The sequence below is a fragment of the Cryptotermes secundus genome, unplaced genomic scaffold (genome assembly GCF_002891405.2).
Source record: "Cryptotermes secundus unplaced genomic scaffold, Csec_1.0 scaffold603, whole genome shotgun sequence".
Classification (NCBI taxonomy): domain Eukaryota; kingdom Metazoa; phylum Arthropoda; class Insecta; order Blattodea; family Kalotermitidae; genus Cryptotermes; species Cryptotermes secundus.
In genome coordinates, this window is record NW_019721770.1 from 544,644 (window position 1) to 608,791 (window position 64,148).

General features: G+C 40.5%; 2 protein-coding genes across 6 annotated transcripts; one reads left to right on the forward strand and one right to left on the reverse strand.

Moving 5' to 3' along the window:
• The first annotated feature begins 8,930 nt into the window (after positions 1-8,930).
• On the forward strand, positions 8,931-49,111 carry LOC111875734 (sialin). Of its 5 annotated transcripts, none has more exons than XM_033750199.1 (11): positions 8,931-9,202; positions 16,579-16,916; positions 20,039-20,266; positions 24,408-24,492; positions 26,014-26,237; positions 28,390-28,539; positions 31,277-31,409; positions 35,797-35,952; positions 37,212-37,297; positions 39,206-39,493; positions 48,252-49,111. In XM_033750199.1, the coding sequence occupies exons 1-10, from the start codon at positions 9,136-9,138 to the stop codon at positions 39,476-39,478; spliced, it is 1,740 nt and encodes a 579-aa protein (XP_033606090.1). In that variant the 5' UTR covers positions 8,931-9,135; the 3' UTR covers positions 39,479-39,493; positions 48,252-49,111. The 5 variants fall into 5 exon arrangements, with proteins under 5 accessions (XP_033606090.1, XP_023727984.1, XP_033606089.1 ...); XM_023872216.2 differs by lacking the exon at positions 48,252-49,111 and adding an exon at positions 42,994-43,727; XM_033750198.1 differs by lacking the exon at positions 48,252-49,111 and having other exon boundaries at positions 39,206-39,891.
• LOC111875735 lies at positions 43,913-50,994 on the reverse strand. Its single transcript, XM_023872217.2, has 2 exons — positions 50,958-50,994; positions 43,913-46,792 (listed from the first exon to the last, which is right to left on the reverse strand). The coding sequence occupies exons 1-2, from the start codon at positions 50,973-50,975 to the stop codon at positions 44,498-44,500; spliced, it is 2,313 nt and encodes a 770-aa protein (XP_023727985.2). The 5' UTR covers positions 50,976-50,994; the 3' UTR covers positions 43,913-44,497.
• Positions 50,995-64,148: the final 13,154 nt, after the last annotated feature.

Below are 64,148 nucleotides of genomic sequence, written 5' to 3' on the forward strand. Positions count from 1 at the left end.
CTCTAGCCATGGTAGAGGGGTCATACCATCTCTTGCAGGGCTGGGGGAGCAGTCTCATCAGCTTATGTCAGCGTGGGTACTACCAGTTTGGAATGTGGTAAGGTGTATAGTACGTTGTGTTGCTTGTTAGTTGGTACCAGTCATAGTGATTGTATTACATGGTGTTTGTGTCACTATCGTGGCACACCGACATTCCCACAGAACAATTCATAGTGAGGCCAGGGAAGTAATAGCTAATGTTTTCCGCTCGGGGAGTAGCTCTGAACGTCACCACAGCAAGCATACACCTCCACGTGCTCCACAACAGTGTTTACCTTTCCACGCGGCTAAAGTTGTGAGGCACTAAGTGTACCTCCACCATACCCTTATCATCAACAGCATCCACAACAGCAGCAACAGCCACAGCCACCTCAACAGCAGGTGAGCTGTAACAAATGCACTTGTCACGTGGTTGTGACTATACATGGGGCTTGGATTGGGAATTGGATTTATTGAACACTTACAACTCACAACTACAAATCATTATAACATTTACTAATCTCCACTCTTCACAGTTTACTACTGTGAACATTAGGGCTTCTGCATCTCTTATAGTCTTCACAAGGCATTGCTAGGTAGCGGCTCCCTACACTGGTTATTCCTTTTCTTCTCTGCTCATGTCCTTACTGGCTGTCATCTGTCTCACAACCTGCTGTCTGTCTGTCTGTGGTAAATTGCTGTTGGTCCTTGCCAGGACAGGCATTCTTGGCTTCAGGTCCTGCGGAATTTGTGACCATATTTTACTGTCTTACGACTCTGGGAGTCTGCTGCTAAGTCCCACTTACTAACTTGTCCCATTGGTCCTAATTATATAGCCTTAGCATGGCCTGCACAGAAAACTCTGCTTCCAGCAGTTCTTCTAGTGTTGTGTGCATATCTATAGCCATGGGAGTGTGTTGACCATCTAATTGCATAGCAGTTGCTGCCTATTCTGGTTCCGCTATTCTGGCTTTCAGCTGTCATGTCACAGTATGATCCCATACAGTTTTTATTGCAACTTATATGCATACAGATTGCTTAGCCAGAGAACAGTGTAGTGTCTGGATCAGTGAACTATCGCACAAGCAACATTCTGAAAAAATTACTGGACACAAATATATTGTTTCATAGAAGTCTTTTGGTAAAAAATCATAATTATGTAATGATGATGTGTGTAGATGGTATGAAATTTGTGTTCTTATATAGACATTTTTCTTCTTCAGGTTTTAGCATGATGCCATAAAATGGTTCTCTGTCCCTGGTGTGTAGACTCACAGGGTGCTTTGCTGTTGCACATAGTTATATCATTTCACCCCTGTCTTGTGGAAAATAAAAAAGTACTTGCATGCTAGAGCCATGTCTGTCAGCCTCTCTCCCTTCATTCCCCCCCTCCATGCAGTTTTTTTTTCTCGTAGCCCATTAATATGATTTTTGTCAAGTTTTGTTAAACATACTACCATGCAGCATGAGAATGTGTAGAAAATGTTCCTGCCATCTTCCATTTTTTCTCTTGTGCATGTACTTGACTTTTATATTTAGTATACACTCTCCTCACCTTGTTTTCTTGTTCTAAAATTGTCCTGAAAATGTTGGATGTATTCATTGTTACCCAGGCATGACACATCATTAAGTTACGAGTTCTGGAAGTAGCCTCCAGATAAGAAGAGGAACAGTGAACATACTAACCCACTGCCGACCAGTATCATTTACAAGGCACGGTTGGCTGTTCTAACCAGACAATTGTTCCATTTCTCTGAGACATAAATTTGTGCTTAGTTTGTGCGAGAATTTGATGTTGTCATCAACAAATGTCAGTCTTTTATTCTTCTATGGTCTGAGCCTTTATTGAGAAATTGTCAATTCTTCTTCAATTAAAGATTCTGTGTTGTTCTTTATGGTATCTATGTTATCATACAGCAGATGCAAATCAGCATAGACCAGAAGCTGACGTGTCCCATTTAATTTCAGCCCCACCTGGATCTAGTGTGTCTTCCTAATGGCATATTCTAAAGAAAAGTTGAAAAGCAGTAGCATTAAAGTGTCTCCTTTTATACTATTCTGGTTAGGAAAATTATCAGACAAATGTTTTACAACCGTCCCTCTCCTTTCTGCTCGTCGTTGCTCCAGCCACTCCTTTCCTCCTCATAGTTGCCACGGCTACTCCTGCTTGCCGCTCCGTCCACCTTTACCCTTCCTCGTACTCTATTACCTTTTAGATAATCTTCCTTGCAATTTGGGTACAGAAGTAACCAGGTTGGATTTAGGATAATGGTAGGCATGGATCTCCTCCTCAGGTCGATAACAGGTCTTTCTTCAAAGAAACTTCAACACGACAAACCCCTGGCTTTACAACCTTAGGTTTAATTTACCTATTCTTTGTCACAATCACTAATCTATCATTTTTAATTATACATCACTCACTATTTATAGTAGTTACATTGACACTGTCCCGCCTACAAAGGCGATTCTATGAGGAAATAGCCAGTGCCTCCACTCACGAGGAGTGTATCTTATCAACTGCCTACCACTGGCTTGGCGACGCTAACAGACCTAAGGGCCTTCCCAGCACCACACCCTAGATGACATCATTCCCCACATCAATCCGGGGATCCACCGTCCACTCTCCAGCTACAAAACTGCACATACGAAATAATGCCGTGCTATCGCCACGTAGGCACCTCCCCTCCAGGGCCTCACACATTCAAGTCCACTAGTAATCGGTTACAGTTTACCTATACCTTTCATTTAAACATATTTTAATAAGCCTGACTAGTGTCATTGGTATCCCAAACTCTATGGAATATTGTACAATACTTGTTTTGTAATGGGATCATAGGTTTTCTTGAAGTCTATGAGTAGCCAATGTACTGTCTCACTGTACTCCCATTTTTTCTCCAATATCTGATGAATGCAAAAGATATGATCAGTAGCAGCAAGAAACTCACACTTATGATCCCAAGTAATTTAATCTATATATGGACTTAACCTTCAGAGAAGGATATTGGATAAAATTTTGAATGAAGTTGATAGAAGTGATATCCCACAATAATTACTGCAGTCAGTTTTATCGCCCTTCTTGTGAACTGGTACAATAACAGACCCTTTCCAATGATCATGTTATTCTTATTCAGAACACAATTAACACTGCAGATTCAAAGTCATTTGGCAGCATATATCTATTAAGTGTAGATGAACTACAAATCATTAATTTACCAAGTGGTCAGCACTCCCACTTCATATTTGGAGGTCCTAGTTACAGGAATTCAGCCCTAGGAACCGGCTGTCCAAACTTATATTTTTTGTGGTATCAGACTGCAGACTGCATTCTGAAATACTACTAAAGGCCACTAAATCCTTCCGCATCTTTTTTAATACGTTACTTACGGGTCACTCTATCAGAGATGCTATGTAATAATTTTAATTGATGAAGCATCATTAAGAAAATGAAAAATCTGTAACAACAATATTTTGGTAGTGTTGTATTTTAGCATTCTGCTGCACTATCTTTATCACTTGATGTACAAGGTGTAAATGAAAGGTATGGAAAATATTCGGGGAAGCGTTCCAAAAAAATTAACATTGAAAGAATACTGTCATGATCTATTCAATTGTTCAACATCAGTGCGTAGGCAGGGATTACTGGTGGCTGCTTGGCAGGCTTACAGGGGACCACTACCGAGACTCCCTCTTCATTGTTTAGCATGGAGGACCCTCCCTTCCGGACATGGTGAGGCTAACACCTGAGACCATAGCATTAAGAGAACTCTGAACATAAAATGGAATGACCAAGATGAACACAAGAAACTGTGCTTTCTGATTTACCGCAACCTTTCCCTTTCTTTCCTAATTTTAAATGTCACTTCAAGAAATCAACAGCTGCAAATTGTATATAACATTTCATAACACCACTGCAAAAGTAAACTCTCGTTTTAACTGTTTTTAGAGGGGAAGCAAAGTATGGTTGTTAAACCAATACTTTATGTACAGAACATCAGTTGTTCAGGGGAATTCAAGCAATCTGAATATGATACTGTCACCTGTCTGAGTGTCTATAGACGGGGTTTCGATTGGTAATTGGATTTACTGAACACTTACAGATCATAACCACAAGTAACTATAGCACTATAGCCAAATCACACACACTCTACAATTCGTTACATCATGCACTAAGTCTTCTCAGTCTGTTGTATCTTCAACACTTGTCACCTGGTAACGGCTTTCAGTGCCGTAGCTACCTCAGCTTCCGTGTTTGCACCCTTACTGACCGGGGACTTTCTCACAGCTAGCTCAACTCTATAAACTTGTCCTGCTTATAACACCTCAGCATGGACCACACAAAAAAAAAAAAACCTGTCTGAACAGTTGTTCGTCTGTCACACTAATCATGTAGAGAATACTACTGCCCAGTGACTCCATTGGTGTGTATTACAAATCTGTTGCACCTATTATCTAATAACAGCTTTGTATAGTTGCTTATTTCATGGTCATTGCTCTCCAAGTTTCCTCCCATGGAGTATGTGTTTCCCCATTGTTGTTTCACATGTAGCATTTGCCATATTAAAACCTGTAATATTCAATTGTATTGATAAAGGTGCAAATACAGGGAGGTCAGATTATCCTTAGACTTGCATGCTAGAAATTTCTTCCTCTGACAGTACCGTGCTGTGTAAACAACAATTTACACTCCTGTTACTTTCTATGGGATCAGTGCTGGAGAAGAAAAAACTCAAAAGAGATATTCACTGGCAAGAGTAACATGATAACTGTGCTAAATTAGAAACAAGCTAAAATAATTCTTTGTCTTTTGGTTCTTCAGTTTGGATTGGTAGAAGGTATAGCTTGTATTATTATGAAGTTGCTACAGTTATGTCCTTACAAAACTACAGCCATATGTAGTCTTCTGCCTTCAGATTACAAAGCAATAATTCAGTACTGCACATAATTTCAGGATTTGGTATTCAGTGGACTTTTTGATCCAGAATGTATGTTTTATGCTGACATGGCATGGCCCACAAACTTCATGCTGCAAAGAAAAGTGAAACAAAATTACACAAAGAAACAGTGTATGGACCCAGATTAAAATACCATATTCAGAAAACTACAACACAAGCACCCATAACCAATCAAATCCTACATCCCTATCCCTAGTAAGGGTTTTCATTATTTTTCTCTGTCCCTCCAGCCAAATGCCAGGATAGTACCTCAATTCACTGACAAGGGCTTCATTCCAATCCTTTTCAATGCATCATTCATCAATCATCATAACATTCAATGTTATATAATCTACATATTTCATTTAGTGACTGTATTTTCTGGTACTAGATGAAAGCCAATACAAACTATGTATTATTTCCCCAAATTTAATGAATCTGGTTCAGTAAATAACCTGCATTTATACTAATGAATTTTCTACCTTCTGGAACCTTCTATCTCTGTTTAGTGCAATTGTGTTAAAACACCTGATATTCACGTTTTCTTTCTGCCAGAAATCTTTACAGCACAACCATAATCTTTGGAGAGTGACATCTCATACTGAACTAGCACCAAAACTGTGCCACTTGTGGCAACATAGTTGCTTTGCTTCTCAACAGAACTTGTCTCGGCATTTATTTCATGTTGTTAATCATTTCAGATATTAATTAAAAATGACTGATTTACATAATTACACTCATTCATATAGAAACAGTTTTGTGAACTACTTATGTAAAGAAATTATTTTATTGTGACTGTATACAGTGAGTCTTACAAGGTGAAGAGTTACTGGATGTAATTTTGCATAAGCCCTATTTAGCAAAGTCACTGTCATGCACTCAAAACTGATCCCAACAGTGATTTAATTTTAACAGGATGGTGGAAAGTGGATTACTTTTGTGGAAGTCATTCTCTGTATGACTCAATTTTCTGCTGTGCCAAATCGCTTCATGTTTTATTTTGATAATTCTGAACATTTCCTCTTGAAATACATTGCTTAGAGTTTGGTATTTTAATGTTGTGAAATGTTCATAGGCATACTCTTATGTGCCTCTGTTAACAAAGTTAAACCCATATTACTGTGACATGAAGAAAAGGTTCTCAAGAGTGTTGAAGCTAGTGAGTGGTACAGATTATGTACACCACTTACCTTGTTAAGTGGAACCTATGTTCTTTGTTTCTTTGTTTCTTTGTGGGGGGGGGACATTGAAAGGAGTGTGTTTTAAATACTGGCATGGAACACCTGTGGTTTTATTATCTCCTGTGAGTGACATAAATTTACAGTTCTTTTATTATGTTGTATTTTTTCCCATATGCTGATGGCTGAATTAATTATTTCTAAAGATAATGATTTTGCATGCTCTAGGGCAAGGGTCTCCAAACTACAGCCCACGGGCCACATCCGGCCCGTGAAAAAATTGTGCAGAAATGTGCCAGTTGAACTAATTTTCCAATGAGTACTAAAATACTTGTTCATAGATTTCAACTGATGTTTGTAATACCTCTCAACTATTAGTATTTTTTCGTGGTGTCGGCGATGAACTTAATGTCACACAGGAATTAGCATCACTTCACAGCATGCATGGCACTACAACAGGAGATGATATCTTCAAAGAAATACAAAAAACACTAACAGAATATAATTTGGACTGGAACCGTCTACAGTGCGTGACAGTTGATGGAAGAAAAAACATGTCTGGTATAAAAATATGTTTGGTTGGCCAAATCACAAAAGCTTGTGAGGATGCAGGAATATCAAAGCCAATGTTTCTGCACTGTGTTATCCACCAACAAGCACTCTGTGCAAAACACGTTGATATGAGCTCTGTTTTAAAACCTGTTATTTCTATCGTTAATTTCATTTGCTGTCATGCACTTAACCATCGCCAGTTTCGGTCTCTTCTCGAGGAATGTGGTTCCGAGCTTATTGACCTGACATATTATACTGCAGTTCGATGGCTTAGCTGTGGAAAGGTTCTCTTCTCTCGCGCTTCTTTCAGCTCAGGAATGAAATTGATATAGTTCTTACCGAGAAAAAACATCATGAACCACTTTTATCAGATACCGAATGGCTTTGGAAATCAGCATTTGAATTTAAAGTTGCAGGGTGAAAATAACTTAGTCCGTGATTTATTTGAACTTATCAAGGCATTCAGAGCAAAGTTGATACTTCTGGAAAGCCAAGTGAAAAATTGTAACTTTGTTCATATGCTATACTGTGCAGAGTTGCATAAAAAGGGTGAAGCAGAATTTCATTCCTCGTTTGCAAATTTAGTCATTTCAGATTTGAAAGAACAATTTCGGAAACGATTTGCTGATTTGGATGCCAGTGCTCAGGAAATTAGATTGTTTCAAAATCCATTTGACTGTGATGCTGCAGATGTCCAAAGTCAAATTCAAATGGAAATTATTGAACTTCAGGAAAATTATCATATTAAAGACAAATACAAGGAAGGAAATTTGATCGAATTTTATAAATTTCTGAACTCTGAGCAATTTCCAAATTTAAAGAAATTTGCTTGTAAATTTATCTCCATTTTGGGGGCGACATATCTGTGTGAACAAACTTTTTCCCAGATGAAGTACATCAGGTCGAAATACAGGGCAAATTTATCCGATGAACATTTAAAGTCACTACTTGTGATTAGCGTTTCAAAATTTGAACCTCATTTTAATCAAATTTTAAGAATGCAAAAAGAATTCCATCATTCACATTAATTGTTTTATTATAATTTGTGATCAAAATATGAGCATTTGCTGCTACTGTCTATTGTCATTAATATACGATAATTTATTCTCACGTGCTTTGTATTTAGTTTATGAAATTCTATGCTTTCAATAAAACTCATATACCTAGAGTTATTAATTTCTCATTTTATCCGGCCCGTTGAAAGTGCTGAATTACCTAATGTGGCCCGCGGTTCGAAAAGTTTAAAGACCCCTGCTCTAAGGTAATCACAGAATTCTTTCCTTGAGAATTATTTTGAATAATGAATAAATCTGGCACATGTGTTCAGGGTCAAAGTGAAAACAAATGGAAGTGCATAGTCTAGGCCAGAGTTGTCATACTCATGGGCTGTGTACATAATAAATAGTATGGAAAAGTACGAGTATGAAGTAAGTCTTGGTTATTATATGCAATATTAATGCAGTTTCACAGACCTCTTAGCAGCTGATCTTTAAGTACTGTTCTCCTGGACACACTGTTTGAGATCCTCATTAGACAATTATTTTGCCTGACTACTCAGATTGAAAATGGTATTCTGTTATATCAGAGAACCCGTCTTCCATAACAGTTGTGGCAAAAAATCTAAAATCCTACAAGTGTTTCCCACTTCTCACATGGCTTCCTTCATAGTGAAATTTCATACACATCCGAAGGAAGAACATAAATTCAATTATCGTGGAGTTCAGCGGTGTTTCTCAAGTGCTCCAAGTGGTTACTCAGAACAAAAATTATATTAACTGAAGTCCAGTTCAATCATACAAATTACTTTTTCTGTATCTCGCATGTACTCAACATGTACTTTCTTCTTTTTTTGCTTGTCGCAACTTTGAAGGCGCTTATTTTGAAACTGCCACGCTGTTTTATCATGTCTTGAATACGATTTCTTTTTATTTAGTTCATGAATACTGTCAAGCCATTTTGTTTATGAAAGCAGCCCTGCCATTTTATTTACATGTATGAGAGTTACAAATTTTGTATTGTAAATATATTTACATTATTATTTTATGAATTCAGGAACTAAAAATCACATCTAACCTTTTCGGGAGATAAATTCCATTAGTCTTTGATGGCATATCATAAACTGCAGGAGATGGTTCTGGCACATCTCCAACCCACGTATACAGTCAGAGCACTTATCACATTAAAAGTCATTACAGGCAGACTACAGTAGGAATGACAAACTCTTTAATACAGTTTCATGTAGGTTGCAGTTTGGAGTCTATCAGTGGGACAAACCATCAGACTGTTTCTCAACATCCTGTTAGTTCTAACCAGCGGACTATGTTATATATTGCTTGACGCTCTACGGGAAGCAGTGTTTAATCCATACTGGACACCTTTAACGTAAATATAGTGTAGGTGGCTCAGACTCTTTTTTGTCATCGGTGTTTTGGATATCTTAAAAATATTCTGAGAAGATGGCGGCATTTGGGAAGTTGAAGAGAGGCAGCGTTCAGCTACAGCGAGCGGCAATCAAAGCAAGTGGTAAGCTGGACACATTGCATTTCTTGTGCCTATTTCACACTACGAAAAATAACTCTTTCAGGAATGCCAACCACTTCTATTTGAAATATTTTGATATCTGTTGATGCTGTTTGAAATGTAAGTGGGCATTTTATTTTTTAATTAGAAATATTTATTATAACTCCATAAATGCAACAAATTTGTAGCAGCAATGCTTTAAACTTTTATTTAGGGGGTTCTCGCTTCGAATCTTAGATGAGATTCCGTCTAATTTGACTGCCTTTCTTCAGACTCTCCAGAAAAATAACTGAAGAGTACACTAAAACGTGTCATTATCGAGTTCTTCGAATACAAATATACATAAATTTAATAGCATTAGCCTATTTACCAGGTTGAAGAAAATTATAGGATTTTGAAAGCGCAGACCCAGATGGGATTTGGAGAAGTTATATGCTCAAAGACAAAGCGTGCAAGAGACTCTAGAAGAGAAACTCGGTGCAATTGAAGGTGAAAGCAGAAATGCTGAAGCGCAGTGGAACGATATAAAAGAATGCATGTTAGATACTATCAGTGATTTGGTAGGTAAAGTTGAGAAGATAGCAAGAAAACCATGGGTTACACAGGAGATGATGAGTAAAATGGAGGAGCGAAGGAAATGGAAGAATGTCAACAATGAAGAAGGCAGGAGGAAATACAGGAGACTGAGGAATGAATTGAAAAGAGCCACGGACAGGGCCAAAAAGGAATATCTTGAGAAGATATGTAATGAGATTATGGAATTTCAAAGAACAGGCCGTTATGATTTGATGTACATGAAGACAAAAGAACTAGGATGGAAAGAGAATCATGGGATTCAAAATGTTGGCATCGAAGACTCCCAGGGGAATAGAATAGTAGATCAGAGGCAAGTGCTGAAAATTTGGGAAAATTATATTTCAGAACTATATGATCGACCTAATCGGCCAGAAACCTTAGAAGTTGAACCGGAAGAAGAAGTAGATACAGACGAGAAAGGACCATATATTTTACAAAGTGAGGTGGAAAAAGCTATCAAGGAAATGAGGAAGGGAAAGGCTACAGGAGATGATGATGTACCTGGAGATGTGCTCAAGTTACTGGGAGAAGGTGGTTTGAAAACACTGACAAAACTAATGAACACCATATATGAAAGTGGAGAGTGGCCCAAGGACTTTACAGAAGTTACAATGATTGCCTTAAAGAAAAAGACAAAAGCTACAAAATGCAGCGACCATCGCACAATAAGTCTTATTGCACATACAGCAAAGATAATAGCAAAGATACTTAAAAGAAGAATTGAAAGGAAAATAGAGGATGTACTTGGAGAAGATCAGTTTGGATTTAGAAGAGGAAAAGGAACCAGGGATGCAATTGGGATGATGAGAATTATAGCGGAACGAACTTTGGAGATAGATGAAGAACTGTGTGTTTGCTTCATAGACTGGCAGAAGGCATTTGACCGGGTAAACTGGACCAAATTAATGCAGATCCTGAAAGAAACAGGTATCGATTGGCATGAAAGAAGATTGATTAGCAAATTGTACATGGATCAGAAAGTTAGAGTACGACTGGACAGGGGGGAGACAGGAAGTGTGCAGATTGGAAGAGGAGTTCGACAAGGATGCTGTTTATCACCAATTCTGTTCAACTTGTACAGCGAATGCCTTACCAAGGAAGCTCTGGATGGGCTCGGTGACTTCAAAGTAGGAGGGCAAATTATTCAAACTGTGAAATATGCAGATGACCTTGTGTTAATGGCTAAGGAAGAAACTGTGCTACAGGGCATGATTGATAGACTAATTGAAATTGGAAGGTGCTATGGCATGGAAATGAATGTGGAGAAAACAAAAGTAATGAAAATTTCGAGACAACCAACCCCAGTCACAATAAAGATAGACCAAAAACAAGTGGAGAATGTGAAATGTTTTAAATATTTGGGTAGCTTGTTAACAGATGATGGAAGGTGTACTTGTGAAATTAAATCCAGGATTGCCATGGCAAAAGCTGCATTTAGCAAGAAGAAGAATCTTTTTACCAGCAAATTGGACTTAAATTTGAGGAAGAAACTAGTGAAATGCTACATTTGGAGCATAGCTCTGTATGGGGCTGAAACATGGACACTTAGGGCAGTAGATCAGAAACATCTGGAAAGTTTCGAAATGTGGTGTTGGAGAAGAATGGAGAAGATCAGTTGGACCGATTATGTGAGAAATGAAGAAGTGTTAATTAGAGTCAGTGAGCAGAGGAATATCCTACATGAAATAAGAAAACGGAAGGCTAATTGGATTGGTCATGTTTTACGCAGAAACTGCCTTCTAAAAGAAGCTATCGAAGGAAAGATAGATGGGCGGATAGAAGTGACAAGAAGACGAGGAAGAAGACGTAAGAAGATGCTGGATGACCTTGGGGACAGAAGAGGATACTGTCATTTGAAGGAGAAAGCTCTAGATCGCATTAAGTGGAGGAATTGTTTTGAAAGAGACTGTGGACCTGTCGTCTTGACAGATTACTGATGATGATGATGATTTATAATGTGTATATTTGAAATATGCCCTTAAATAATCCAAAGAAAATCATTATCCAATATTACAGTCAAAGTTAATAATAATTAAGAATACAGGCAGAAGATGACAGCAGTGGAATACATGCTTGTGTTGGCATTGCAGTATCGACCTTCTCTGAAGATTCCTCTAGATAGCAGCGCTGCTTAATACATATTGCTGTGCTGTCAAGTTTACTGTGCTACTTTAAATGTAGGTGTCTTTCCGTCAGTTCTCAAGTTATCCGCGAGCAGTCTGCAGCCACCTGCTCATGCTTGTTCCTCGCTCGCGGATTTTTCGACCCTGAAGATGGAGGCGATACGTTCCTCCGAAACGTCGGTTCACACAAGATCTACACGGCGCCACATCCCAGAAGACGGCATTCTTCATAATCATCGCCGTGGAAACCTCAAATTTTATATTTGCCTCTTGTTTTCACAGTGTATGAAAATATTGCTGAGTTAAGCTTGAATTAAATAATGTACGTTTAAGAAGAGCCACAAATATATATCAGCACAACCAGTATTAAAGAAAGCAGGAATGTCATCAACTCCAACAGATTTAGGTGGTATGAGACATAAAGATTTTTAAAACAAACGAAAGAGAAATAAGAGCTAAAGGTAAAAACTAAGAATATGACGAAAAGGTGAGGAAGATATCAGGACAAAGACTGTTATACACTGACTGTAAATATTTAGCAAATTTATCAGCCACTTCACAGAGATCGCCAGAATACGTATTATCAAATTCAAGATGGATAGAAGTAGAACTTCTTTCCATAAAGAAACCACATATTTCCAGAATTTAAGTTATCAGCAGCAGATTTCAACTATTTAAGTCTGTCAGATTTAGTATCAGCTTCAACTAGCTTACGATGAAAGGAAACATTTGGTGAAGACAGTGGGATTTATTATTTTTAAGATATCTGTAATTGGGTTTTTTCCTTTATGTGGTAACTTACGGAGCTAGAATACCAATTAGGGAATTTTGGCTTTCCGATGATGTTACAGGGCTTGCCTGTTCCATGAAATCTTGAATAATAACATTGAGCTGGCGACAGCAGCCTAGAACAAGATCGATTGAAAATCGAGAGACTGTTGTGAAGTAGCGTATAATCAATCACCTGAAACAAATTTAAGGTACAAAACAAGGCACAAATAAATATCTATAATCAAATGAGGGTGATAATTACAAGACTTTATAATTCCATGGTCGATATAAATAATAGGTAAGTCGCTTGAAGTGGAAAAAGTAAAGTAGATTGCTGCTGTGTACATTATCAATGCACCGACTAAGGTTAAGAAGGGCCACGCCATAGCTCAAGCGGTTAGCCGCTGGCTTCCCACCGCAGCGGCCCGGGTTCGATCCCGGGTCTGGTCAAGTGGGATTTGTGGTGGACAAAGTGGCGCTGGGGTAGGGTTTCTCCGAGTACTTCGGTTTCCCCTGCCAATCTTCATTCACCAATTGCTCCACAATCACCCTCACCTATCATCTGGGGCTGGTACAATAGGCCAGAAGTGGCCGCAGTACAAGGGACTTAGTCCCACCCCACTAGAAATAAAAAAAAAGGTTAAAAAGACACATGGGAGTGAAGAACGCACATCCCTTAAGTTTAGAGAGAAAAAATGGCAACCTGGAAAAGACAGATTGCTTTCCGGTCGAAACCAGGAGTGTTAAAATCCTCAACCATAATAACTCGAGAGATTGTTTTATAAAATTTATCAAATTTAAACCGTCAAGATCGGGGATTTAAAATCATATACACTCATTACAAGATCTAAATCATATATTCGTTTACATGGGCCAGCTCTGGAGGATAAGGGTATAAGTAGTCCACCGCCATATGTTTTATTCTTAGACACCCTGTCAGAACGGAAAACTGTACTAATCATGAAATGTGATCATAACACAGATCTCTAATCATATCTCAGTTAAACGTTATAGTCCGGAGAGCGGACAGTTTCATGAAGTTTAACTTGCCTCTGACTTCTTCATAATAAATGGCAAAACCTATTTCGGGTTGGCTGTGAGACCTGACGGAACAGTCTGTATTGATATCTCGCATGTGAACCATTAAGAGCTGAAGCGTCTTTTCCCTGGGCAGCGTCAGTATTTACAAAGCCGCCTGTATGATTGCAGAGGAGGAAGAGAAGGTGAATGGCCTGCCCCAGGCGAGGGAGGCCGAGACGTAGGTTTAATAGCCCTTAACAAGGGCCAATTAAACACATTAGGCCAACGTCAGTATTATTAGTAACATAAAGTTCACCTTCTGAAAGAGACATGAAATGGGGCTTTCTTTCACCTGCTACATGGAAGGGAAGCAAGTTGCAATTGGTACTTCAAATATTTTTCAGCATCAGATATAACCTCATTGGATTCCTAAATTTCTTTGTGGGGTTGCGCAGAGCAGAAGGGTTTACAGGGGCAAGTTTACTCGCTTTCTCCTAACTACCGTTACAAAACCGTCAACTGGGTTTTCTCCTGTCTCAGTGAAGGACTCGGGCACAAAATTCATATTGGGCTGAATGATACTAAAAGTAAAGTAAGTAAAGCTATCCCTTTAACAGGCCATGAAGGCCCATAGGGTTGTGAGTAACCTGAGAAGGAAACAGATCCAGTTTCCGAAACGTCGTGTTTTCTATTCACAAGATTACCGAACAATGGAAAGAGTTCAAAAACCCGGTAATTCTATCTGAATGATACTGGTTTGTTGGAAGGCCGTGGCACGAGGGTCGCCGTCCTCTGGAGGCAGAACTTCCCTGTATGATTTTGGGGTGGCTGTATTTGCTGCGGCAGATGACGCAACCTGCCGTCGTATGAATGACACATGTAAGGGCAACTGAGGTAGGTCATGTAACTGGAGCTTCAGAGTGGCATTGTCACTTCTTCGCTGCTACGCCTCGCTGCAAATCTCTGAAACCATGTGCGCTAGATATTTTACCGTCTCCATAATGCAAATGCTCCTGAGACTACAAGCTTGTAGCTGCATGCTGAGGACCATCATCCCTGATAGGAGAAGCAGTACATTCCATCTCAGGGGATAATACTTCCTTCTGAATATTTTTAGTGAGGATATGTTTGTTTGTTGTATCCCCCAGCAGTGTTGCGCAACTATCATACATAAGCGGGCTTACCAGCTAATGTGCTCGCAAAGCGATCGGGCACACCAGTTTGCAGGCAATTGCAATGAACACTCGAATCGCATTTGCAACATGGAATAAGCTTATGTTTATCTTAGAGTGGCTCTTTGCAAAGCAGACACAAGTCCTTACTTATCATGCTCAACCAATATCAGGACCATATACACAGGTCGACTTAAGGCANAACAGTAATAATAGTAATAGTAATATTATCACGCGTAGAACGGTACGCTCCGGTCTAGAAAACCGACATTAATGGCCGTGGGGATTCGTTGCTCTGGTCACGCGACACCCTCTATCCGTTAAAGTTGGTACTAACTTCGCCGACAAGCGGCGGTCGCTAGGTCGGTATAGTTCGCTTGCGAACTAAAACCACGGAGTTTGGTTCTTTGTAGGATGGTACGCGTGACGAAAGTGACAGTTTCTAGTTCGGATGAATAGATTTATTAGTACCTTGGTTATACGTTCTCTTAATCACATTCAAATACAGTGCTATCGCTCATTTACACACACACACACACACACACACGTCCTCCCCTGGTAGCATAACTAAAACGCAGGAACTATAAGAGTCTCGCTGAATCACACGCTTCAGGTATTACACATGAATGAAGTCTTCACAGGTCGACTTCTTCTTCTTCTTCTTCTTCTTCTTCTTCTTCTTCCACGACCAAATTTCCGTAGCTATCTTCCACGGAGAAATCAGAACTGAACTCTGTCACTGACTTGATTAAGCCAAGTCAAAGTCACATTGCGACTGGCGGTCAGTCAATCAGTAAGTCTTGGTGGTGTGAGACTGAGTCCACTTGGTACGTCGGCCATTAATTGGCCTATTGTACCAGCCCCAGATGCTGGATGATGATGAGTGTGGAGCAGTCGGTGGAATGAGAATTGGCAAGGGAAACCGAAGTACTCGGAGAAAACCTGCCCCAGAGTCACTTTGTCAACCACAAATCCCACATTACCTGACATGGGCTCGAACCCGGGACGTTGCGATGGGGAAAAATTATGTTACCTACAGGTTATGAAATAGGAAGAAATGTCCAATTTTAGAACATTTTCATGTTCGATCTGAGCTTCGTATAATGTACTGATTACACTGGACCGTTGTGAAACAATTAAAAGATTTGAGATTCTCACCTTTATCCTTATAATGGAGACAGCATGTTCCTCTGAAATCTAGTTGCCTGCCCACCAAATTACACGGCGTCATAGCTCAAAATCTAGAAGTATTACAATTATTTTAGCTCTACAGCTGTTGACATAACATACTCAGCTGCTCAAGAACTTCCCAATATTTCATGGAACCCGAAGGTTCATTACCGTGTTCACAAGAGCCCTCCACTGGTGTCCAGGTCATAGGCTTTGTGTTCATTTTCGTAACATGATTATTTTTACGGGTGAGGAGTTGTTAGCCCCACACACTACCCCCAAGCTGGAGGATCACCCTTGTCGGTTGTCCGCGACTGCTTATTCAATATATTCTCAGCTTCCCTCCATATCTGGAGGGCGTCTTCTCCATCCGCAACCTGAGGACGAGCCATGCCGTGGTGACAAGGGACCCACGTAACATGGGTTGACGTAACATAGAACACTAAGTAAATTAAATTTAAATTTATGAAGTATGTTTGTAGATGAACCACACACACACATTAATAGACATGACCTCCGCATCATCCATTCATTTCGTATGCTTCAGGGAGGATTGGTGCCCGTCATGTGATGGTGGGGATGGTGGTGCTCGGGTTGTTGCTGTCAGGTTTCGTGGAGCGCAGCGCCAGTGTGGCGCTGCTGTCCCTAAGCGACCCTCTGTCGTCAGCAGACTTTGCAGAATACGTCACTAATACGAGTTACGTCACACAGTACTGCGCATCTTTCAACGACACGAACGACCTGGACGTGGGAGCAGATCCTGAAGATGGTGGACTGGAAGAAGAGATCACGGATTTCGAACAGGAGGACGATGATTCATTTGAGGGGAACGGTACGACACACGTCGGGCATGGCCGCCATATTGTGGCAGACCCACCCCTCAAGGTAACAGCAGTTCTGGACAGCCAAAACGGAGCCACCTGAGTTAGATCTGATTCCGAATTTTTGACGGGGTTGTCGGTCATTCTAAATGTGATTTGAGGTTCTCGCGACTTGGACTATGAATAGTATTTTCGTGTGGGATTTTACACCGTGTAGTCTAGTAGACATTTGTCCATGTTTCGGAGGAATGTACTGCATCCTTCTTCAGGATCGAAGCTGACCGAGTAAAGAAGCAGTAAGCAGAGTGGGCATCTTGCTGCATGCTTGGTCGATTTAATTCGGTTCTGATATTGAGGCAAGAGGTTCCTTCGAAAAGTCTTTACACCTTTAGAGACTACATGGCTTCACAATCCAGATTACAGCACTCTTTATGCCGACAAATTTTATTTCAGGTTTTCTGCAGTCCCTCAAGGAACATGAAGAGACATGACCGCCTCCTTGCAAATTCTTACCTACTCATTAGTCATGAACATCTTCCTATTTTATTCGACTTTCATGACTTCTGCAAGGCAGGAAGCAGCGTTGTAACTAGAATAAGTTATAGCTGTTCCTTGTCCCGCAGTGGAAACGCCTCTTACATAGCTGAAATTTTCCTTTGGAGAGTTGAGTTCGAAGCATGGTGGGCACCGTGTTGTCCTCCAGCTGCAGCAGGTCTTCCGTAGGCCGCTGACTGCAGCCTCTCCAGTAATTTCTGATTTCTCCTCCTTTTGTCTTTACACTTACCCCTCTTCCCTTGTTGGTGTGAGGCGGAAGGCTGGAAGGTCGGGGGTCTGGCACTGGGAGCCGATAAGCACAGAGTACGAGGGCTTATAATTAGAGTTGTCGCCTCCTAGGTAAGAGTGTAGTGGAGGTAACTGTCTCTCCTCAGGATTCGGACATCTTAGCCCGGGTCTTGACAGACCTTGCTGCGGCGGGCAGGAAGAACAATGATACTACACGCTATTCACAGCACAAGACAACATTTTACACTTAAACTTGTTATTTATTAAAAACTGAAATGGGAGGTACACTGATTAGTCTGCTAATAATCATAACTATTAAACCCGTTTTAATATTATAGTCACTCTTTAATTATTTGCCAGTTATATTCCACTCTGTAACTCGGGCTGATATAATGTCTCAGGTTGTATAATTTAGGATTTAGTCCAAGTGACGTGGGTTCGCGTCCCTACAAGTCAAAAGCTGAAATCAGAGTCTTCTTAGAAAGGAGCGCTCTGAAACAGCGAGCATCTCAGATCCTTAACTTCCAACAAAAGTTGCCTCTTTCGAATATGCCTTATTGGCCCAATTCAGAAACTAGGAGATTTCAAAATTTTTCATCTACCAATCAGATGATTTCGCTAAGCGATATTAACCCTTAAAATACAAAGAACATTTTTGATAGTTCCTTGATGTACCTTAGCGGTGATATCGGGCCATCTACTTGTAATTCACTGCTTTTCTTAGATGTCAAATGTCGGGTCACCAAATCCCTGCCAGGCTATGTTGAAGTGAGAGAACAGGAAAATGTGCAATAAAATTGTGATAATGCACGCATATTCATGGAATCAGGATAGAAAGGGAGGTAGAAATTCATGCTAGAAACCCAACCAACAAACCAAATCCATGAACACCAATTCGTAGAAGTAAATGGAGATTTTGTGATAGGTCTAATATACTTTTTATTGTGAAAAAAATATTTTAAATATAAAAATGGCTTATGCAATGCCCATCCGGCCTGTGGCTACCCCTAGCACCATCTGTGGAGTGAAACCTGAAGACTTGAGACTAAAACCTAATAGAAAACATGAAGAGTCTGTCTCGTCCTACTGATCTTCTTTGTGAGATTGTAACCTCATTGTTGACAAGGAAGATACAGATGAGAAAAATGTCCAAAGTGGGTTAGCTGTTCGGATTGGTTGAATATGCCATATGGACCGATTCCATGTATTTTCTATACTTGTTGGACTTTCAATTTCCAAAATTCTCCCTTCACAAATCCAGCTGCACTCGGACCTGAGAATGTCTGCGCTGGCAGCAATTGTAAACGATAGACCCGTCCTCTCGTCGGAGAGAGCTCACCATATCAACAAACCAGCAATTGTCTGACAGTAATGAAAATATGGTCGTAAGCCTCAGATGGGTGCTTCATTCCAGGACGCATGAGATAACATATTACGCACATAACGACCACTGTGTGATATTAAAGTGTGAATCAATGTTATTGGTTGTTACATTGTAGACGGAATATTTGATAGACTGTAAGTTGACAAAAACTAGCCAGAAATGTAAAAATATATTTCTAAATAAATCTATAACGCTTCGAAAACATATAGTCTTTCAAAGCCATCACCTCGACTTTCAAAATAATGCAATTTTACTTCACGGTGGCAAAAGACTTCTAGTAACCGAAAGACATAAGGTCCAAACAGCAAATCACGAACAATTGTTGACTTATGTTAAAAAGTGCTCTTTGCACGTCTGAGCCAAGTCTAATAAAGTAATATTAAATATTGTGAACACCTGCCGAAATATATCTGTTCCAATATATGTGATAGCAACTCTGGATATTGCAGATATATACTTCAAATTTAAGCCTGTGTATATATTACTTTAAAATATTTTGTAAATACAGATTTTAAATAAATAAGTTAAGATCATAAGAGGATATCACTCGCGGGACACATCAGAAGCCGGGCGGGCCGCGGGTTGTACGTCACTGACTTATTTAAGAAGTATCTGTTGCAAACAAAGACGGCGATACATAACAATAATTTAAGAATCCAACTTTCTAGCATCGTTCTCATTTTTTTAAAAAACAAATGAAAGTAATAAATATTACATTCAATCCAAGATGGTTACAGAGTCGTAAGTTAAACGTCTACAATGTACCGCACAAAATCCGCGCCGTTCTTTATATTAAGTTCATGTTCTTCAGTTTTGGTGAATGGACTTGTCCTTACTTTTCAGGCCAGATGGAGTCCGCGTTAAAACAGTTTAACAAATGCTGATTCTAGTGGCATGAATTTGCACCAAACTTGACATCAAAACACTTGAATGAGCGCAAGGAAAGTGTAGAATGTCCCTGCCACATGTAGAATCGTGCAAAAAGGCCCAGAAAAGTGAGAATATAATTTATCTTTTAGGTTCCTTTCTCTGAAAACGAGGGCCTGGATTTTCGGCTCCGTGAGATGTTCCTATGGGGAACCCTATTCGCTCCTCTTCCCAGCAGTCGGCTGACCGCGAAGGTGGGACCTGTACGCATTTTCGGGATTGGCATTCTAGGAGCAGGGGCACTGGCCGTCTTTGTCCCATTCGGCGCCTGGTTTTCATCATATCACATCACAATCCGCTTCGTTCAAGGTCTTTTCACTGTAAGCACTCTCTCATTATGTAAAGGTAAAAAAGGTAAAGTAGTCCCTGTGCGCATTTAATTAAGCACCATGCCATGACAACGTAGAGGGGATTGGAGGTATGACTCCACCATTTTTACCTGTTCACTAGATGGAAGTGAGTGGTCAGCTTCACCCCCTGGCCACATTAACACCACGTAACTCCCCCCCCCACCTTACACATTGACTAAGAGGCTGCTTTTTCCTTACGTAATATTAAGAATGTAAATATAGTCTGTCTTCGCTCGCTCGGAAGCCGGAATCGTGGGTTCGAATCCAACACAAGGCATGGATGTTTAGTGTATATATGCGTCTATTTTGTGTTTCTGTTGTCCTGTGTTCAGGTAGAGGCCTTGCGACCCGTCCAAGGAGCCCTGCCGTCTGTAAATATGATCAACGAAACTGAGAAATCAGCCCTGTGCTCCAAAATGGGAGCAAAGAGGAAGAAAGAAATATAGTCTTGGGAATGAAGTAGTGTAGTTTGGTAGACAGGCCTAAGTATCGACGTTTTGGAGGAACCTGCTGCCTCCATTTCAGTATTCTATCCGGAAGGTAGCAGGTTCAGCAGAGACGTTGCTACCTATATACTAAACTACACGGCGTCACGTCCAGTTAGACAATAACGTTAATATTCACTGTGATCAGAATCTCAAGCAGCACAGGGAATATCCATTGGACTTCTCTTATCAAGTAGGCTATGCTACAAGCAGGAAGGTCGCGGGTTCAAGTCCCTATGAGGTCACTGGATTTTTTCAGTTTACCTAATCCTTCCAGCCGCACTAGGCCCTGGGGTTTACTTAGTCTCTAACAGAAATGAGTACCAGGAATTAATTAAATAATTTTCCTGGGAAGTAAAGCGCAGCCGCGCGTAAGGATGACAACCTTACTGCTATCTTTGAGCCGATTGTCTAGATAATGTGGGACCCCCAACGTCTCACAATCCTATGGGCCTTCACGGCCTGGTACAGGGATAGCTTTACTTTTTTTTTACTTCTCTTATCAAGTAGAGATTTAATGTGATTATGTTCATAAAATATTCTCGTCCTATTCAAGAGTAAATAGGATAACCGTGAGGTGTTCATGGACAATGGGACTGCCATGGTTAATTTAAAACATAAAAATCTGTGTAAGCATGTGGAGAAAATATTTTTTGACCACCTTCTTTACTTTAACTCCTGTTTGAAGCAAAGTAGCAGGTATATGAACCACCTGATTTTATATTTAAATGTTTGCCTTAAGTCTACTAAGTTTTCATAAGATTCTCAAAATACCGGTTTTTTAATAAACGTTAACTTGTTGGTCTTCGTAACAGAGGTGCAGTTTGTTTTGTTTCTGTGAGCAGGGACTAAATTTAAAATATGATTTAGATGAACTTCGGGTTCAGAAGGCCTACATATCATTGTCATTCAGCTGTTCCTAAGTGTAGACCTGTATAGAAAAAATATATCGAATATTACTATACCATGCAAAAAGAGATAGTGGTGAATATCTCCTAGGATATAACGCCAAGTAGTCTGGAAAAAGTCTACCGTCGTTTCGGAGGAACTTGCTGCCTCGTATTCCTTAGCCGTTCGCTTCATAGCCGTGAGAACTACTAATCTCAGATCCAGGTTCATTCAGGGTATGAAGCAAAACACTAGCTTTAGACAGAAATCTTAAACGAGTTAATATGGAGCGGAATGCTTCGTAACAAGCTCATATTCCTTTAGCTGGCAAAAAAAAAACCAGTCAAATTTATGGAATTTATTACACATGTTCAGGACATCAGGCACTGGGTCTGATCCTTAAGAAGTCCGGAGAATCAAATCTCCTTCTTCACGTCCCGTTAATATTATTCCCTCATCCACATCTGTCTCACCCTCCAGGATTTCTAACTAATATATATTGCAGAAATGTCTCATCGCCCGCGTATTGGCTGCAATCCAACCAATGCCATCCTTCTTGGTATCATTGTACGATAAAATTAATGAAGAGTATGCATTATGAATAACGTAATTTTACAGTTTTTCTACTTGTTGAGTCCAAATATTACATTTAATGTCTTGTTCCCTATTTGTGTTCCATCCGAGATTAAAAACTGGAACCGCTCCTAAGTGTCCTCGCAGATTGGATGAAGCAGTAATTTTCAGCCAATCTGCTCGGTATCACAAGCCTAGTCACTGAAATTTGATGTTTTCGACGAGAACCCGAGTGTCTCCTACCTTCCAACCCAAGGGAGGAAATAAATTCGTTTTCCAAAACTTTGTGTTCTTTCGACATGATGTATCAGTGGTTCTAACAGATCTGGAGTCCGCGGTCCGCCCCTAGCATCATATTGCACACACAAGGGCCCCTCGCCCCTCCACATTTAATTATCTTCATATCAACTTGAAACATTCAAATACAATAACTTATTTGAAATATTTTATTGCATGTACAAAGTTTCCACTCTATTTTCTTACCTCAGTCCTTTTAACGAGAAAATGGCTGAGTGAGCACTGTATAACTAGCATGGACACCAGCACACAATTTCAAGTCCAACTTATTTATTATACCATTATTCCAGACAAATATATTTTCTTTCTAACTTATAACAGGAAAACAAAAATAATCTCGCTGACCCCTTGGCCATGCCTTGCGGGTCTCTAGAATTCCGACGACCACACTCTCGGAGTGACTATACAAGATGATGCATAAGCGAAGAAACTCTAGGGACCCTTCAGGACCGACAGTGCATATTTTTCTGCCCTTAAGGGCAAGAGACCAAGATGAACAAATTGTCCATGAGCTCAATAAATTAAACACCACGCCATTGTGTTCATGAAAATAGCTGTTGATCACACTTGAAAGTCGATGCAATGCTTAGTTCTCCTATAGCATTACATTTGTAGTACTCAGGGATTATGGCGGACAGATGTGGACAAATAAAAACAGCCGTGATAAGTTTTATCTGAAGCCCATTTTATGGGCGAGGTTCTCACTATGGTGACCTTGAGGATTATTGAATTTTGGCTTGTGTCCCTTGCAGTCTTTTTCTGATGATAAACAGTTTCGTATATTGTACACGATGGTTGTTGATGTTCAGCATAACGCACTTTTCTGTGAACGTGTATATAATTTGATAATTTCTGCAACCGTTAGGGAGTCGCAAGTATATTATACTTGGAAAAATGTCCAGAAATTAAAATTTTAATCTAAATTAATTAAAATTCTGTTTTTGTGTTGTCCCCCATTGTAGTGTAACCTTCGCCAGGGGTTCTCTGGTATACTATCTGGAATTAATTTACCACGTGTATTACTGTTTAAGTTTTTATTATTTGTTATTTGTATAATTTTATTAGTTCTTCGGTTTTATTTATTGTTGTGTCGACGGCCAAATGTCATAAACTAGGAACTAAACACAATAAGAAGATATGAAATTTACATGATTATGAAAACAAACCTTAGAATCAAGAAACATTCCCAGGTCTTTACGAGAATCTGTACGGGTTAAAGTAGACTGAAAAATTTATACTCTTAGATAAAAATCATCGTTTTCCTAGAGAAGATTATAACTTGAATTTTATCATTATTCAGTACATAATAATAATAATAATAATAATAATAATAATAATAATAGTTCAGAAACAAGTTTTGACATTAGAACCTGGTCTTAGCTGTTCATGTATTTTCGTTACATGTATATTAATCACCAAATTTTATATATGACTATCATTAAATTTGTTATCAGTTAATGGATACACTAATTTTTATATTGTGTGGAACCATTCATATACATGCAGTATGTAACGAAAGCCAGAGAAAAGTCCTAATATCTAAGCTTTAGATGAATATGTATCATATTTTAGTTTATGATTAATCGTCGTGTTGACGAAAATAATAATTGTTAAAGATATTATTAACTCCACACAATTATACATATGCAGTAAATGTATGTAGCGAAAGCCAGAGAAAAGTCCTAATATCTAAGCTTGTGGATGAATATTTGTTATGTTTTAGTTTATAATTAACAGTTGTGTTGACGAAAATAACAATTGTTAAAAAATGTTATTAACTCCACACAATTGTATGCTTCAGTTCAAAATATTCAGCTAAAGACGCTTTGAATCTCCCAAAATGCGGCAGATCATTTTCTGGTTCGCAGGGTTCCACGTGGCCTGCCCTGCACATGCTTGCTGCTTCTTGGTTCCCTCCGCTGCAGCGAAGTGGATTTGTATCCTGCTACTCCGGTAATTATGAGAAAGGATGTTTGTTTTATCGCGAGCCCGAGCACCGTAGATTTGACGGAACTGTCAGCCGCTATGAGGCCGCAAAGCCGTCCGATAGGGTATTAAATTGCATCTTTTATTGGGAAGAAAGGAGATGTGTGTGTTTTGTAATGTGATTGGTGCATTTTACGTTTCTTCTTACATATAGTTATAATGTATTTTGTATGGTGCCTGAAGTAATGTAGAACAATAACCTTAAGTGGGGATATTTCTAAATTAGTGAATACTGGCATGACTGATTAAATTTTTGTGATATGTTCGGCTGCTTGCATTTTTTATATTCTTAGGTATAGTTAAGATGTGTTAATATACGATGCATGAATACGTAGCACATTGCTTTCGGTGGGAATATTTATAATTAATATATTGTAATTAATTTGTGATTTGGTTGGCTAAATTTTATTTTGTGTTGTTTTCGTTTAACTACGTTATGTATTTTTGTGTGCCTGGAGTTACGCTCGGATATGTCTGTCTGGGTACCTTTTGTGAGGAAGATTCCTGGTGGGTACATTTTTTGTGTCCTGCCATCTGGCGAGTGTGTTTGTAGGATGAACTTTAATATCGGGTTGAGGCACTATGCTACAAGCCGGAAGGTCGCGGGATCGAATCCTTCCAGCCGCATTATGGCCCTGGGGTCGACTCAGCCTCTAACAGAAATGAGTACCACGTATAATGTTGGAGGTAAAGGAAGGCCGGTGCGTAAGGCTGACAACCTTACCACCATCTATGAGCCGAGTGTCTGAAAAATGTTGGAACCTCAACATCTCACAACCTTATGGGCCTCCATGACCTGTTACAGGGATAGCTTTACTTACTTTACGTTATTCGATAATATATACTCATTATTAATTTCTGTTGACTAAATCCGTGTGTGTGAAAGCGTTCTAGCGTGCTTTATAAGTGACGTTTCCCCTCTATGAAGTACTTCTTATTTTAACATGTTATTTCCAGTTACATAATTTTACAAAATATCTGATGTTTTTTTGTGGTTTCACGCCACCTCTTCATTTCTTCCTAACTTTTCTCCCCCTAGGCACGTAATTACAATTTGCCTCTATTTTCTGTTGTTTGCGGTTCGTATTTACATGTTCATAGTTGCTTCTGTACTCCTGACTAATTTTGGCGCTTATGTAGGCATTTTATTATTCTGCAACGACTTTATTTCGATTATGATATAGGTCTAATATTGTATAACAATAATAATAACAACAATAATAATTCAGAAGTATTTAGAAGGCTTCCATGGAGCTGCAGAAAACTGCCATTCTGGGAACAGGTATCTTCAGGAGTATTCTAACTTACCGTTCTATTTGATTCCAAATATACTTCCCATGAAGCAGTTGCCTGATGAGCGTTAGAGAAAATGTTTGGTCCTGGCTCATGGTCAGAATACTGTATTATGGTGTGGATTTGCAAATATGACGAAGTTCATAATGATGATGATAATAATAATAATAACAAAGAAACTTGACGCTGTTGCAGCTGTGTCGGTAGGCCACGCTATGGCAGGGCTGTTAGGGACACCATTAGTATTGGCCCTGGGTCGAGACTCATTATGTTACCTGCTGGCAACTCTCACTCTTCTGTGGGCTATGGGCTGGTGGATTCTAGTGCGAGAATCGCCTGCAGAACATCCCCGGCTTTCTGACGAACAGAGGCGTCATTTGCAGAGGGCAATTGGACCCGGATTGTCTGCTAGGAATGCTGTAAGTTGCTTAAGAGACAGACACACAGACAGACTTACATAGTCTCACTTTAACCATTTGACTGCCAACGAACCGACTACGCAATTGAATCTGATTCTCCTTGAGCTGAAACGTTTTTAGCTGGTTATTTAACGATGCTGCCAGTATCGATACACTATACCGCTGAAGACAGAATTATTAATGAATATGGAGCAGTTTGAATTGGAATTGGTAGAGGAAATGGAAATACTCGGAAGAAAACCCGCCCGAGTACCACTTTGTCCGCCACAAATCCCGTATTACTTGTCCTGGGATTGAAGAGGGCCGCCGCGATGAGAAACCAGCGACTAAATTCCTGTTCCATGGCACGATTTCAGTTCCTAAACGATGCCATCTCTTCTGCTTACAAATTGGTTTTCTATTACATGTAATCCATACTTCAGTCAAGAGATGGCACTGCTATGCAAAGTGATTTCTGACACTCAGTGAGTCTCATCTGACCACTTTAGGTCCATTCGGGGGGGGGGAATATTTGAAAACCAGCTGTTAATTTCATCGCGTCCGTCAGTCTGTCCTCTGAATGTCACAGAATTGTAGTTACATAACCTATTTCGACCTGACTACATACCTACATTTAATTTCATCCAGGATTTCTCAATTTTTTCTTATATCACCATATTGTTTGGTAAGTGGTTACAAATATGTCGGAAGAGTATACTGCCTCGATCTTCAGGGTTACGTTTCCACCCACCAGACCTCATAGTGTAGTAGCCCGGAAGTTCACAATGTTCACAGTTATTGCCTCATGTAGTAGACTTCATAGTTCAAAGACGTCTGGCGTTCTCACAGCAGTAAAAACATCTGCTGTGAGAACGCCAGACGTCTTTGAACTATGAAGTCTACTACATGAGGCAATAACTGTGAAACAGGAAACTGCTAAATAGGACGAGGATGTAATTAGCGGGAAGACGATCACTCAGGGTTACAGAATGAAGGGGAGACAGAACCTCAACAAAGGGGAATAGGTTAGCAAAAGGCGCAGGACGCATTGATATTGACATAAGTGTAATTACCAAAGAGGCCGCGCCATAGCTCAAGCGTTTAGTCGCTGGCTTCCCACCGCGGCGGCCCGGGTTCGATCCCGGGTCTGGTCAAGCGGGATTTGTGGTTCACAAAATGACGCTGGGGAAGGTTTTCTCCGAGTACTTCGGTTTCCCCTGCCAATCTTTATTCCACCAATTGCTCCACAATCACCCTCACCCATCATCTGGGGCTGGTACAATAGGCCAGAAGTGGCCGCAGTACAAGGGACTCAGTCCCACCCCACTAGCAATAAAAAATATAATTACCAAAACAATGTTTCATGTCATGATAGTAACAGGAAACGTAACGTTGTCTCTCTGCCTAATTAATTAAGCATCAAACCATATGGACGTATGGGGGAGCGGAGCGAATGCTGCTTGCTAAATTGCTGCTGGCCCTCACCAGCACAATGATTCTTGGTTCCGAGTCTCACGGGACTCATGAACGTATTTTACCGACTGACGGCTTTTGGAGCCTTCAGTCCACTCTCATCCGGGGAGTGGAGGTACAGGTCCACCATTCTTGAACTTGGTACTAGATAGAGGAGAGCGGACAACTTCACGACCCGGCCGCTTTAACCCTGTGTAAATCTCCTCCTGTATCCATTGGATAGGAGGCTGGGTGGGTCTCTTATTCGGTCTGGACGCTGTGGAGTAGAAAGATTTCCCTTGTTTCTTCCTGGAATCGAATTCTTGCCTTCCTACCTGTAGCCCGATGCTATACCGACTGAGCTATTCCGGCTCTCATGTCATCATACGAGTAGTTAGCTTATTTATTCTTCGTTTATGTACGCTTGCATCAGCGCAGATTATGTTGCGTTCAACAATGGGAAGATAGTTAATAATGAACAGGAACAAAGTTGTTATGTCCTAATTTCAGGAACTCCCAAGACATTTGCTTGGATGAGTGTAGGGAACTATGAGAATCCTCGGCCAGGAAAGCCGGTTTCAGGACAAATATATTAGTAATTTCACTGTGCAATCATTATTTTGCTATGCACCGATATTATGCCCTATCATGTTTGTGGTAAGTTTTCGTTAACCGATTTAAGAATCGTAAATTCAAAGACGTGCATCAAAACATGTTGCAGGTTCCTCCACCGCCGTGGCGACGTCTGCTGTCTTCTCTGCCGGTTTGGGCCTGCGCAATGGCCACCTTGGGCAGTCATTGGGGTCAGGCTACCCTGCAACTTGCGGTCACCAAGTACCTTATGCTGGTGTATGGCTTTGCTCTCAGATACGTAAGAACATCTACACGTCTTTTGTCTTATAGGTTTCTTCTTTTCACACCTTAGTAGCCGGGAAAATGGCTCAAGCAGTGGGATGTACTCGGTTTGAACCTTGGTCGGATAACCTACTTTGCTGACTAAAGAGGTTCCTGGTTTCCTTCAGTCACTGCAGACAAACGTCGGGACACATGAGCTAGGCAATAAGCGCTCCTTTTCAGTTAATTTTTCTCCATTTATCCTTATCATTCGGCGCTATGTATTTCTCTGAGTTACTCAGCGTCGTTAAACGAACCACAGACAAACACGACTATGTTAGCCATTCTCGAACCCCGTAGCTCTCATTTCTGTTCCCTTCATTTGCATTTCTTCTTGTTAACATACTTCCTTTATTTTGAAAAATGAAAGTAGGCTTATGCGATGTTCATGCTGCCTGTGTGTTTGTGAATGCCTCCTTATTAACTTTTGAATGCTTGAACCATTCCTTATGAAACTTGGTATATACAACAAGGCACCTGAGCCCAATACAACGGCGTACTTTATAAATCCCTCCCATCAGTCTGTATGTCCGCAGGTCTATTCCTCCTATCGTTACTAGACAAAGGTTCGGTAAAGTGTATCCTTCCCTTCATTGCTAGGCAACGGCTCTGTAAACACGTTCAGGAGGAAACGAATACACACAGCAATGGACGCGTGTATCTGTGGGTCTATGTATCCTACTATCGTTGCTAGGTAATAATTCGGAAAAGGCGTTCCCGCTGCAATGAAGAATTGTTACAGGCGACGTTTTCTGTAAGGTCTGTGTCTCGTATCAAAGGAAAGTACCTGATTAGTTCATCCCAGACCTACTAAGCATACTTTCCTTTTTATTAAAAAATGAAAGTAGGCTTATGCGTTCAACCGCACCTGAGGTCTAGTGGTCAGCGTTCCTGGCTACAAATCCAGAGGCCCGGGTTCGATTTCCGGCCATACCAAATTTTCTGAGAAGTAATGGATCTGGAACGGGGTCCACTCGGCCTCATGAGGATAATTGGGGAGCTATTTCAAGAAAATAGCGGCTCTCCCCTGTGCGTTCGTTCCCACGACCTGAATATCTTGTTAGAGAACTATAAATTCTATCTTAATTCTAGCGACAGTCGGACAGGGTGGGATGCAGTCGCCGAATCTGAGGTTCGTTTCCTAAATCTTTACTCTAAAGAAGTATTTAGCTGTCACTTTCAGCCCCTGATATACATTCATGCAGGTGTGCAGTCCATGAGACTGCCGGATACATAAGTTATCAATATAATGTGACAACCCGAAAAGGGAAACCTTAGAGATCTCTATTCAATGCTGTGCTAAAGAACTACAATTCTCTACCGAATACAAAAACAAAAAACAAACTCCGTGGTTTTAGTCCGCAAGCGAACTATGCCGACCGAGCAACCACCGCTTGTCGTCGAAGTTAGTGCCAACCTTAACCGATAGAAAGTGTCGCGTGGTCAGCGCAAAGAATCCCCACGACAGTTAATTTTCGGTTCTCTAGACCGGGCTCTACCGAATACAATGATACAGAAACAAATGTTACATATAGAATTTTCACAGAATATGGAGTTTTGGTTCCTGTAGTTATACAGGATGCTACAGGCTGGAGGGACTGAGGAAACTACGGAAAACCACAGCCAGGCTAATCAGCATTCCTACTGAGATTCGAACTGGCCAATCACCGAATACAAATCAGAAGTATTATTGCTTGAGCTAACCTGTTTGGCGGGTTCCATCAAAGAAGAGGATATCTTGGTCGGCTGAGCGACTGTTAGCTTCTCAATAAGTACTTTTCTGCATGTACTTAGCGTAGTTCTTTCTGAAGATGCTATGTGGAGAAGATAAAACTAATTCATCATAATTTGGCCCATATCCTTATACAGCACGTCTGTAAACAGTGGGAAATGTGCAGTAACAATAGACACGTTACAGACAGCCTGACGATGACGTAATATCAAAATATGTCGGTATAATAGAGTAGTGCCTAGCTGATCACTCGCCCAAGGAGTCCTACCGAATGTGTAAGATCTAGAAAAAAACCGAAGTGAACGGAGAAGTTCATGGAGGTAGGCCTAGGCCCACTGGGGCTGTAGTGCCAAGGGGAAAAAAATAAAGTAGTGTATGTAATTAAGATGTCTATACGCATGGTTGTGTAGACGGCTATATAGTATTAATTAAGCACTGCAATTTGACTAACTAAATAACTGACTGACTGACTGACTCTATGGAGCCATGTTCTTCTTGAGAAGCCACAAGTCGCTTGGCTACTCAAGCATTTCCTAACATTTTATAGAACCTGATGTTCGTTACCGTGTTACTGCTACTGGTCCCATTTCTAAGCCAAATAAATTAAGTCCATACCACTCCTTCCTCTAAGATACATTTTTATATTATCCTCCCACCTACATCTAGGTCTTCCTAGTGGTCCCTTTCCTTTTGGCTTGCTACTAAAACTCTATATGCATTCCATTAGCCTCATACGTGCTAAATGTCCCGTACATTTCATATTTGGCGGAAAGCGTAAGTTGTGGAGCTCCTCATTATAAAATTTTCTCCATTTTTCTTCCGTCAAAATATTATCTTCATCGTCGCGTTCACAAACACGTTGAATCTTTTTCTTGCCTTAACATGAGAGACGAAGTTTCACACCCATACAAAATATTGCAAGTAGACTACAGTTAAAAATTGTAATAAACCGATTAAATATAATGGCTGATGTTTTTCTTAGGACCGCGTGTTGTCAGTGCTGCCGCATTTTGGTCATTTTCTCGCTGCCCTGACATTCGGGCGTGTGGTGGACCACGTGCGTGGACAAGCCCTTGTGTCTACAACGACAGCCAGAAAACTACTCGTCTATATCTGTAAGTCGAATCACATTGCTCTGAATAAGAAGTCGTTGTTCCATGTGCGCATGCAACTACAGTACGTAGTGCTGGGGAGAGGCCTCGTATTAGGGAGATCTTTCATTCGTGTCCCGGCTGGAAGGCCTACTCTCCTGATTGAGGCTCTTCGTGGTTTTATTAAGTTATTCCAGATAAATATTGAGATAATACTGTGAATCAGGCCTCGACGATTTCTTCCAGCTTATTGTTCATAATCTTGTTCTGGTCACTATCATGTTGAGTGGCCTCTGAAATTCGGGACTTGTGCAAGCATTAATGCCGCCTCAAACGACGAGGAATTCATCCCCCCCCCAAAAGAAATATAAAGAGGTTTATACGTTCTCAAAAATTCGTATTTCGTTTCGTGATCTTCATTACATATATCAGAGGAACTAATAGTAGGAATGCGGTGTCATGCGGTCACAACAATCGCGGCTATCCTACAGTCTTCATGTTACATAATTACATAACAATGCCAGCGTTTACGGTTCGCATTAATATATACATTGTTGCATAACGTGCTTAGTCGAATGTTAGCTGGTAGTCACAATATGAATAAAAAGTCAGCAGATCAAATGTTAGTTGTCCCTGGGCTTCATGAATTAGGCACTGCGCCATGAAGTCGTGTGGTGGAGTACAGTATAGCATAGCTTCACTGTTTTTAATCTTAGCCCTTAATTGTGGCGAGTGGTCAGCTTCTGTGGCTGTATCTCTGGGGAAACATCCCCCGGTACCTGGATAGGAAGACGGTTGGGCCCCAGTTTTGGTGTGGACGATATGGAAAAGAGAAGAATTTATTGCCTCTACCGGCAATCGAATCCTTATTCCTTCATCGCCCAGCCCGTTGCCTAATCACTATACATACTGAGCTAACCCGGCTATTTCTACTTAACAAAGGACCGAAAAATAGGAGTTGTAAATTACGTCATTCCGAAAATTGTAACATCTCGGGGGATTCTTTGGTTCGCCTGTGTTGTGCTGGCTGTGACTGAAACTGATAGAGACTCCCTAAATAGTCTCAGACCCAGCGGATAACCCTACGTGTTTTTACTTGAAATTAGACATCATCAAGGTATTCTGTTATAATATGAGAAACCGTTAATACACAAGGGCCTATTACACTGATCTCATAACTGTCATTGTAAATTGATAGTTTGTTTGACTCTGTCAGTATCTGAGATTGAAAAACGTCGAATGGTACGAGTAGCCTGAGGTATACAAAAATGTTAGCCTCATTTTTAAAATGTCTAAAATTTCATTTATCATCAGCACTATATCATATTCCCAGCTGATTAAACGTCCTCAAATAAACCAATAAGCAACATATATACAACAATGTCCGCAATAGATAGTATTAAGGAGTAATGAAAATATGCAGTCAATGATCAATATAAATGATTGGTTGTGCCGGATGTAGACTGTTGTCTTTTGGGTTATAAGACCTTGCAACCTGGTCGGTACGGTCGGTACGTACTGACCACAGATCTGACTAACGTTTCCGAGGAACCAGTTGTTTGAGGCTGTAGACGGCTTTGGGTAACAGCTCTAACGAACAGTAATTGAAGAGTCAGTTTAAATAGTGGCCTATAGATGACAGCATGTACCGATGAAATATGAATAGAGGGCAGCACAAGCTAGACATTATAACATGTACGGAAATTTTGATTTAAATAGTAGATGGCAGCATCTAACGCTGTTCCGACTCCAGAAGTGTACTCGTGTGCCTTAACGGGAGGTCGTTAACAAAAGCACTTATTACTAATCCTCAAGGGGGGAAAAAAAGCTACTGACACTGAAGAAACATAAAGACGATATTAGATTTGTATGCATCCCAGCACACATGCGTATTATCCTCATTGAAATAGCAGATGTGTCGGCAAAGAGCGTATTCGTAAAGGTGAAGACGCCCAATACTTGATTCCTGCCACAGACTTGAAAAGCTACTGGAAGACCAAACCGAGAGTAGCAGCCGAGAAATGGCACAGAAAATCAGGAAAACAGAAGAGAAGGAATTACTCTGAAATCTACTACCAAAACAACGGAAACCCTTGGTTCCAGAGATTTAAGTTTCAAAGAAAATATATCGTCTCACTAAATAGAATATGAAGTGACCAGTATTATTTAAAGGAGTGCTTTATTTATTCGATTTAATATCTTAATGCAGAAATGTGTGAAAGTGGCAAAAACAAAGAAACTATAAATCACATCCTATAAACAAACACACTCCATGATCTGTAGTCCGCAAGCGAACTATATCGACCGAGCGACCGCCGTTTGTCGGCGAAGTTAGTTTAGTCTAGAGGTAACGTTCCCACCTCATGACTCATGGTACGCAGGTTCAAATACCCGGTGGAGGTCGTCGAATTTTTAAGGGCGGAAAAATTCAGGGAACAAATCCTCCGGAAGGGACTTTAAGCTGTGTGTCCCGTGTCGTAACTTTACGGCACGTGAAAGAACCTCATATCTCCAAAGGGGATCACTGAGCCAAATTCCAGGACGTTTCCCCCCCAACAATAGTCTCTAAGGCCTCTGATAGATGGGGGAAGCATTATAGACACCGCTAAGCAAGTGACCGAACTCGCTTGCTCGGCGGGATTGATGGTGCGCACCATTTATCGGTAGGGTATAGAGACTGGTAGAATATCATAGAGGGAAGCACAATAGATCAAACTGGTCGCGGTGCATGGGGAAACCCACCCTCTCTAAATAATAATAATAATAATAGTGCCAACTTTTGGGATAGAGCGTGTCACGTGGTTAGCGCAACGGATCCCCACTGCCCTTAATCTCGGTTTTCAGTACCGGAATCACATCCAATTGCAATATAAATTATTCGACTAATTTAGAGTTCATATGATAGATGGCTTAATGAAACGTAAAATATTTCCACCGTATTGTATCGATGCCAATGTACATTGTATGTTACTGGAAGCAGTAATCACAGTTGCGCGATACATCAACAGTATCAATACAAGAACATAAGTAGGTCGATAAGCACAAGCAGGGATGAACATATGCTAAGACTTTCTATGTTAAAACAGAATTAGTACACAATTACTTTTAGTTAAAACGCTGAAGCTTTATTTTTATACAAGAATAATTAAAGAATACAGAAAAACTGTAGTTGCTGGCAAGATCGGCTTTTCAGTCTAACACCAGTTGTAACTTTCTCTCAAATTAAAAAGGGTTTACGACGTAGGTAAGTAGCATGAAGTGTCGAAGAGGTATTTAAGTAGCAGGCTATAGATGGCAGCATGGACCTATGAGTTATAAGTAGAAGGCACAAGAAGTAATATGGAAGCCAACCAACGTTTTGTCAGAAAGAAATGGTAGAATGTGTAATACGTTTCAAGAGTCTGTAAATTAATTTTCAACTTTTTCCATATCAGTAGATATTAGTATATTATTCCATTGTGAATTGTCTACTGGACTACAAAGGTCTTGGACTGTGACAGTCTACTTTTAAGGTACATTCAACAATGAAATTCGTTGAGAGAACGAGGGATAAGTTTGTTACTGGTTACAGAAGGAAGCAAAGAGCCAGATGGCTCAAGCAGTAGCACTTCTGAATTGCATCTGGGAGGTGCCCGGTTCTAATCTCGGCTGAACACCGACCAACCTCACCGAGGTTCATCGTGGTTTATCTCAGTCCCTGAAGACAGAAAGCTCAAATCGGATCACCATAGCTCCTCCCCTTTGCTCTTCCAATTAATTAATTATTAATCATCTAATCATTCCACGGTAGAGCTAGGAGCCAGAGAAGGTAAAAGTGAAGCCCCTGTGCTAATTAAGCACCACACCATGAGATGTATGGGTGTGGAAGTATAGCTCCACTCATTCTTAACCTCGGCACTAGAGGGAAGTGATTGATCGGCTTCACTCCCAGGTCCTTACTACTGGGGAAAGGGTCCCTGGTACCCTCAGGGGCTGACGAGCCCAAAGTTAGGTCTGAACGCGATGACGAAGAGAACAAATCTCTGCCCAATTGCCCGGTCTTTCATCTCGTAGCCTAGTTACTATGCTGACCGCACTACTCCTGAATCTGAGCTGGCACGTTTATTTGTAGCGTTTAGCAGTGTGAGTTATCTCAGATTACACAGCCTTCAATGAAGAAATAACGATTGATGGACTGGAAGAAAGGTGGAAGGAAACAGCCTTGACTAAATTTATGGAACCTTCTTGATATTTTCTGGAGGTACTGAGTAAAATCACGCATTCATTTTAGATAATTGATATTCTGGCCAAGATTCGAACCGATCACCTCTCGAATACAAATCTTTACTTTACTTTACTTAACCCCTTGAGCCAACTCGCTCAGTAGGAGTTACTGAATTAGAATTCGGTGTGATATTTTTCTCGCGTTGAGCCCACTTCTTGCCGGGCGCTGTCCTCTTCGTTGTGGGATACAGCGGATGTGACCCAGCGACACCCGCTGCCATCTATACTGCAGCCGTCGTGGTTAGTGGCGCCACTGCAGCCGGCGTCTACTCTAGCGCCGTTGATGTTGCACCCAATTTCGCAGGTACGGAAGCGTGTTACAAAAATTCAATTTCTCTGTGTTCTTTGCCTGAAGTGAATGAAATGCGCCCCAAAACACCCAAGACCTATGTGTTCCTTACTGCTAGTGAATGAAATGCGCTAAAAAACATAAAGACTCTGTTATTTACTCAAAATGAATGAAGTGAGGGCACAGTGGCCTTATGTGTGTCCGTCCGCATGTTTGATCCCCAGAACCACTCACCGGATTTTGATTCTAAGGATTCTACGCAAAACATTTGGATAAATATGATTTCGGGTTGCATCCGCCCAACAACAGAACTGCTTTACGTGCAGGTCAAATTGCACCGAAGATAAATTTGAAGAGGCATAATTTATTGCATGATGCAAACCACAATTCTAAAAATGTGCTAGTATTTACTGATTTTACCCGTCGACAGCCCGTCGAGAGGCTAAATATTTTGCTTTGCATTTCGGACGTCACTGTAGACCAGTTTCCCTGGATTTTTCGAGGTATTCCTCAGCCCCTCTAGGAAAATGTAGGGGTAATGCTTCCAGTTAGACCACAGTAGCTTTCTTCTACATTCTCCTGATAATTCATAATTTATTAGCATCTATAAACTGTTACACGAGTATAATTGGACAAGTCAGTTTAAGCCGTCTAAAGCACTACAAGTCAACAACTCTTAAAAATGTACAAAATGATACGCAAGACTTAGAACAATACATCATTCCCCCACTGAAGCTAGCAACTGAGTATGACACCCGCCACGAATCCAATATAATGCAACGCATACACTAACATCCACACCACGTCAGAAGCAACCCGAGCCACCAAACTACCGTCCATCACTGTTACTAAAAAACTCCTGCAAATAATAAAAAAAGTTTTGTAATAAATAACTTTTTAATTTATTTTTAAAAGCTTTAAATATTCTATTCTTTTTAATTCAGGGGTCAATTCTCATGTTAATTGCAATTATTTTACAACGAACAGTTAATTGTTCCCATATTTCGATGATAAGTAGACGGAACTACTGAAAATAAAACCATAAATTAACAAATAAAACTTGTACTTGTCTGATATGTTGGGTTTTTGGACTTTATCCATAAAGTCCAAAAACCCAACATATCAGTGTATTGTACTTGTCTGGTACGAATGTTTGTATGTAGTCTGCAGACTGATTCTTGATAGCGAGGTACATTAATGAATAAATTCGCTTTCTTTATTACAGATATTGTGAAATAGCGATTGAAAGGGCTAACAATTTTCTAAACTTGCAGGAACTGTTTTTGGTCTGAGTCAAACATTTGGCGCCGCTGGGAGCCTGGCAGCCAGCTACGTCGTCAAGGAAGGTCTTCATGGATCTGTAAGTGCAGCGAAACTGTTGCGTGTTGCGAATGTTGACATCCGAGTTCACATTTAGTGTTGTGTTTTGGCCCTTTTTTGGACTTTGACCATTCGCAGAAGTGTTAGTGAGAGAAATTCACATTTCCGAGTGAATAATACTCACTTGATGAAATTTATCTTCAGAATCGGATGCAGTATTTAGGGTTGCCATGTCGTGTGGATTGTGTTGCCAGCAGAGATACGGGACAGAGATACTTACCACTGATGGGCTCATATTGTCATAATTCTTGAATTTGGCAGTTTTTATGTTCTGATTTCTGATACAGTGTCCTCCTTTTCTTCTTGATGCAATCTTTCATTAATGTCATTCCTATCTGTTCTCGTAATGTTTTCATTTTTCAAAATTTCGTTAATATAGTGAGGACTTCATTTTTAAATCCATGTGATTCATGTATATAAGTTTCAGCAGCTTAACTCTAGAGATCGGAGAAGAAAATTATTGGTAAATTATCAACGTTAGATTATTATCAATTGCTGAAAACTTATTTAACAGTATCTCAGTCTGTAGCTCGCTCTACACAGAATAGAGGATACGCGTACATTCAGCTAAATTTTTAAGAATTCATTATTTATCTCACAGGAAACACGTTGCGCCCCCCTCCACAGATCCTGCCGGTTAATGTTGTGTGGAGAAATACATAAATACACTGTGTTCATAAATGTTAAAGTACAGTAGTAAATAAAGTGGTTGGTACGTAGAGTAACCAGTATGATTTAGTGCAGTAGTGAAACGCCACGGGAAGTCGCGACCGAGCGGTTAGCACCCCTGCTTCGTGTTGGAAGTTCCGGGTTCAAACCTCTGTTCGGAGACCGACGTGCCTTCCTGAGGTACTTCGTCATTTTCCCTTTTCTAGGAAAATGTTTTATTAGAATAATTCTTCAAGCCCAAACGGTTAGTCGTTGGCTTCTCATCGCGGCAGCCCGGGTTCGATCCCGGGTCTGGTCAAGTGGGATTTGTGGTAGACAAAGTGGCGCTGGGGCAGGTTTTCTCCGAGTATTTCGGTTTCCCCTGCCAATCTTCATTCCACCAATTGCTCCACAGTCACCCTCCCCTATCAACTGGGGCTGGTACAATAGGCCATAAGTGGCTGCAGTACAAGAGACTTAGTCCCACCCCACAAGCAATTAAAAAAACCACTTGGGCTATGGCGCGGCCAACACACGTGCTGGTTGTAGGTAGTACTAGTTCTACCGGCAGGTGGATATGCTAACAACAGTCTCTCTGTCTTTACCTCTCATTTTCTTTTAAAAATTCTAATTTAAAAGGATTTCTTAAACCATAAATATTTTACTCTTTCAGAGTTGGAAGTTGTGACTGGACTGTGAAAACACGAAACGGAGCCTCTAATAAGTAATAGATAGATAAATAAACAAAGAAATAGCCCTTTAATTGTTCAAAGCTTATACAAAAGTGTATATTTTTATGTCGTGTTTATGTTGGACGCTAAGGTGGATCGGTCCCTAACATATAAGTCTGGTAAGATCTAGAGTTCAAGTCAAAATAGGAGCTCAGTCGGTGCACCAACAGACTACGAGCTGGACGGCCGGGGTTAGACTCCCGACACAGGCAAGAGATTTTTCTTTGCTTCATAGCGTTCCGACTGTCTCTGGTGATCACGCAGCCTCCTATTCAAAGGGTACCGGAGGCATGTTCCCCGCGGGTAAAGCGGCCAGATGGTAAAACTGACCACTCATCTCCATTTAGTGCCGAGGTCAAGAATAGTGGAGCTATACCTCCACTCCTACATATGTCTTCATGATATAGTGCTCAATAAATTAAACGCAGGGACAGATCTATCATGATCGTGTTTCAATCGGTCCACGCAACATCCCTTCCTCTCATGTCACTTATGTGCTTACGGCGCAGCTGCCCGGGTCATGGCGTCTCGTGTTCGGAGTGGCCGCGTTTGTTCTGGCATTCACCGCGACCGTCTTCATGGCCATCGGCAGTGGCTCTGTCCAACCGTGGAACTACTCGCCCAATCAGCGGGCAGCTGCCCAGGAACCAGCGTCAGAAGACGAAGCAGAGGAAAGAGAGACAGCGGCATCGAGCGTCGTAGTGGACACCGCCTCCGTATCGCAGCAGCCTCCCGAAACGTCAAGTACAACCAAAGCTGCCACAATGACTACAGCGTTGTAAGTTCGCTGCTGAAATGTGAGTATAAAGGACGACTCGTAAAATGCACACGCCATTGCATTCGTTAAGTGTGTGATTAATGATTAGTTTTGCTCGAAGTGAAAACTCCTACAAATTGTGGTCTGGTCTCCAGAGAAGACTTGAATTGAATGGACTACACATGCCTTAAATCTAAACTCACGATGTTAATTTATCGGCGAAACGCAAGAATACCATAAGGAGAAACATAGACGCTCTTTTAGGGGCTACTAACGAGGTAGGACTGAAAGTGAGCAGCAGACAGAAAGAAACACATCTCTACGAGTACGTTCATGTCTTGTTATCAGGATGCAGGATGGAATCATGAGAATATGACAAGTTTCAAACATTTGAGAAAAATAGTAGCAAATAAAAATTCAATTCATGAAGTATTATTATTTTTTTTATTGCTAGTGGGGTGGGACTTGCCGGTCACGGTAGCCGAGCGGTCTAAGGCGTGCACTTCTTCGCTCGCTCGGAAGCCGGGATCGTGGGTTCGAATCTCACTCAGGGCATGGATGTTTGTGTGCGTTTTTCTGTGTTTGTGTCCAGGTAGAGGCCTTACGACGAGCTGATGACCCGCCCAAGGAGTCCTACCGTATGTCTAAGATCTAGAAAAACCGAAGTGAACGGAGAAGTTCATGGAGGTAGGCCTAGGCCCACTGGGGCTGTAGTGTCAAGGGGGGGGGAAGTGGGGTGGGTCTAAGTCCCTTGTACTGCGGCCACTTCTGGCCTACTGTACCAGCCCCAGATGATAGGTGAGGGTGATTCTGGAGCAATTGGTGGAATGAAGATTGGCAAGGGAAACCGAAGTACTCGGAGAAAACCAGCCCCAGCGCCACTTTGTCCACTACAAATCCCACTCGACGAGACCCGGGATCGAACTCGGGCCGCCGCGATGGGAAACCAGCGACTAACCGCTTGAGCTATGGCGCGGCCGAATTCATGAAGTAACTAAGAGGTGAAATGTGGGGAATACTTGCTACTTCTCAGTTCAGACATTTTGCCTGCCGGTCCGCTATCTGTAAGCTTAAAGATTACTGTATGTACATAAATAAAACTTTATTTCTTTTGACTTTTTTGCCACGGGCATTTAATTTGGTCTTTCATATTAAAATAAGAACGTGGATTGAAGGGTGGGGGGCGTTGAAAATATAGAGTGTAGGAGTCAGTACTTGAACTTAAGGAAAAGAGAATGACAGGAGGCCGGGGAAATTGCGTGGCAAGAAAACTCATTACGTGTGTTCTCCACAAAATATTATTAGGTTGATCAAGTCATGGAGGTTGAGATGGGCGGGGAGTGTAGAAATATATCCATGATTTTGGTCGGATCCTCTAAAGAGGAAAGACCACATGGGAGTCATAGGAGTAGACACGAGTGTAATATTAACAAGATTATTAAAATTATTCTTTACGCATAGATTGGAATAGGAATTTTTAATGTAGTAAATATTAGAGAAATTAACTCGTATATTAGCAGGCCAGGAGTTACACCCTAGCACTACACTAGCACTATGCTACAGGCCGGAAGGTCGCGAGTTTTATTCCCGATGAGGTCACTGGATTTTTTAAATTGACCTAATACTTCAATATAGACATGTATTATTTTGCCCAACTTTTGGAAATATACGCAATATTGAAAAGAAAATATTTAAACAAATTTGAAGCCCATAATTTTTCCCGTGGGGCATGCGGCAGCGTAGTTGGTTGCGGCACTATGCTACAAGCCGGAAGATCACGGGTTCGATTCCCGATGAGGTAGATTTTTCAATTTTCCTAATCCTTCCAGCCGCACTATTGCCCTGAGGTTGACCCAAACCCTAACAGAAATGAGTACCAGGAATCTTCATGGAGGTAAATTGCAGCTGGCTCGTGAGGCTGACAACCTCAGCACAATCTATGAGAAAATTGTGAATAAAATGCGGGAGCCTCGACGTCTCACAAACTTATGGGTCTCCAGGGCCTGTTACAGGGATAGCTTTGCCTTTTAGAACTCAGGCTTTCCCTTATAATTTTTACAGAGTTTTCTGCCCAATAACTAGTGTTTCCTCAGATCTGGGACTCACATCTCAAGAGAAGAGACCACTTGGGTGGAAAATGAGAAATGAATCATACAGAGAGGGACAGTGTAGATGGGATATGGGTCAAGTACTTCAGGATGCGGCCCGATGGTGAGTGAGATTTAACACGATAATATGCCTGGTTCCATGTAGGAGAGAATTCTTTGCCTAAATGAAAACAAGTAGCTGTTGAAAGAATATACTGCCGTGGGCTTAATTATATATCTGGAGATCTACAGAAAGTTTATCTGAGGATCTGCCGTAAATCTTTCGGCTGGTCCAGCGGGAGGTACACAACGCTACTTGCATCAACTTAAACCGAGCTTGTCCGGACTCATGGTATTGTCGACAGGCAAATAGCCAATACACATTTAATTTCTCTTCAGTATCGCCCCAGTAAATCGTTGAACAGCCACGGAAACTAGAGCTTCATTATGAACCTGTCGATCGCAATCCGAAGCCCCTGCTACTACATGAGACTGCCAGTCAGCCGCCGAACTTCTTGTGTCGAAAAGCTACATACGTAACACATCAAAACCTGAGTTTATATATGATATCCGCATGTAAACAGAGGAGAAGTTTCCTACATAATTGTCATTACGTTTCGATTCAAGACTATTCATGAAGTTTTAAGTAAATTTAGACAAACAGACCCTTTATTTGTCGCGAGAGAAATGGATTGAAAAGACTAATAATCACCTGAGGAGAAGCTGGGCGAATTCGATGCTAATTTTGAATATTCCTTGGAAATCCCTCAGAAATCTTGCACAAGAGGCAGGATTTAAATTTTCAATTTTCAAGTTTCAACATATTGTAACGTCTTTGGCTAGCAACCCGCCGATACAATCCGCAACTCTCCCGTTGCGCGCGTGCCCCGAGGCCTCTGTGGCTCAGTAGTTTCTGCATAGAGCCAATACGCCACAATATGTTGTTTCTTCTCAAAAAGAACTTATACACTTCGATAACATTTGCCGATGTGCAAGAAATACGTACACGCGTAATAACAGAGAGAATTTGCGGCATCTACTGTAAACATAGCGTGTTTTATTGTAGTTTGGTAGCGTGTGGGCTTGTCGATTGTTGGACTTTCGAACTGGGACTTGGGGGAATGGATAACGCAAGGAATTTGAGTCCCTTCACCCGGATCGGCCAAACGACCTGCGGCATGTTCTCAGAAAATCTCCCGGTATTTTTTGCTTTGGATTTTATTAATATGTTTTTAGATAAGTACGTTTCGCACAAAAAGTTGAGTTTAAATCATTAATGTATAAGCACAAGGTATTGTTTTTGGAATAGAAGTGTTTCAACCAGATAACACTGAAGGATAATTTGGTGTAACAAATCGTCAATGTAGAAATGTTATTTCGACTAATTAACTGTTTAAACATAAGAAAACATTTTATTTGGTAAGTCATTTTTCTGTATATTATTTTCTTTCAGTGCTATAATGGAGGCCCCAATCTGTAAGGAAGAAGAAACCATACTTTTTCTCATATGATATTTGTGATCTTACGCTCCGACGGTTTTCTTTCGGATCCAATCATGTCATGCCTACTGTGTCACGAAGAAGGACGCTAAAGTGATGTCAGTTTAAAGCACAAATTAGTAGTCGAAACTTTCTTTACAATACTCTTTATTTTGCTATCACAGTGTAGATTTCTTCGTTTCATACCTCATATAAGCACGTAAAAATTCTGGTCACATATTATTCACGAACTGGTAAAAGAACCTAATGAATAGGTTTAAGTGTGAATAAAACAATCTTCTTACCTGGAAGATCACTTATAATGACACAAAACGCACATTCCGTGTAGTCGCACAGTGGAATAACAAATGTTGTCGTTCTGATCTTGCGATTTCGGTCTTTCTGTATTACCCTCAAGAACTTTTTATCTAAAACATTTATTACATTCAAAATGATAATAAAATTGTTCTTGACTGAAATATTCATCTTAAAATTTTGAACATAAATACAGCCGCTGTTTTTATTTTTGTAGAATATGAACATGGAAATGTTTACGTGAGCGGCCTGTCTCTGAAGCCGGATTGTAAACCTCTGGTATAGAATTTCAGCTGTGAATTGGGATAGACTGGATGATTTAAAATAACAACAAACTTTGTTTTCTTCTGTGTAAGATTTGAGGTTTCCGTGGTGGTGACTATGGAGAATGCCTTCTTCTGGGATGTGGCGCCGTGTAGATAATTTATAAACAGACGTTTCGGAGGAACGCGTCTCCTCCGTCTTCAGGATAGAAAAATACTCGAGTGAGGAACCAGCGTGAGCAGTGGTTGCAGACTGAGTCACCACCACCACGCTGGTTCCTCGCACGTGTATTTTTATACGCTGAAGATGGAGGCGACGCGTTCATCCCAAACGTCGGTTTACACAATATCTACACTGCGCCATATCCCAGAGGACGACGTTCTTCATTGGTTTCTTCTGTCTCTGAATATTACCCGCAGACCTGTTTTTCTTTTTCGCTTTCGAAAATTGTTTTGCCACGGCGTTTTCAATGCACAGTGTTTCTACATCTGCTCATCTGTATTTATGCTATTGTGGCTGCTCATCCAATGTAGCACGATCAGTTTTTAAATAGTACGGAAAACACTGATATGTACATTACAATCAGTCCTCGTCTCAAACAAGACCGCAATGTTATCCGTTGTCCTAGTTTACATTACGTTCACGCGAACATAAAAACTGGGCACAACAAGGTAAAGCAATAATATCCTAGGATTAAAATGATTGAATATTTATGATAATCATATTATCTCTAACAAGCATTGCAAATTCACTGAATGTGACACAAATTTTATGAAACAAATTGGACGGAGATGAACTCAGTTCTCAATCCCAAAGCCTAAGCAGCGTTAGAATACCATTACAGCATGTCTCTAATTTTATTTAACAAGTCTGCTTGGAAGGACACTGGCATTGTTCGGATCATGACCGAGAGGAGGGTATGTCCGTTGACCTTTTGGCTGTGACTTCTTCAGTTACAGGGTCAAGGATCTGGACGTTTCGCACGGGGGCAAGAGTTCGAGGCCTGACAGTTGTAGTTGTTGTTGTCGTGCTGGCCGGAGGTAGGTAAGACTGTGACCGTTCCTGTATGTTCGGATTCTGTTCTATAGGCCTGTGATGCCCTCTTCCTTGCTGCTGTGCTGCTCGAACAGCTAGGAGCATTTGCAGGATCAGCGCGTCACGGTACTGGTCAGGTAGGAAATCCTGAGAATATCCGACCTGCGGGTTGCGTCCAGGATATGATATAGGCTGTTGATAATAATCCTGAGGAGCCGTCTGGTCGTTAGCATAAGGAAGCTGCTGGGAGTACACTGGCTGCGGTCGATAACGTAGCCGTCTTCTTATGTGGTACGGTAACCGACCCAAATAGGGAACTGGATTTTGGTAGTTGCTTGTGTAAGGCTGCTGATAGAGCTGAGGATCATATGGTAAGGCCTGATTATAAGGTATTTGTTGGCTGTAAGGCCCTTGCTGTGGGGAATAAGCTGCTTGTGGGTTAACGTACTGTCCTTGTTGTGGAGGATAAGGAATGGGGTAAGGAATATTTTGGCGGTTGTATTGTGGTTGCCGAGGGCCATAAACTGGCTGTTGCCTGTTTACATTCTGTTGATAAGGATCATCCAGAAGGTCTGGAGGAATATTTTCTCCCAGGGTCATCATCAATGCTATCTGGAATGGCGTAAGTGCTGGCACTGCGCTCTGTTGACGGTATTGATAATCGTCAATATAAGGTGGTTGACGTGGCTGTTGTCGGCCCATCAGGAGCTGTAGGAGCTGCTCCTGAAGGTCGGAGTCAGGTCCCTGAGGAGGATACTGATAATTGGGCCCTGCGTACTGGAAAGCTCCTGGTGGAATTCTGGGGTCCAGGACCCCTCCACGTATAACTCCGAGAGGTATTCTGACAGCTCCACCAAAATCTGATGGTATAGCTCCAGGTGGAATATCGTCCTGAGGATATCCCGGTCTCTGTCTAGTGCCTGCTAAATCCTGAAGTAACTGACTTTGTAATAGGGCACTCTGGACAGCGCGGGATTGTACTGGAATGAAGAAAGACCGGAATGGGACAGCAGGTATGGGTCGTGGGCTACCTCCCACTGAACCACCGTAAACGTCACCTGTGTCGTCAGTTCCAGACTGGCGCACTCGTGCACCTTGTGGCGGTGTCTGAACTCCTGGGTTGAAATTCAGTCCTCTATCCTGGGCAAGCTGTCTCCTCAACGCCTTTCCTTTCGCTGCTCCATCTTCGTCTTTACTCTCCTTGCCCTCCTGCGACTGCTTCAACTGCACCAACGAAATAGGCGGTTCTGTTATGTCAGAAGGTCTCCGAGCGAGCACAACTCGCCTCAGCAGCTGTGTGGATGGTGTTGTGCTGGCAGCTGAATGGGTAGGACTGATATAATGACCGTAAACTACTTCATTCGGTCGCGGGGATGTAGCTTCTGCACGACCAACTGCTTCGTCGACTGGACCCTGCGTTACGAATATCTGTCTCACAGGCTGTCCTCCAGGTATTCCTGGATGCTGACGGATATACTGACCATATAGTTGCAGAGGTCTTCTGGTTGTTGTTGGTCCTGATGGCCTCTCTGTTGAGCTAGGGATCTCTTGAGGTCGGCGAGATCTGGGGATTGTTTGGATAACAGCGGCCTTAGTCACTGGTTCTGGAGTCTCTGAAACACTCGCTGGGGCCAGAGTCTGCGCATAAAGGAGGACTGGCCTTCGAGTGGTGGAGTCCAGAGTTTGTTCTGTTGTCGTGGTCGAGTCATGCACCAATGGCGATCGGCGGGTAGTTACCAATGGCCGGATAATCTGCTGGTACAGTAATGGTGGTGCTGGAGGCTGGCTCCGAATGGTTACTTTTTGCTTATCTTCTCCCACTATGACGGTGGGTAGGTTACCGTTGGCTTGGAATCCCGTGTTGTTGCTGGCAGAGTAAGAGACTCTCTTCAGCTCCCCCGACTCATCTATAAATCCAAACATACCCTTCACATTACCCAGCACATCACGTGTTTCAATCTTGAAGCTTCCGTCTGCGGCTTCGTATCCGAATGTGTAGGATCCGTCATCATTTACGCGGTTAATCTGCTTAAGAATTGCGACTTGTTGTTGAGACTGGACATCTTGTTCTGGTGACTCTTCCTGGACCTCAGCCGCTGTCACTGCAGCACAGCAGCAAGAAGTCATAACAAGCCACCATGATGCTGCTGCAAATATCACCTGGCAAATAAACACCTCTCCTGTATTAACACTTTCTATGATATTATAGGGATATCTAATTGATAAACATAGTTAATTTGGTGTCTAAACTATTCTTGGATCTGCTCATTTGAATGAAAATGTTGTAGTCTATTTTTTGGCCGTTCAAGACAAATATTTATGAACTTTTAAAAGTTATAAAGTTATACGTTACGGCCGAAATGCAGCACAGAAAGTGAAATTAATATCACCTCAGAAAGGGATGACTTAGAATAGAGTTGAAACATTTATTTGGGTCTCAGGTTGGGTTTCTGACATATCAATAGTGATTGGGACTGAAACTGAAAACTGAATGAAAACTTTGGATATCAGAATTAAGGAAAATTTTGAAATTAAGTATCAGAGAAATGCTGGGGTGCCCGCAGCAGAACACGCAGAAACAAAACACCCTGAACCTTTGGCATAGAAAGTGTATTATCATCTACAAAACTAATATCATCCTTTTCTCTCTCCAAATTTCTTTCCACACGGCGTCTGTGGCGCTTGCTTTGGGGCTTACGGTTATGTGTAAGGCGACATATCTGTATATCCAGAGCTCTTTTGTCAACAGGTATTGTTACTGCTAGTGGGGTGGGACAAAGTTCCTTGTACTGCGGCCACTTCTGGCCTATTGTACCAGCCCCAGATGATAGGTGAGGGTGATTGTGGAGCAATTGGTGGAATGAAGATTGGCAGGGGAAACCGAAGTACTCGGAGAAAACCTGCCCCAGCGCCACTTTGTCCACCATAAATCCCACTTGACCAGACCCGGGATCAAACCTGGGCCGCCGCGGTGTGAAGCCAGCGACTAACCGCTTGAGCTATGGCGCGGCCTTTATCGACAGGTAACTATATATGATTTAACGTATGAAGCAATCCACTTTCAACTTGATAAACCTATAATCAAGTTGCTTCTGGATTATAAATAATAGAAAACATAAGACGGCATCCTTTCTAGAACCATAACTAAAATGACAAGAATAATTCAGTGTTTGTTTCTTGCAATATGCTAGTATTGGTATTTAAAGGAAGAGGTTAATGTTGTTATTAGCTACTGTTTATTAAGTTTATCAAAGATGTGTGTAGAACATTAATTTAATATGGTTACAAGCGCCAACGTTTGCTGTTAGAGGATGTCGCGTAGTCAGCGCGACGTATCCTCACGGCCGTCAATCTTGGGTTTCTACACCGGAGCAGCTATTTCCTTGAAATAGCTCCTCAATTATCCTCACGAGGCTAAGTGTACCCCGTTCCAGGCAGACTACTTCTCAGAAAATCTGCACTAACTTCGCCTAAAAGCGGTGTTCGCTCTATCGGTATAATTCGCCTGAGGACTACAGGCCACGTAGTTTTTATGGTTACAAACATTACAAAAGAGTTTATAGAATATATGTGGTGTACGAAATAGACATTTTAACTTCTTCTGTCCACTTTATTTTAGGAAATATCCCAATCAAGAAAGGACACTTTCGCTAAAAGTGCAAGAAGTAAGAGAAGACATCGGTGGACCACACAGAGAGAGAATATTTAAGCCAGTTTCTGTTAGGACTCTTGCCTTTATATTTGTCATGGTTAGAACTATGGTTCATGTGAGTGACTGTGAGTACTCGAGTAAAATTGAACACAGTTGGTAGTATTCATTCATTCATTCTTCACACATCCTTCATTCATTTAGTCAACAATGACTCTACAGCCCATTGTTGGCTCTGGCCTCTTCTTCAGTTTCGTAATCGTTTTTACACATACGGGAGGACACCTTGGACGAGTAATCAACCCACCGTAAGGCCGCTAAATACACACAGAACAACACAAACACAGAATAAACGCACACACCAACATTCATGCCTCGAGTGGAATTCGAAACCACGAACCCTGCTTTCGAGCCAGTGAAAACAGTGCATACCTTAGAACATGCGGCCACTGTGATGGGCCCATTGAGAGTATATGCCTGATAAAATAATACGTTTAGGTTACATAAAATGGGCAAGATATATTAAGAAATACTAATTCTACATCTGTGCTTTCTTTGTATGTAGTGCATGGGATGAATTTATAAAGAACAAATCCGTGTGTCCGTATAATTTCCTTTCAAATCCTGAAGTGGATGGAGATTATGTTTGGTATAATATATTTACTGAATTTTGTTGGTCAATTTAATTTTGAGAAACATTGGTCCTTTCCTTGTTTATTTGTCTGTTTATTTAAAGGTGCTTTCAGCTGATCAGATTAGATAGCCTTAAGTCCGTCCGTTAGTAATTGCTTTAATTGTTCCATTATTAAACCACAACTAACTAAAGCTAACTACATGGAGCTGAACCATTTTTGTGCAGCTATTGAATAACCTTCCAGTTTTTGTGGAACCTGAAGGCTGTGAGGATATTGTAGAATACTTCCCTTCTAACTGAATCATAGGCTTTCTTGANGGAGTATATGCCTGATAAAATAATACGTTTAGGTTACATAAAATGGTCAAGATATATTAAGAAATACTAATTCTACACCTGTGCTTTCTTTGTATGTAGTGCATGGGTTGAATTTATAATGAACAACTCCGTGTGTCCGTATAATTTCCTTTCAAATCCTGAAGTGGATGGAGATTATGTTTGGTATAATATATTTACTGAATTTTGTTGGTCAATTTAATTTTGAGAAACATTGGTCCTTTCCTTGTTTATTTGTCTGTTTATTTAAAGGTGCTTTCAGCTGATCAGATTAGATAGCCTTAAGTCCGTCCGTTAGTAATTGCTTTAATTGTTCCATTATTAAACCACAACTAACTAAAGCTAACTACATGGAGCTGAACCATTTTTGTGCAGCTATTGAATAACCTTCCAGTTTTTGTGGAACCTGAAGGCTGTGAGGATATTGTAGAATACTTCCCTTCTAACTGAATCATAGGCTTTCTTGAAGTCTATGAATTGCTGTTGTACTGTCTCATTGTACTCCCATTTTTTCTCCAGTATCTGAAGAAGATGGAAAGTCGTATAAGTAGCTGACCTGTTAAGTCGAAACCCACACCGATGATCGCAATAATTTTATTTATATTATACCATATTGTTAAAGCATAATTTATATAAATACAACAATAATTTTAAAAATTCGGAAACATGCTAAAGTGTACACCCCATGAGGTACGCATTTTTTTCTAAATTTAGTTTTTGAAATTTTAAATCATTACACTCTTGATATGGGTTCATTACATAGACATATGTTCCCTTTGCTACATATACAACGCGTCGAATGATATGGATGATTGTCCTAGTATATGATATTCTCTGGGGATTCGCCTAGAAGGACTGAGGAAATCCACAAAACCTCAGAATAGCTCATATCCTGGCACAGATTCGGCAACTTCCCGGATTCAAGTCAGGACCGTTAACGCTTTGGTCCCAGAACAATGAAGACGGTGTGGAAACAAGAAAATATATTGTCCTGTCTCTCACAGAAATATGACACATAATTATTTTAGATTATAATAAAATTTGTACCGTAGAAAGGCGATAAAAATATATTTGATCCTTATGTAACGTTTTTTAGTGGACTGGCATAATTTATTCGGGTTTCATGTTTGACTAAAATGATATATGGATTTCTTTTGTACTTTACTCATGTTATAGTTCACATTTACAGGCGATATTACTAACAAAGTGCAATGGCAACACACCTTATTACTCGGTGTATAAGGCACGTATTAATTTATAAATTATGAAAGAAAAATGTATTTTTGTGAAATATATTCTCCTGATACATAATTTTTTATTTGTTAGTTAATTATATAAACTACTTTATGTTTTATAAATGATTTGTTAATCGTGGTTATAGTATTTACACGTAAAATTTTAACAGTTAACGTTCCACGGGTAGGAAGTACCATGGATACACCTTAAGTTTTAAGGCTGTTCTCATGGAAAGGAATAGCCTCTCATAACCCGAAATTACTGTAATTTATTCAACTGTGCTTTGTAATACACATCGTGGCGGTCGATATTATTAATAACAGAATTCTGCTCCATGTAGTGCAGAAGGTCTGTAGCACCTGTAGCTGTGCCCTGTTACCTTTAATTTCTATCTGCAGCAAATGAACATTTAAAGCAGCCTCTGTTGCCCCCTTAAACGTAAGCACCGGGCACAACTATTGAGCACGTACCTTGCAGCTAATCTTCATAGTATCCCTTGTTGCTGAGGAATACACAGCTCCAGACTGTTAAGTGGGGGTGACTGAGGGTCCGCTATATAGTCTGCCTTGCAGAGGGGCCCTAACCTTGACAAGGTGGGGCTCAGGGGAGCACAACCCCCTCCGGGAGTTCGTGAGACAGTGAAAGTGTTTATTATCTTTGCACAAGAAAAAAGAACTGTATGGGCCCATTGTTACGCACCTATAACGACCTGCACTCATAACACACGTAAGTATATAATACATTCCCAGGACTTGCGTAGTTTTTGTGTATACGACAGTTGCAAAACAAAACTGGCTCATAAACAAGCGGTTTCACTTTCCGGAGAATTTCCTGAACATTTCTTACAATGTGACAGGTTAAAGAGCCCGGCAAAAACGAACTTCACTCGCAGTGTCAGGCATTTTGTTGTGACCAGTAAACTTTAGAAAGAGATGTAACATGCAATTCAGGATGTTGTATACGTATTCATATATATTCAGTTACACTAAGGATGTGACTAATATCAGGTTCAATACAGGCGTGGAGCAGTTGCACTGTGGGATTGAAATTAAACGGGACACATCAGCTGTTGGTCCATGCTGATTATGTGAATCTACTGGGTAAAATATAGATACCATAAAGAGAAATGCCGGCCACGGTAGCCGAGCGGTCTAAGAAATGCACTGTCTTCGCTCACTCGAAAGCCGGGATCGCGGGTTCGAATCCCACTCAGGGCATGGATGTTTGTGTGCGTTTTTCTGTGTTTGTGTACAGGTAGAGGCCTTGCGGCGAGCTGATCACTCGCCCAAGGAGTCCTACCGTATGTGTAAGATCTAGAAAAACCGAAGTGAACCGAGTTCATGGAGGTAGGCCTAGGCCCACTGGGGCTGTAGTGCCAAGGAAAAAGAAATAAAGAGAAATACACAAACTTTAATTGACGCTAGTAAGGAGATTGGTCAAGAAGTAAACAGAGGGAAAACTGCGTATATGTTGCGGTCTCGTCACCAAAATGCAGGGCAGAATCATGACGTAAAGATAGGTAAGATATGTTTTGAAAATGTGGCACAGTTCAGATATTTGGGGACGACTGTAACAGATCAAAACCTGATTCAGGAGGGAGGTGGATGGTGATAGATAAGTGTGGAGCAATTTTGGAAGAACAATTGGCAGAGAAACCGGATGCAAACCATTTTTCAGTGCCAGTTGCTGCACAGTAAAGCTCACGTAAAGTCACCCGGTGTTAAACCTGGGCCTCCGTGGGCAGAAGGCGGCGTCCTTCATCAAACGAAGAGACCCCAAAGTGAGATAACCTAAAAAATTCTCTCGTATTAACGGAAATGTTCAGATTTAAAGCTTCCTGTTTTTTTTTTTAATTCGCTTATTGGGGGGTGGAGTCCAACTGGGTTCACACGGCACGGCGGCCACTGATTGGCCTATTGTTGCCTGCCCCGGATCATTATGATGATGGAGACTTTGCTGGAATGAAGATTGGCAGGGGAAACTGAAGTACTCGGAGAAAACCCGCCCCAGCGCCACTTTGTCCACCACAAATCCCACTTCACCAGACCCGGAATCGAACCCGGGCCGCCGCTGTGGGAAGCCAGCGACTAACCGCTTGAGCTATGGTGCAGCCTATAAGTTGTCTATTACTACTTTTGATCCAGCTATCATTTCTATCCTGAAGCTATCTCGTCCATCCGCAACCGGAGGACGCACCACGGTGACTAAATACAACTACTTCTGCACCTCAGTCAGAACAAGTCTGGGATCAATCTAATGACCTTATGAACAATCTGACACATACTGGGAGCAAGTTTGATCCTGTTTAACTTAGGTTGTTTGTTTGTTGACTAATTTAAAATACTACGACGAACGCTGAGATTATGTAGCGTCGAATTAAAAATAGCATGCGTTATGAATTGTTAATAATCTGGAAGGAATGAACTCAATGATGCTATCCAAGTATTATCTGGAGTAACTGAGAAAATCACGAAATATATGTTTGGGGATAGGTGATTTTTCGGCTGAGATTCGAAGCGGAAATCTCCAAGTTACAAAACAGAAGTGATAACCAATATGGTGAACGGTGGTTTGTAAACTGTATGGGAGTGGAGAGCGTTATTACCAACGGCCTATGCACTGGACACTTTATTGAATCAGGGCAGGTTCCACCCTGCTTTTGTAGCAATGAAAGATGTAGCTAAGGCAAACATTTAATAATTTTCTGGTAAGTAATATTTGATTCCCGCCGGTAACATATTTCCCAATCTTACGTCGCAGTCGAGTGGTGGAATTCCTACTTAGCATCTGGGAGTCCCCGGGCTCAAACCTGGCCTAAAGACCAGCTGTTTCTTCTCAGTTCCTCCACGCAATATTACGATAATGAATTATATTAGGCTTCAACGGCTTCCTTGCATATTTTTGCAATTATTTAATGAACCTATTATTCAGCTCTCTATAATCTGAGCTAGTCATCATAATCATCATCATCATCTGTAAACAGCCGTTTTTGAGCCATGACTTTCCTTACAAGATTCTGCCAGATTTGCCTTTAATTAGATTATCCGGTTTTAATTTTTTTGGATTTCGCAACTACAATTCTTTTACAGAGCAAGGTCTTTGCTTCCAACCCCCAAACTGGATGGCCACATCTCTGTATTTCTCTCCTCCAGGAACAGGGTGGACAAGTTGAACTCTCAGGAACCAAGTTTCATCTTCGTCGCCTTCTGCTACTCGCAGGGTTACTGCAGAGGTATTGTAACTCGCTTCCACGCGGAGAAATCTGAGTTAGTAATGGCTCGTTAATAAAGTAGTCCTTGTGTCTATTAAAGCACCATACTATGAAGACGTATGGGGAGTAGACATGTAGCTCCAAGCATTCTAGACGGAAATGAGTGGTCATTTTCATGCTCAGATGCTTTTTCCCCCGGGAAAGAATGCACCGTGCCCATTGGATAGAAGACTGTGTAGGCCCCAGAGTTAGTCTGGAGGCTGTGAAGGAGCAGTATCTCTTGCTTCTGTCGAGGATCGAAATCGGTCATCCCGTAACCTAGTCAATATATTGATTTACAAAGTATGAATCTGTAACGTTAGGAAGAAACAGTAAAGAAAACATTAGATTAAATGAGATAAGTTCATCATAAAATTTCCTTTATTAAAAGGATCTAATATAAACCAGGTTATGTCTCTAAGTACAATGATTATCAGTGGCATAGATAAATGCCAAGTTAAGTACATTACTGCCTAAACGTCGGAAGTTGTTTACTGGCACAGCCCTATTTCCCGTAAAATCGCAGAGATTTACCTACATGTGTTGCCGAAATGGATATATGGCATAATATCTTGGTACAAGCACAAATTTATTTCATATAGCTACTACCGGCTACTACTATTTGATACTTGGGAGCACGGATAGCGTAGTCGGTAGAGCGACTAGCTACGGACTGGAAGGACAAGTAGGGTAGTCCCGGTAGGGTCAAGAATTTTCTCTTCTCCCTGGGGTTCACCCAACCTCGTATCCAATGGGTAATCGGGACTCTTTCCCCAAGGGTAAAGCGGCCGGGGCGTGAACTTAATGCCAAGGTTAAGAAAATGTGGATCTATACATCCACTCTCTCATACATCTTCATGGTGTAGTGCTTAATTAGTTTAACACAGGAACAACTTTAACTTTCTTTTTTTTTTGGCACTACAGCCCCAGTGGGCCTAGGCCTACCTCCATGAACTTCTCCGTTCACTTCGGTTTTTCTAGATCTTAAACATTCGGTAGGACTCCTTGGGCGGGTGATCAGCTCGTCGCAAGGCCTCTACCTGTACACAAACACATAGAAACGCACACACACAAACTAAACATCCATGCCCTGAGTGGGATTCGAACACACGATCCCGGTTTCCAAGCGAGCGAAGACAGTACATGCTTTAGACCGCTCGGCTACCGTGACCGGTCACTTTAACTTTAGTGATGCATTATCCGCATGGTCACTTACTATTTTCCTTTGACAAATGTTTGTTAACATTGACATATGTTTCGTCCTTTTCGAAATGTTAGCAATTTATAGTCACGTAACAGATATAAAGAAATTTATTAAGTATTTTTTTAGTCGTTTGGAACTTTATTTCACATAGTTCATTTTATTCGCTTACTAATGTAACGTTGTACAACCACATTTACAGCTTAAAGGTAAAGGTAAAATTGTCCCTGCGCTCAACGAATTAAACACTACGCCATTAAGACGTATGGGGGAGTGGATGTATAAATCCATATACATTTATAGCTTAACGGTTGTCAATTAATTCATTCACTCATTCACTGAAATGCACTTTATATTAAGCTTATACAGTCGTCATTGAAATCGACCGAGTTAGCTCAGGCGGTAAGGTCTCTGAGTGAGAAATGCCCAATTCGATTCTCGGACGCGACACCGAGTATCCTGGCTGAAATATTTCGTGGCTTCTCTCAGTCCCTCCATAAAGTGCCTGTATAGTACCACAAATTCAGCCACGATCAGTTCCTTCGATAGTCTTTCCAGTTAGTTATTAACTAATCTCAAGCCCATTCGAAGCCACATAGGCCTAATCTGATACTGACAGCGTCCTCTAATAGACAGTAAATGATTAAGACTCTCTTTAAAGAACAGAACTCTGTCTTTGCCTAACTAACTCTGGTAGCAAAACGAGATGATTCAACACACTAATAATCAAGTAAGCTATTCGACAATATCCTGGTCTAGTTCCACCCACTTCTCGTCTTACCCATCTTCCTAACGTCTGAATTAATGTTCTCCTCCCATACCCTCCTCCACCTTCGAACTGAGCTTACCTAAAAATCTAAACAAATGTATGAAATTCTAGTCTTGCCCATCCTAGATTCGTTCTGAGACCATGTAAGCCTCCTAGATTTCACTATCGTAAAATTCTAGGTGAAATGAATAAATCACAAATTCGATCCTTACGCGAGTATAACATCATACATTAGCCACTTTAAATTCCTTAGGTCCACACATTTTCTTGAGTATTTCACATTCAAACTCTTGTCATTTGGGTTGTTTCTTCTAAGCAAGAGACGGAGTTTGACATATATACGAGTACACTGAATGTGCAAAAAATGATTTTGCACATTCAGCGTTTGGAAAGTAGATTCTGTGGTGACAGTTTTCGAAATTAGTAAGTCTATTTTTTTTTTCAGAATTTACCCTTCTCAGAATTTAATCACGAATCTCATTCATATTTTTTTATGTTCGTTCCTACTATTATATTTTGAGACATTCTCAATCTATTTATTTTATGCCTTATAATGACTGGGCCATGGGCTGCATGCCTGAATAGTCGGGGTTTGATGCCCACAATAGAGAAGATATATTCTCCGTACCGCCCAGACCGGGTCTGGGGCCCATGCGACTTCCTTTTCAGTAGGTACCTGATTCCCTTTTCCTAAGTAAAGTCGCTGAGCGTGAAACAGTCTATTAACCTCCACCTAAAGACTATGTTAAGAATGCATGGAGCTATGCCTACACCCCAGGAGAAAATTACACGTATATGTCGTGATGATTAATTAAATAAACTGAAAACACATTTTAACGTTTTGTCATAGATCAAGCTTCATGCCTATTTTGATTTTGTATCAGTATTATTAACCCTACATAAACATCTATATTTACTTCTAGAAACGTTTCTTTACTAGACTTCTGGGAAATGTCTGCGTTATTGCTCTGTGCAATCCCGGTAACTGTCTAACTAACTAACTAACTAACTAACACACTGGGCGACATGACAATAGATTGATTGTATAACTAACTGAATTACAAAATAACTTACTAAATACCTAAGAAGCTATTCAACCAACTCACAGACTGACCAAATGGCAATCAACCAACCTATTAAAGAATTAAATGGAATAAATTGAAATACCAGCTGACTGACAATCGGGCACGGGGCCAATTTCCTAAATAAATTGATTTTATACAGTTTGTGCAATTAATATTTTTTTCAAACATGTCCTTATAGATAAGCCTACCCAATTTTGCAACATACGCAATTTCATGTCACGATATATAAATTCGCTGCGGATTTATGTACGTGTTCCACAAATTTTAGAATTTTATGTAGACAGAGTGTAGTGTAGTGGTGTTAAAACTAATTGTAGAACAATACATAACTTCGTGTTGAATCTAGAGCGTTGTATCACGAAATAACGTATGTGTCACGATATAGGTTATGTTTACACTAGTAGGAACGCAGTTTAGGGCAGAAAGTGTTTGTCAATTAGCATTCCTTGTTCGGTACGCGGATACCGTTGTTGTTGCTCTTACGTATGTACTAGAGACATTACATAATCAGCCAAGACAGAGATTAATTCTTCAAGATAGAACCTTCATGAATAAAGAGTTCACAACAGGAACCTAATTCCCAGGGGGTGAAGTAAGTCACAGAGCTCTTAGTTTTACATTACGCCAAGAATACAATAAAATGGAGACGCATGTAATTAACTATTTTCGTTATTTTGATCTTTGGTGAGATGAAACTAGGTTAACTCTAGTCCCACAGACTTGTCGGTTCCCTGCTCTTAGTCAACAGGTGCAATCACCACTACATTTCGGTTGGAGCCAGCATTCTCTCATTGAAACGTTCTATAGTTAAGTCCTCAGTCCGATGAAGCACACAACGTCCGGTATATCCGATTCTAACTTATTACAATAATATTAACTTCCTTATCCGGTACTAGATTTGTAATGAATACAAGGGAAGCAGCACAAAGAAATCAGAGGAAAGTTTCGCAAGCCTCGGCCTCCTGACAAATAATTTCGTATCTTCCATATATATATATATATATACAATGTTTACAATTAAACTTTTATTTTGGTACAGTTTTAAGTCACCTAGGACCATCATCAGGCAGTTAATATACAATAAGTCTAGTCACTGCGTTACTAATATTGATCCATATTAGTGCAACATGTCATATTATATGACAGCAGAAACTTTTTGCCTGAAATTGGTAATAAATATTAAAATAAAATATATAATATATTTATAACCTGTATGTAGGATATATTAAAAGTGTACACAATTATGTTGATTATAATATAAAATATTATTAAATCTTATTGAGTTATCAAGAGATTAAGAGCATATATGCCAAGATAATCATAAGGTTCAGGTGCTAGAGTGTAGTATGAGGCATAGTATGTGATTGGTAGATCCCTGTTGTTAGAAGCATCCACGTAGTAGAACCAGGTCGTGAAGCTCAGCAGTGTCAATGATATGTATGTTGTTATGAATGTGTGATGCTTTGGCTACGTATATTTCCCGATATGTATTGTGTTATTACGTTATTATTAATATGATGTATACGTTTTCTACTCTAGGCATTTATATGTTAGATATGTTCTACACTGTGCATTGGTTTGTTGTAGAGTCTACATTGAACCAATAACAACTTAATATCTTAGCTTAATAACTTAGGTTTTAATAATATTTAAAAGTGATAATAATTTAATATTTTGTAATACATAATCAACATACTTTTCTACAGTTTTCATATATCCTAGATAAATGTTTTAAATGTATCTTTTATGTACTTAATTCTAATAACTTTAGCAAAATTTCTATCATCATGTAATATGACAAGTTACACTGGTATGGATCCATATCAGTAATTCAATGACTATACATATTCCATATTAACTGCCTGATGATGGTCCTATGTGACAGAAACGTGTAGCAAAATAAAAGTTTAATTGTGAACATTAAAAGCGAGTATACATTTGTTGTGATGACTGTTTAACACAACTACTATACTCGTATATGCACATGTTCGCATTACACAACAGGATACACGCTATGAAGATACTCGTATTTTCCGCCTTAAGGAAACAGATAAGGGAATTACGGACACTCTGTGTATCTTAAGACTACTTGTTTCCAATATAGAGACGGCGTGTAAAAACTTGTAATGTACATGCTTGTGTGACAGCTGTATAGCTTGCTCTAATGTCCCGGATCTTACCGTCAAAAGGGAATGATGTTTTGACAGAGTATGTTGTCAAGCTGTAGTTACGTATTATTAAATAATTTTTTTTTATATTTTTGATTTCCTGTGTATTTACAATCTACTCAATATATTACGAGTATTTAGTAAATGTGATNCTGATGTTTTGACAGAGTACGTTGTCAAGCTGTAGTTACGTATTATTAAATAATTTAAAACAATAAATTCGTTAAATGCTAAAGGTCAGCAAAGAAGGCTGCTCTTCTCTCTTTCTGTGTTTTCCTTCGTGTAAGTTAGAAAATAGTTGCGGATAGAAGCAGAAGGTGGGAGCAGTGGACTATATGTTGCAGTCAATATTGAAGTTGCAATTTTGTGAGAAAATAAAATGTTCTGCAAAGTTGAACAGCTTAGTGCATCAAGTTAGTGTCTTGTTTGCTGTCTATCCAAAATATTTCAAGTTACTGAGGTTAGTTTTTTTTTATGAAGTTTGTTTCTAATTACCTCCTGTTGAAATATCAACTGGCTTTGTGCTAGATGATTTACATCGAGTCAATTATTTATATGAATTAAAATATGTAATCATATGTAACAATAAACACGGTAGTAGGCCTAGGCCCAAATTAGCGCCAAAAGAAAAAATGCGAGAGGGTGACTTTAATTTTAATTATGGAACCAATGTGAAATTTTCAATAGGTATGATAACAGTTTCGAGTTTTTAATATGGGAGTCCCCAAAAATTGCATTTTCGAAAATCTACAAATGGGTGACGTTAATGAATAAGTAAAAGAAAACAGGCTTATGGATGTTTGAACACAGGTGCGCAAGAACAATATTTGGAGAAAAGAAGTTAAGTGTGATTGAAGAAAAAAATGACTTATGAATAAGACAAAAAGGAGAAGCATAGAAAGACAACAATACAGAAAAGAGTGAACTGGCAAAATTAATGAAGGATTAAGACACAGAGGTAGAAAAAATGGAAAAAAAAGGATAGGGCGGGAAGTAGAAACGAAACGAGAAAAAAAAAGAATTAGGAACAAGCGAAGAAAACAGGGAAACAAGGAAGAAGAAGAAGAAGAAGAAGAAGAAGAAGAAGAAATGAAACAGAGAATCCGAGCAAGTTGGCTTAAGGCTTCTGACTTGTATTCTGGAGGCGACTGCTGCGCCATCTTTTGGGAAAATGGGGCGTTCAGCTTCAGCTACAACTGCTTTACAACAAGATGGTGTACCAGCCCGTTATGGTGCCATTGTTCGCACTGCTCAGGAAGAACGATTTCCTGGTCAAAGGATCTGCAGGGGAAGGTCGAGTAATTGGGCCTAACTGAGTCCTGACTCAACTTTCATGGACTTCTTCTTCTGGAGCTACATCAAAGACACCGTGCACAGATAAAGGGTAGAGCCTCTTCCCGATTTGCTCCGAGGGACTACAGAGACTGTCGCTGCGGTGTCTATGGATGTGCTCTCTCGGGTGTAGGGTGAAGTGGAGTTTCATTTCGATGTCTGTAGGCCCTCAGTGGTGCTCATATTGAACTGAACTAAATTGTAGTAGAACTTACAGAGACTCTCTAACAACTTATGTTAACAAGTAATTTTTATGTTGAAGCTGTGGATAAATAATTTATAAATAGTACTCCGGAGTTCTTTGTCGGTCATACTGTATAGTTGTACTATTAAGAGCGTCATAAAAAATAAAAATAAATACGTAGGATAGTAAGTCGAGAAGAAATAAAGAAAGGAAGAGAATAGAAAAGAAGAATGGAACAGAAAAGAGAAAAGACGGAAGAAATCAATACTAGAGGAAATAAAGTAAAGGTAGAAGGTAATAGAATGACAGGGAGAAAGGCAAAGAAAGAAAGGGAGTAGGAAAGGGAACACGAAGAATCAGAAGATCTGCCGGTCAGACCAAAGTGGCCGCTGAGGTGAGAGGAGACAGTGACGTAACACTCGATATTGATTCGTATCTAAGTTCCGACAAGACTACAGCAAGTTTCAACCCGACCTGCGGATGTGACATTGCAACATCCTGCAATATTGCTACTTTATATAAGCGCACTATTTGTATTAGTGTAATAAGACGTGGGAAATGTTAGCGAAAGTGCAAGTGGGTAGGGGAGCGGTACAAGCGAGGTCAGCAGGTCACACAGTACGTAGGCTGCAATGAATTGCAGCGCCTGCTACAGGAGTGGACCATTGTGATCCCATTTGTTACGAAAGCAATACGAAAGATTTTAATATTTAGAGATGCACACATATCGGGAAGTCGGTAGCAAAGAAGCGGTGACAAATTTCTCATTGTCGTTATCGCAATGATGCGTACTGCATGCTAATTTATTGTTTACTCTTACACCCTGGAGATGGAAATAACTTATTCCTTCGAAACGTCTGTTAATTTTCACCGAACTACATGACGTTATAACCCAGAAGTAAATAAGGGTCATAAAATATGACCCTTATTCTGTGAGCGTCCAAATGACAGGCCAAAAATAAATCGCCCAAACAGCTTAGAAAACAAAGATATGATAATGAGCTGCTTGGTGAGGACTACAGCATACCTGAGGGGATGTGGTAGGTGAGTATGCTGCGTTGGTGACATAATTATCAAGGGAAATCCTAAGACACTAGAGGGAGAATCTCCTGTCTTATACCTTCCCCCACACGAAGAATGTCGGGATTGAGGCCTGGGATATCCAGCACAAAGCCAGATTCAAACCACCTGAACTATGACACGGCCCTAAGTACTCGTACTATTAAATAAGGCTGAGCATTATGATAATGCTATTATGCTAATGGACTAAGTACTAGACTTGAAATGATTATGACGATGGTGTATACTGTACTTCTTTTATCTTGTTTTGGACTTCGTCCATCGTCTGGTATGTAAAAGACAAAAGACCACGGCGTTTCGGAGACTGGATCTGTCTCCGTCTTCAGGTGGGTAGGGAAGTGATTGAGACTAGCTCTTTCTAACGGACCCAACTGAGTAGGTTTATCCTTCCCCACCCACCTGAAGACGGAGACAGATCCAGTCTCCGAAACGTCGTGGTCTTTTGTCTATTACATACCAGACGATGGATAAAGTCCAAAACAAGCCAAGGAACGTACGATGGACTAAGTACTGTTGATTTTTGTCGAATTCTTGCTTAAGTAATCTTCGAAAACCTAATTCTTTGTACCACGTCACTCATGATCATTTAATGTATGCTCGCCTGGTTCAGATATTAACTGCATTTACAGAAACTGAAACTTAACTCCTAAGTAGGCCTGTGGATCTACCCTGAGCCAGTTCAATTCGGTTCTTCCGGCCAGCTCAATAATTTTGCACAATTTTTAATTTCTGATAAAAAGTCGTAAGCGATAAACAATAACTGAAGTTCATCCTTGCGTAAAGTCATAAAATTTACATGGTCGTAGATGTATCCTCTATTTCCCGTGACAGGACAGTCTAGGTTCGATTACAGTCAGGAGCGGAAACTGTCTTTTCTCTACAATTTTCAGATTTGTTCTGGGGTTCTCACAGCGTCATATTCAGTTTCTATTGAATGTGCTTTCTCTCAAGTTAAATTGGCTGGAGCGAGAAGTTGATATCTTACTCCATCTAACTGTGACGTTAAGAATACCCCCTAGTAAATTTTATGGCTTTTACTTAGGCATAAAGAGAGTTGTACCTTTTAATTTGCAAACGAAATAGACTTGAAATGATCCCGGTGGCTGCACGCAATATTCAGTTGCGGACGAGTCAAGGGGAAAATAATATAATTTGCCTTCGGTTTCGAAATTTTCAGTGAGATAAAGGAAAATATTTTGTATTGTTGCTAGATAATGGTACAGCTTTACAGATCTCAAGTCCGCTACGAAGTCTGGAAAGCAAGATTTCATGTGGATAATCAAAACACTGGAGGATTCAGATTTGTGTCATGTGGCGTGGATGACGATTTGATTCTTCTGGAATAAATTGTAAGGCAGTCTTAATGGATTTTATAAACTTAGCTATATAATTCGAAAGCAGTTTACTTCACAAAGTATTGGATATATCAGAATGATTTCATACCTACAAGTTAAATTGATCACTGTGCTTAGAACACGCTTCTTCGGGCGAAGAAACGGCTTTCATGTGAGTGATGGAAATTCACTCCTAGACAAGTCATCGGTGTCCTAGGGTTTGACGAAAATTTATTCTATACTTTACAATCGTCCTTGTGGACAATCAGAATTGAAACTCCTAGAGAGTGGTAACCAGGTTTCACATTGGACAATTGGCCCTCGACAGCAAGTAAGATTCATAATTAATATATTTAATTACAATTCAGCGAAAGGACCGGCTAAGCTTCCTGTGAGAAATATTATATGCCTGATGATATGACGGATTACTCCAGAACTCATTCAGCGATTTGTATGTGCAATCGAACTTAAATTTATATCAAGAATTCATATCCCGTGCTTGATTTTTCACAGCGGTAAGTTTTTCTGAAGCATGTACAATCTGACATTTTTAGATTGGAAATTCTGCAGTAAATGTCGTATGGTCTATGAATCTACCTTCTTCTGAGTGTTTTCTCATGCTGAAATCACTTGAACAATTTTATACTAGGCCGCCACGTATGACGTGTGCCATAAGTTAAGGGGACTGCTGAAGTTCGTTACATTATATTAAGAACGAAACGATAGTTGATAGAACTGTTGAATGGGCTCATTCCTATTCTTTGACGTTAAAGAATTGTTAATCTAAAGTAAAGTCTTAGTATGGAAAATATGCATTGGGAAATGTGAAGTAAAGATTGAAGAACTTATCGAAATTTGGCAGTGCTAATTGAAACAATTATAATCTTATTCAGTCTGGTCCATCACGTTAGTCGGTATTATAGAATAATTTGACTACTCAACCCACATTTTGTCTTAATTAAAATCTTTTTATAAAACTTTGATTAACTCGATGTTCTATGATCAGTGCAATAGTAGTTTCCTCAACATATTGCTACGCCTTCTGAAGATGGTCACAACTAACCGAAACATATAAAGGCATTCATATAAATATACATACTTACTTACTCATGGAACCGAGCCCTTCTTGAGGAGCCGCCAATTCTGCAGCTACTCAAGAATTTCCCAGCATTTTATGGAACCCGAAGGTTCATTACCGTGTTCACAAGAGCCCTCCATTGGTCCATATCCTGAGCCAGATCTATTCAACCCATATCAT

What these genes read in the sequence shown, in the direction of transcription:
- LOC111875734 (XM_033750199.1), top strand. Translation starts at nt 9,136, where the DNA reads ATGGCGGCATTTGGGAAGTTGAAGAGAGGCAGCGTTCAGCTACAGCGA. An exon ending in TCGTTCAAGGTCTTTTCACT is followed by an intron (nt 20,267 to 24,407) that starts GTAAGCACTCTC and finishes TCTGGTTCGCAG; the next exon opens with GGTTCCACGTGGCCTGCCCT. An exon ending in ATGGCTTTGCTCTCAGATAC is followed by an intron (nt 28,540 to 31,276) that starts GTAAGAACATCT and finishes TGTTTTTCTTAG; the next exon opens with GACCGCGTGTTGTCAGTGCT.